We start from the raw sequence: 72089 nt of genomic DNA, 5'->3' as shown, positions 1-72089 counted from the left end.
AAAACATTATTTTTTTTTAACGTTTATTTATTTTTGAGACAGAGAGAGACAGAGCATGAATGGGGGAGGTGCAGAGAGAGAGGGAGACACAGAATCTGAAGCAGGCTCCAGGCTTTGAGCCATCAGCCCAGAGCCCGAGGCGGGGCTCGAACTCATGGACCGCGAGATCGTGACCTGAGTTAAAGTCGGACGCTTAACCGACTGAGCCACCCAGGCGCCCCAAGAAAATGTTAAGAAAATCATAAAGAAGAGAAAATACATTTACAGTGCTGTGCCTATTGACAAAAATCTGCATAGACCCACAGAATTCAATCCTGTGTTGTTCATAAGTCAACTGTAAATGAAAATAAATATTCTCTATGGATAAGCTTGAGTATAACAAGCTTCCATTCAGACTTCAAGTCAGACTCTTGAGTTACCTTCCTCTGTGGTTAATCACTTTTCATCTAATTCCCCACAGACATCTTTTTCTAATATATTTAGTTTACTAAATGAATTTCATTTAACTGTGATCTTAATGATAAATTATGTGCCTGATTTTGCATTTAAATTATCATGCCATGGTATTTATTATAAGGTTTTCTATATAGCTTTTCTCCTACTGACTGTTCCAACATATATTTTATAGTAATAAGCAAAAAAATTAGGTTTATGGTGTTTTATAAAAGAGGTTCACTCATCTGTGGAATTTGAGCAGCTTGACAGATGATAATAGGAGAAGGGGAGGAGAAATAAGATAAAAACAGAGAGGGAGAGAAACCCTAAAAGCATCTTAAATACAGAGAACAAACTGAGGGTTGATGTGGGTAGGGAAAATGGGTGATGGGTACTAACAAGGGCACTTGTTGGGATGAGCACTGGGTTTTCATATGTAAGTGATGAGTCATTAGATTCTACTCCTGAAGCCAAGGCTACACTGTATGTTAAATAACTTGAGAATTAAAAAAAAAAAAAAGGCATAATGTCAGGGATATTTTGCCAATATTTCTCTTCCCAGTTATATTTTCCACTTTCAGGTATAAATGCTAATTTTTGAGGAAATTTAAATTTAAATGAAATAGAATTTCAATTAAATACTAAAAGTTAAGTACCCATTCCCACACCACTAACTGACAATCTATCCTTCTTCCTAGGTTATTTTAGAGGACACAGTGAATAAAATGGATAAAGGAAATTTGTCTATAGTGTCAGAATTTGTGCTTCTGGGACTTTGCCACTCATGGAATATGCAGGTCTTATTCCTAATCATATTTTTTATGCTTTACCTGCTTATTGTATCTGGAAATGTTTTCATCATGATCCTAATCATCACTGATTCCCATCTTCATTCTCCCATGTATTTCTTGTTGGCCAACCTGTCCTTTGTTGATATGTGGCTTTCTTCAGTCACCACTCCAAAGATGATCACAGACTTTCTCAGGGAGAACAAGACTATTTCCTTTGGAGGGTGTATGTGCCAGATCCTCTATGTACATTTTGTTGGAGGGGGTGAGATGGTACTCTTGGTGGTAATGGCCTATGACCGCTATGTGGCTATCTGTAAGCCACTCCACTATTCGGCCATGATGAGCCTGCAAAAATGCACTAGTCTGGTGGTAACTTCCTGGAGCATTGGCTTTGTGCATGCCATGAGTCAGATGGCTGTGATTGTGCAATTGCCTTTCTGTGGCCCCAGGGAAATTGACAGCTTCTTCTGTGACATACCACTGGTAATCAAGCTTGCCTGCATAGATTCCTACAATTTGGGAATATTAATGAATGCTGACAGTGGGGTTCTAGCCATGACCTGCTTTATCCTGTTGTTGATATCCTATACATATATTCTTCTCACCATCCGCCAAAGCACTAAAACTGGTGCTTCCAAGGCACTCTCTACCTGTACTGCCCACATCACAGTGGTGGTGCTCTTCTTTGGGCCTTGCATCTTCATCTATGTGTGGCCACTCAGCATCACCTGGGTGGACAAATTTCTTGCTGTGTTTTACTCTGTTATTACACCTCTCCTAAATCCAGCCATTTATACTCTGAGAAATAAAGAGATTAAAGATGCCATGAAGAGATTCAGAAGATATTATATGCATTATAAGGGAAATATTTAATGCCCCAAAAACCTTCACATTGATAATACATTGACCTTGTAAAATAAGTTGAAAATTCTAGGCATTCAGTTTATTTCTACATATTATAGTTGTCTCCAAGTGCAGGAATAGGGTAAATATAATTCAAGAAATGGCAACATTTATTAATCATCCAGTAGAACACCACAAAATATATCCCTAAAGCCCAAACACTAATGATCCCTCTTTCTGAGGGAATTGTCTAATCAGTCTTCCTATGACTTTAACTATGTTAATTGAGAATCTAAAATTCATTCAACAAAGCCATCCATCCATCCTGATGGAGAGTATCTTAACAAATTTCTCTTGAATTTTCTCCTGACTCCATTTGGAAAGTACTCCTGTAACACTGACTCCTTCTCTCAAACCTTTCACCCAACTTCTTGTCAAGAGGTAACTCAATTATTATTTTTTCTTTAACTTAGCTTCCATGCAAATACCAATGGGAAGCAGTGGGAGAAAAATCTAGAGAGAATGTGACAACAGTGGTAAAATCATAGAGTGAAGGATATTCTGTGTTTCATTTCCATTAACTCAATAAATGTAAAAAAAAAAAAAAAAGGTAAGACCTAATGATATTTCCCTTGGTTATCTCAGTCTCAAGGACTAATATTTATTATGCTTCAAACTATTATTAACCATCTGTGTAAAAGTCCTAAAATGTATGCTCTTCAAGGGCAAGAGCCATGCCTTACCTGATCAATTCTTGAAATAGCAGTACTTAGTATATTGGTTAATATATAAACAGTCAATAAATATATTTTAATGAATATATAAAGGATAATTTATCCATTCAAATACCCATAACATTTATTGATCGTGGCATATTGAAGTGCAGCCTTTGTCATTAAAAGAAATTCCTAAGTTTCAACTTACAAATAAAATTTATTTTATTTCTTGCAGAATTTTAAATTAAGTGGATTGAAATTCACTTGGAAGAATCAACCATAAAAGTCAGAAAAAAAGTTTAGTACATACACAGGTTTTATTCCTCTTAACATCAAAACAAAAAACAACAAAATGACAATAAAAATAATGCACTGATCCTCCTTGAATGCCTACTCTATGCCACTCTTTTATATGCACTTTTTAACTTCATGCTCACTCAGAGAAAAATTATAAATTTTATAATTTAAGTGCTTTTATTATTTCCAATTTATGAATAAGAAAATGAGACTCAGAAATGTGAATTAAAGTTCTTCAAGATAACACAGTCTTATTTTTCCTTCTCTTAGGATTTATAGATCAATTTGAATTCCAAGACTCTTCACTTATTAAATAACACTACCCAATACAATAGAAAATTATTTCTTTTTTTTTTTAATGTTTGTTTATTTTTGAGAAAGAGAGAGACATAGCATGAGAAGAGGAGGGGCAGAGAGGGAGACAGAATTGGAAGCAGGCTCCAGGCTCTGAGCTGCCAGCACAGAGCCCGATGTGGGGCTCAAACTCACAAACTGTGAGATCATGAACTGAGTCAATTAATAGAATCAGAGAACCTAAGTCAATAATAGAATATTAACCGAACAAAATAAATAATATACTGGAAATGTCATTTTGCAATCTAAATTGATTATGCAGTATAAAATGGGAATGGGAGAAACATCACCTAAGAACAAACCTGCACACAAATGGTAAAGTATTAACAGTCAACCATTTAGCTGTCTCTACCTTGGGCGGTAGCCCCAATTCATTCTCATGGGTATACTATTCATTCACTGTATTGTCACCACTGTATTGTCACCACTGTTTTAAGAAATTTTTTTTCTGCCCAGAACACTAAGTATCTTTTTTTTTTCTGTCTGTCCTTATAAGATAAACCTGAGTGTTAAGTTCTATTTTTATGGATTTCCTAACATGTGAAAAAGAAGGGTTTAAGAATAAAAAAAATACAGGGGCGTCTGGGTGACTTGATCGGTTAAACGTCCAACTTGGGCTCAGGTCATGATCTCACAGTTTGTGAGTTTGAGCCTGGCGTCGAGCTCTGTGCTGACAGCTCAGAGCCTGGAACCTGCTTCAGATTCTGTGTCTCCCTCTCTCTGCCCCTCCCCTGCTTGCACTCTGTGTCTATCTGTCTGTTGTCTCTCCCTCTCTCTCAAAAATAAATAAACATTAAAATTTTTTTAAAAAGTAAAAAATAAGTTTATAAATTTCTTTGTAATATAATTTGCCACAACAAAATCCAAGAATTACATGCTCTCAACTCAAACATTTTAGTCACTTTTTTCCATGCTATTCAAGCTTAGTATTTACATTTATCAGATAGGCAAATTCTCCTTAATTCTCACTGGTTTCTATTAGAATCATCTTCATAGACATTAACCTAGAAAACGTATATTCTCTAGTCAACCTCAAATGGCCAACAGTCGGTCTTAATTTGCATTTAATGAAAATATTGTCTACTCTGGTGGAAGTCTTTCTTTCTTAGGCACCAAGACCTCCAACACAGTAGAGCTCAGAGTGATGCAAATGGGAAGCAAAAATTATTGAGTTGTTAGATATAACAGCGACAGGATTTATTACAATTTCTACATCTTGATTCCCAAAGAGAATGAAGATCTCACCTCCCAAAATAGTCATAACGAGTCTTCAGTATATCATTCTATCATTCTATTAGACCAGCTGTTTATGAGTGAACAAGTGTTAATATCAGGGCATTCTTGGCCATGAGACCACAGCTGCACTTGTTTGGCTCATCAGATGCAATGTTATATAGAATACCACCGTTGTGACAAAGCATTTTTTTCAATCCATGGATGGGAGTTTAGCCTATGGTATTTTAGTTAGGAAAAAAATGCATACCCATATGTTCATTTCAGTGAGGTCAAAATTCTACTTCTTCCACAAGGGACATGTTTCAATATAATTAACCTGCCATCAGATCACTGGCTGATCCCAGAAATAAATTGTGCCATTTAGTGGCTCAGCATTAAAGGTCAGGTAACACTAACAGCCAGATCAAGCTTTGTAAGGACTTCCAAATTGTTTATCAACGAATGATCTCTAACCTTGGTCATTTTGCATACGAACCCATTCAGCAAGTGCTGAGGGGACTGAAGAAAGATGTTAACATGCACATAACTTGTAATTTGCCTACCTGACTTCTAAAGATTCCTCTGTAGGAGCTGCTCCGTAGTATCACTCACATGGGACATCTTTATTTTCATAATCTATGCCCATTCTGAGAGGTCTATCACTAGAACTCTCCCCCAGGAATTCTCTGTCAGTAGGCTTCCTACTATTCAGTCCAAGCTCTGACCATCCAATTACACCATTAGTAACTATTCAGGAATAAATATATACCCATGCTTCTAGTCAAACAAAGTGGACAACTAAAAGTACTGCTTGAAATTCTTCCCTTGGGAGAATTTCTCCTCACCACACTCATTCAGGGCCCAAATCATAATACTACCATAACTAACCAAATCTAACCACAATACTTCACTAAATTGCAGTGGTAGAGCTTCAGAGTTTCACTTCTAGTTGCTGTCAATTATATAAAAGAAACCAACTGTATATTAAGCTCTAAATATTTAATTTTTAGTCCATGTAGTCAGAGATATATAATAGAGATAAAGCAATCAGGCAGTAATAGTTGTTGAAGGACTTTACTATAATCTAATGTAACTTCTTATGCCTCTTAACCTGCTAAGCCCAGTTTATTATGTGCCATTTCCACTTAATGATATAATGTTGGTTCTGAATTTCAATTTTATGGCTTAAAGAATAAGATAGCATTCAGTTCATCATAGGTAGCTGAGATCACACAATCACTTGAAGCCCAAGTTTAGGTATTTGAGATCTACAAGCTACACTAGATCTGAGGGTGATGCTAGCCATGGGAACCCTAGAAACTTTACTGAAGTGGTTTATTTCCCACGATCTAACTCAGATATGTCTATGGCATCCAAAATATTTGCTTTTTTCCTTTTATTGGGTCCAGTCAGAATTACCACATCAATGTAGTGGACTGGTATGATGTTTTGTGGAATATCAAATGATCAAGATTTTTACAGAATATATTATGACAATGGATGAATTTTATGGTATGTGAATTGTTGCTTCATAATAAACATTATACATATATATACATATATATATGGATATATGTATATACTTTTAAATATTAAGTGTGTTAACTACACAAATATGTATACCTTCAAGTTAATAACTACAAATGTAAAGATGCCTCCATTAAACAATCACAAGATAGTTTACTTAGTACATTAAGTTAATCTCAAAACAATTCTCTTAATGTAATACTGAAAGTAATACTTGGCAAAGGGAAGCCAGACACATTCTTCTGACCTGGTTCCACATAGTAATGCAGAAGGGAGATTATGAGATTATTTTTTAAATCATAAATGCTATAGTCATTCATAAAGAAAGAGGAAGCCTTCATTCATGTTCTTTCTACTCCTTTCTTTTCCATTCTTCTCCCATATTTTATGACTTTGTGGTCAGATTATATTTAGAGAATCACACTTAGTACAAAGAATCTGGAAGTCCATTCAAGGACAGTAAGTAAACAGAACCATATTACATGAGGAATAGTCATAAACATTTAGAATAGTTTAGCCCAAAGATAAAAAGGAATGTGGACTATATTGATAGTGGTGAAGAAAAATTATAAGTAAGATCTTCTTCCCCAATTCCTATGCAGTGGTTCAAAGGTTCTGATTCGGGGAGAGAAAGGCTTTAAAGACAAAAAGCCCTGCAGCGTTATCTGAGGTGGCTGACTTCATTTTGGAACTTGGTGTGGAAAATTCCATGATGAAGGACATTCTCAAAAAACACGGGAATCTTGGTGAAGAACAATGAACAAGTGTTAGAATTTCCTTGATGCTGGCAGCCATTAACAAAACAGCAGAGAAACTAGACATCAGACAGAAAGAACCATCTAAGATCCCTCCTAAGATCATAAACTTCAGGGACAGGAAGGCTGTTTGCATGTGCTAGGCTACACCCACTCAGGAGAATTAGGGCAGACTTGAAAGCATCTCCTAAGCCACACAAAGATCCAATGAAAAATGAAGGTTCAAAGGCTCAGGAATAAAGCACACCTCTGAACAAACACGGCCTGAAAAATAAGCTACTCTGATCCATAGGCAACTCCTAGGAAGCCAGCACTTAAAGAAAAATTACACATATTTCTGGAAGTTTGGAAGGCTCTGTGCATGTTAATTCCAAACATATTTCCCCTTCTTACTAAGCAATGCCTTTAATTTAGCAAATTAAGTTGTTATTCTGAAAACTACAAAATTAAATTCTGTGGCTGATTTCAGCAGGATTACATCCATAACTACAAAAGCAAGATATTTAAGAACTGTCATAGAACTTTTCTGGTTCTCAAACTATAACTTGAAATCCAATTTTAAAAATCTGAGTTTGTCATTTCTTTCTATAAGTATTCACAAGAATCCATCACTCACCACACTCCTTATAATCATCATTAGTAGCAAAATGGTCAAGTACAATAGCCACTTGCTTCAGTTAGCCTTCAATGCAATCAACACAATTATCTGCAATGCCACTGCCTGCTGGTAATGGGTCACTAGCATGCCATTTCCCACGGGCAAGGATCTCAGGCTGTGCTCATTCCCAAGGACAAGACCAAGCCAATTCCCAATCCCCATATTTAAGGAGCTGCTTCCTGGGACCAATTCTGTTACAAATTTATGAATCAGAATATACCAAAAAATGCATATTTGTTCTTCTAATAAAATAATATAATCTAAAGATGGTTACCTAGGTATTGAAGAACTAAAAATAGATTTTTTAAAGCACTAAGGGATCATTTTAAAAGCAGCTGAAGGAAAAAAAATACCAGCTTCAGAGCTGGAGGAATAAATGGGAGAGTTTGGCATTATTAAAACTCAGAAGCTTAGAGGACCCCACACACTGGAAACTCACACCTATGAAAGGGGGTCAGTGTAGGAGTTTTGACAAGAAGCATAACTTCTCTAAACCAGTTTCTGTAAAATAGAACTACATTCTCATAGCTTGTCAAGGATAAAACACATAAGTTACATAAAACACTTAACAGTGTCTTTCACAAAGCAAACATACATACTATGAAAGCTCCCAAAGGCCATCCATTTATTGTTAGGATAAAGTTCAAACTGTGATGTTTTTCAACACCTAAAGGCCCTGCATAATGTGGTTTCTGTCTGCAGACACACCCCAAAACCATGCTCCTCATTATCATCTCAGCTTCTCCAGGCCATGAATGGAAAACAAAACAAAAACCACAGATGATACAATCCTAGAAATTCATAGTATATTTATTATTTGCTGTTTGTTTATTGTAGGCGATGGTTTTTTTTAAAAGGACACCCAAAGCATAATCAACAAAAGAAAAAATAGGTACACTGGACTTCATCCAAACTAAAAATATTTGTGTCAAAGCCTCCATTCAAGAAAGTGAAAAAAAGACCTGCAGATGAGAGAAAGTAGTTGTAAGACTCCTCTGATGAGGATCTTGTAGCCAGTGGAGTGGTGGCCCTCAAAGAGATAGGTCTATAAGCTATATCACAACTCCTGAAACTACTGATGTGACCTTACTTGGATGAAAGGTCTTTGTAAATGTAATAAGGGTACTGAGATGACATTAATTTGGAGAAGCTGGGCTGGCTCTAAATCTAAAAGCAACTGTCCTAATAAGAGACAAAGAGGAAAAGACAAGAATACAGAGAATAGGACCATGTGAAAGCGGAGGTAGAGGATGAAATCATGCAGACATAAGTGGATGCTGGAAGTGGCAAGAAAGGATTCTTCCCTAGATATTTATGAGTATGTCAACATACTTATTTCCAATTTCTAGCCTCCAAAATCGCAAGACACTAAATTTCTGTTTTAAACCACCAAGACTGTGGTAATTTATCATGGCAGTCCTAGAAAACTAATACAGGTCTAAATATAAAGGACTCCTAAAATTCCATAATAAAAACACAATCTCATTTTAAACTGAATGAAAGATTTGAAAATACATATCTCTCAAGAAGATAAACAAATGGCCAACCAGGAAGCACATGAAAAGATGCCCAATATCATTAGTCGTTAGATGAATTCAAATCAAAACCAGAATGCATTCTCATTTCACACCCACTGGATTGGCTATAATAAAAATTATAAAATAACAGGTTTTGGTGAGGATATGGAGAAACTGAAATGTGTATACACTGCTGGTGGGAACATAAAATGGTGCAGCCACTGTGGAAACCGTTTGACAGGTCCTCAAAATGCTAAACATAAAGTTACTATAGGACCCATATGACCCAGCAGTTATACTCAAGAGAACTGACAAAAGGTGTTCAACAAAAAATCGTGCACAGATGTTTGTAGAAACACTGTTCACAATAGCCAAAAGGTAGGGATAATCCAAACATTCACCAACCGATGAATAAAATGTGGTATATTCATTCAATAGAATATTATTCAGTCATGAAAGAACTTAAATTCTGATGCATGCTACAATATAGATAACCCCTCAAAACAGTTTGCTCAGTGAAGGAAGCCAGACACACAAAAAGTCACATAATATTTCATTTATATAAAATGTCCATAGAAGTCAAATCCATAGAGACAGAAAGTGGCTTCATGGTTGCCGGGAGATGTGAGGAGACAGAACCGGGACTGACTGCTAACAGGTATGAGGTTTATTTGGGGTGATGAACATGTTTTAAGAAATAGATAATAGGAAAAGTTACCTTGGCCAAAAGTTATACGCCAGGAACATAAATTTAGTCACCACAAACGAGTTCCCTTTCTTCACTGACTCTGTGTTTACATTAAAAGAAAAAACTAAAACTAAGTATGCTAGAAATGCTGAAAGAAGATTTTAATTGGTTTCCAACTGTGGGAAATTTTAAACAATCTTTACTATCAGACACAAGAGGCTTTTAAGAATGCATTCATTCAACCACCTTTCACTGACCACCTACTGATAATACCCAAAAATATACCAGATACTGTGTCAAGTTCTGGCATAAAATCCTCATCTGCCTTCAGGAAGTATACTCCTTAGTGGAGGAAATAGACATTAAATAATCACTGGTGTGTCCAGTTACATGTTACATGTACACTTGATAAACTGTATTCTATTATTGTGCTACAAAATCTGATCTATGTTCATAGACCCCCAAATATCTAGCTTACTATTACGTTATTTGAAGATTTTAATACTTAAGTATTGTGTTTCCCACTTGGCCTATCTCAGATTGAACACTGATAGCATTAATAAAACCTCCCTCCATTGTTTATTGTCTTCCTTTGTTTTGTGCTATTATTAACATTTCCTCTACAATATTGTCTCCTTTATTTGCTATTTTTAATTTTTTGAAATTTATTTCTGTATTATTTTGGTATAAAATTTTATACCTTATTATACTGTCTACCTTCATGTAATGTGCTTAGTTCCCTCACTTAATAAAGGGCTTTCATTTTTGGCATTGACAGTTCTACGATATTTTCTGACTCCTACCTATTGCTGATGAGAAAAATCAAAATTATTCCATACTTTTTCTCTATATCTCCCCCATTAAAAATATTCAGTTTATCACAGAATTAAGCCTTACATACTACTCTTTCACGTGTAGCCTCATCTTTAAATGTATAACACAATGTATTAAATTCTAGGTGGGAAAAGCTGCCCTGCTAGGTGGACGAGGAGCTGTCGGAGTGAGGCAGTTTCCTCAGGAGTAATGGCGGGCCTGTGCTAGGGTAACACCACCGACCTCCATTTCCTTTACCCTTCTAACCAAACAATATTCCTGCCCAGTTACAAAGTGCAAGTTGTTTCCCTAAGTGCACTCTGAAATACACAAGAATGTCTTAGTCTTTATATGCTCCAGTCTGGTATTGTCCAAAAGTATCAAGAGTCACCTGGGGAACTTTTTAAAGGTTCTTAAAAAGACAATGTATTGAAGATGGTGGCGTAGGAGGACGCTGGGCTCACTGCGTCCTGCTGATCACTTAGATTCCACCTACACCTGCCTAAATAACCCAGAAAACCGCCAAAAGACTAGCAGAATGGATTCTCCAGAGCCAAGCGCAGAGGAGAGGCCCACGGAAGAGGGTAGGAAGGGCAGAGAGGCGGTGCACACTACACGGACTGGCGGGAGGGAGCCGGGGAGGAGGGGCAGCCCGCCAGCCAAGCAGAGGCCCCGAGTCTGGCTTGCAAAAGTGGAGGACCCAGACAGAGTGTGTTCTGACAGCAAGTGGGACTTAACATCTTGAAGGTTATAAGTTAACAGCTCTGCTCGGAGAGTGGGAGGGCTGGAGGACAATGGGAGTTAGAGTTGTTGAGCCCCAGACAACAGAGCTCAGCTTGGTGGGGAACAAAGGCGTTCGCCAGCGCCATTCCCTTGCCCATCCCTCAGCCCAAAACCCAAAGGGAACCAGTTCCTGCCAGGGAACTTGCTTGCACCATGCAAACACCCAACCCTGTGCTTCTGTGGATCCACCCCTCCGGTGGCAGTGGAGGGTCTGACTCCCTCTGGTTGCCGCAGGGCCCCTCCCAAAGAGGATCAAGGAAGGAAAAGCAAGCTGAGCCTGCCCCTCCCTCCCCTGTGCACCTAGCCAACCCACCCCAGTTAATACGCCAGATCCCCAGCACCACAAGCCTGGCAGTGTGCAAGGAGCCCAGACAGGCCACGCCACCCTACAGTGATTCCCACCCCTAGGAGAGGGGAAGAGAAGGTACACACCAGTCTGACTGTGGCCCCAGCGGTGGGCTGGGGGCAGACATCAGGTCTGATGGTGGCCCCGCCCACCAACACAAGTTATTCAAGACACCACAGGGGAAGTGCCCCCCAGTCCCGCACCACTCCTGGGACTATCCAAAATGGCGAAACGTAAGAATTCCCCTCAGAAAAACGTCCAGGAAATAACAACAGCTAATGAACTGATCAAAAAGGATTTAAACAATATAACATAAAGTGAATTTAGAATAATAGTGACAAAATTAATCGCTGGGCTTGAAAACAGTATACAGGACAGCAGAGAATCTATTGCTACAGAGATGAAGGGACAAAGGAACAGCCAGGAGGAGCTAAAAAATGCTATTAATGAGCTGCAAAATAAAATGGAGACAACCACAGCTCGGATTGAAGAGGCAGAGGAGAGAATAGGTGAACTGGAGGATAAAATTATGGAAAAAGAAGAAGCTGAGAAAAAGAGAGATAAAAAACTCAAGGAGTATGAGGGGAAAATTAGAGAACTAAGTGATGCACTAAAGCGAAATAATCTATGCATAATTGGTATTCCAGAGGAGGGAGAGAGAGGAAAAGGTGCTGAAGGTATACTTGAAGAAATAATAGCTGAGAACTTTCCGGATCTGGGGAAGGAAAAAGGAATTGAAATCCAAGAGGGACAGAGAACTCCCCACAGACGTAACGTGAATCAATCTTCCACGTGACATATCACAGTAAAACTGGCAAAATACAAGGATAAAGGGAAAATTCTGAAAGCAGCTAGAGATAAACGTGCTCTAACATATAAAGGGAGACCTATAAGACTCATGACCGATCTATCTACTGAAATTTGTCAGGCCAGAAAGGAACGGCAGGAAATCTTCAATGTGGTGAACAGAAAAAATGTGCAGCCAAGAATCCTTTATCCAGCAAGTGTGTCATTTAGAATAGAAGGAGAGATAAAGTCTTCCCAAACAAACAAAAACTGAAGGAATTCGTCACCACTAAACCAGCCCTACAAGAGATCCTAAGGGGGATCCTATGAGACAAAGTACCAGAGACATCGCTACAAGCATGAAACCTATGGACATCACAATGACTCTAAACCCGTATCTTTCTATAATAACACTGAATGTAAATGGACTAAATGCGCCAACCAAAAGACATAGGGTATCAGAATGGATAAAAACCAAGACCCATCTATTTGCTGTCTACAAGAGACTCATTTTAGACCTGAAGGACACCTTCAGATTGAGGTGAGGGGATGGAGAACTACTTATCATGCCACTGGAAGTCAAAAGAAAGCTGGAGTAGCCATACTTATATCACACAAACTAGACTTTAAATTAAAGGCTGTAACAAGAGATGAAGAAGGGCATTATATAATAATCACAGGGTCTATCCATCAGGAAGAGCTAACAATTATAAATGTCTATGCGTCAAATACAGGAGCCCCCAAATATATAAAACAATTACTCACAAACATAAGCAAACTTATTGATAAGAATGTGGTCATTGCAGGGGACTTTAACACTCCACTTACAGAAATGGATAGATCATCTAGACACATGGTCAATAAAGAAACAAGAGCCCTGAATGATACATTGGACCATATGGACTTGACAGATATATTTAAAACTCTGCATCCCAAAGCAACGGAATATACTTTCTTCTCGAGTGCACATGGAACATTCTCCAAGATAGATCATATACGGGGTCACAAAACAGCCCTTCATAATATACAAGAATTGAAATCATACCATGCATACTTTTAGACCACAATGCTATGAAGCTTGAGATCAACCACAAGAAAAAGTCTGGAAAACCTCCAAAAGCATGGAGGTTAAAGAACACCCTATTAAAGAATGAATGCGTCAACCAGGCAATTAGAGAAGACATTAAAAAAATATATGCAAACAAATGAAAATGAAAATACAACAATCCAAATGCTTTGGATGCACCAAAGGCAGTCCCAAGAGGAAAATACATTACAATCCAGGCCTATCTCAAGAAGCAAGAAAAATCCCAAATACAAAATCTAACAGCACACCTAAAGGAAATAGAAGCAGAACAGCAAAGGCAGCCTAAACCCAGCAGAAGAAGAGAAATAATAAAGATCAGAGCAGAAATAAACAATATAGAATCTAAAAAAACTGTAGAGCAGATCAATGAAACCAAGAGTTGGTTTTTTGAAAAAATAAACAAAATTGACAAACCTCTAGCCAGGCTTCTCAAAAAGAAAACGGAGATGACCCAAATAGATAAAATCATGAATGAAAATGGAATTATTACAACCAATCCCTCAGAAATACAAGCAATTATCAGGGAATACTATGATAAATTATATGCCAACAAACTACAACACTGGGAAGAAATGGACAAATTCCTAAACACCCACACCCTTCCAAAACTCAATCAGGAGGAAATAGAAAGCTTGAACAGACCCATAACCCAAGAAGAAATTGAATCAGTTATCAAAATCTCCCAACAAATAAGAGTATAGGACCAGATGGCTTCCCAGGGCAGTTCTACCAGACGTTTAAAGCAGAAATAATACCTATCCTTCTCAAGGATATTCGAAAAACCAGAAAGGGAAGGAAAACTTCCAGCCTCATTCTATGAAGCCAGTATTACTTTGATTCCTAAACCAGACAGAGACCCAGTAAAAAAACAGAATTATAGGCTTGATGAATTTGGATGCAAAAATTCTCAAGAAGATATTAGCAAATCGAATTCAATGGCATATAAAAAGAATTATTCACCATGATCAAGTTGGATTCATTCCTGGGATGCAGGGCTGGTTCAACATTTGCAAATCAATCAACGTGATACATCACATTAATAAAAGAAAAGAGAAGAACCATATGATCCTGTCAATTGATGCAGAAAAAGCATTTGACAAAATGCAGCATCCTTTATTAATAAAAACCCTCGAGAAAGTTGGGATAGAAGGAACATACTTAAAGATCATAAAAGCCATTTATGAAAAGCCCACAGCTAACATCATCCTCAACGGGGAAAAACTGAGAGCTTTTTCCCTGAGATCAGGAACATGACAGGGATGGCCAACTCACCGCTGTTCTTTAACATAGTGTTAGAAGTCCTAGCATCAGCAATCAGACAACAAAAGGAAATCAAAGCCATCAAAGCTGGCAAAGATGAATTTAATCTTTCTCTTTTTGCAGATTACATGATATTATACGTCGAAAATCCAATAGACTCCACCAAAATTCTGCTAGAACTGATACATGAATTCAGCAAAGTTGCAGGATACAAAATCAATGTACTGAAATCAGTTACATTCTTATACACTAACAATGAAGCAACAGAAAGACAAATAAAGAAACTGATCCCATTCACAATTGCATCAAGAAGCATAAAATACCTAGGAATAAATCTAACCAAAGATGTAAAAGATCTGTATGCTGAAAACTATAGAAAGCTTATGAAGGAAATTGAAGAAGATATAAAGAAATGGAAAAACATTCCATGCTCATGGATTAGAAGAATAAATATTGTTAAAATGTCAACACTACCCAGAGCTATCTACACATTCAATGCAATCCCAATCAAAATTGCACCAGCATTCTTCTCGAAGCTAGAACAAGCAATCCTAAAATTCATATGGAACCACAAAAGGCCCCAAATAGCCAAAGTAATTTTGAAGAAGACCAAAGCAGGAGGCATCACAATCCCAGACTTTAGCCTCTACTACAAAGCTGTCATCATCAAGACTGCATGGTATTGGCACAGAAACAGACACATAGACCCATGGAAGAGAATAGAAACCCCAGAACTAGACCCACAAATGTATGGCCAACTCATCTTTGACAAAGCAGGAAAGAATATCCAATGGAAACAAGACAGTCTCTTTAACAAATGGTGCTGGGAGAACTGGACAGCAACATGCAGAAGGTTGAAACTAGACCACTTTCTCACACCATTCACAAAAATAAACTCAAAATGGATAAAGGACCTGAATGTGAGACAGGAAACCATCAAAACCCTAGAGGAGAAAGCAGGAAAAGACCTCTCTGACCTCAGTCGTAGCAATTTCTTACTTGACACATCCCCAAAGGCAAGGGAATTAAAAGCAAAAATGAACTACTGGGATCTCATGAAGATTAAAAGCTTCTGCACAGCAAAGGAAACAATCAACAAAACTAAAAGGCAACCAACGGAATGGGAAAAGATATTTGCAAATGACATATCGGACAAAGGGCTAGTTTCCAAAATGTATAAAGAGCTCACCAAACTCCACCCGAAAAAACAAATAATCCAGTGAAGAAATGGGCAGAAAACATGAATAGACACTTCTCTAAAGAAGACATCCGGATGGCCAACAGGCACATGAAAAGATGCTCAATGTCGCTCCTCATCAGGCAAACACAAATCAAAACCACACTCAGATATCACCTCACGCCAGTAAGAGTGGCCAAAATGAACAAATCAGGAGACTATAGATGCTGGAGAGGATGTGGAGAAACGGGAACCCTCTTGCACTATTGGTGAGAATGCAAACTGTTGCAGCCACTCTGGAAAACAGTGTGGAGGTTCCTCAAAAAGTTAAAAACAGACCTACCCTATGACCCAGCAGTAGCACTGCTAGGAATTTACCCAAGTGATACAGGAGTACTGATGCATTGGGGCACTTGTACCCCAATGTTTTTAGCAGCACTCTCAACAATAGCCAAATTATGGAAATAGTCTAAATGTCCGTCAACTGATGAATGGATAAAGAAATTGTGGTTTATATACACAATGGATTACTACGTGGCAATGAGAAAGAATGAAATATGGCCCTTTGTAGCAACGTGGATGGAACTGGAGAGTGTTACGCTAAGTGAAATAAGCCATACAGAGAAAGACAGATACCATATGGTTTCACTCTTATGTGGATCCTGAGAAACTTAACAGAAACCCATTGGGGAGGGGAAGGAAAAAAAAAAAAAAGAGGTTAGAGTGGGAGAGAGCCAAAGCATAAGAGACTCTTAAAAACTGAGAACAAACTGAGGGTTGATGGGGGGTGGGAGGGAGGGTAGGGTAGGTGATGGGTGTTGAGGAGGGCACCTTTTGGCATGAGCACTGGGTGTTGTATGGAAACCAATTTGACAATAAATTTTATATATTGAAAAATAAATAAATAAATTCTAAGCAACAGTATAACTGAAGGTTCTCCAAATCTCCCTTAACTAGATGGAGAATCCTCTAGATATCTCAGGAAGTGCTTATGCATACAACATCCTACAAAGTTTTGCATACTTAAAGTTATTTCCTTTAACCCTCATATACTTGAAAAATAGATTGGCTCTAAACTAATTTTTATATCACATTTTATTTCTTTGAATCTTTTGGAAATATAGATCCATTGTTGCCTTTCTTTGCATACTACTATCAAGAAGTCAGATGCCATCCTGACTTTCTTTCCTATCGACCTTGTTCAGTTATTTTGGTAAGAGGCTCAGAAGATACATTTTATTTTTAAAAAAAAAAATTTTTAACGTTTATTTATTTTTTTTGAGACAGAGACAGAGCATGAATAGGGGAGGGACAGAGAGAGAGGGAGACACAGAATCCGAAACAGGCTCCAGGCTCTGAGCTGTCAGCACAGAGCCCGATGCGTGGTTTAAATTCACGGACCGTGAGATCATGACCTGAGCCGAAGTCGGACACTTAACCCACTGAGCCACCCAGGCACCCCGATACAACATTTTAAATAGATAATAATTTTACTAGGCTATGCCTTGGAATTCACCATTTTGTACCAACTTTTCCAAATTCATTATAAGATATATCATTATGTATATATTCTGGTCTTTTATTTTTGACACATTAATAAAAAAAATATGATATGTTAATTCTACTCTATTGCCTCATTTTCAAATTATACAAATATTGACTACCCCTTGCCCAGTTCTATGAAACATCCTTTTATCCTGTATCTCTCATTGTAATTTTGGCCATTCTGTTCTCCATGGGGTATGTGGTAGTTGATTCCTCATTTTTGTGTTTGTGAGGTTCAGCAAAACGGTCTTTAGAACAAACTAACAATTTTAACCTGTGTTTCTTTTAACCAATTTCTTCTTAGTAAGACAGACTTTACACAAATTCTAATAGCTGCAATTTGGGTGATTACACAATGTTTTATATTACAACATATAATAATATGAATTCAGAGTTAGACTGTGTGCAGTATTTTATACCCTGAACAACCAAGGAGCATAAGGGAACATTCATATGATTCCCAAATTTCAAGAAAGTGACAATTTGACCAGCTCTATTCTGTAAAGGTTTTTTGTTTTTTGATTATTGTTTTTCCTGGTTTTTGTAAAAGGAATTTGTAGGGTTTTTTTTTTTTTAATTTTTTTCATCATGATAAGTGTACTTTTTAATTCCCATCCTCTATTTCACCCATCCCCCACTACCCTTCCCTTGGTAATCACCACTTTGTTCTCTATAGTTATGAGTCTATTACTTTGTCTCTCTCTTTTCTTCCCTTTGCCTATTTGTTTTGTTTCTTAAATTCCACATAAAAGTGAGAGCATATGGTATTTGTCTTTCTCTGGCTGACTTATTTCACTTAGCATTATACTCTTGAGCTCTGTCCACATTGTAGCAACTAGCAAGATTTCATTTTTTATGTATATGTATATATAAATATTATATATGTACATGTATATATATTATGTATATGTACATGTACATATACATGTATGTATATGTACATGTGTATATATGTATATATGTGTGTATATATATACACATACACACACAGAGGTGGGTATATATACCCCACCGCTTCTTTATCTATCTCTCATCTATTAAATGACACTTGGACTGCTTCCATAGTTTGGCTACTGTAAATGGTAATTTTGTCTTGTTCAATTATCTTCTGAGTAGCAGATGACTCTTACTTTTATTTCCAAATTTTCAGTCCTTTGTAGTCAAAGATTTTTAATTTCTGATTCAGATGTTCTTACAGATCTTGTATTACAGATTTAATGACATTTCATTTTATGATGGAATGTTATCATATATTTTTCCCTGCTTCATGGCTGGAATCAACATCAGCTTATACCCAGGTTCCAAAAGAAACAGATTTTAACAGAAAATTAAATGGACATTTCAGGTGGCCTCAAAATAAATCTCATGAAATTTCCAAATTGGGAAATTTTGCCTAAAAAGACTTAAGATGTTTACTATCAGAGGCAATATTTATTCTTAAAGTTGTAAGATATATCATCATGTGTAATTTTCTTTTTAAAAAAATTTTTTTTAACGTTTATTTATTTTTGAGACAGAGAGAGACACAGCATGAACGGGGGAGGGGCAGAGAGAGAGGGAAACACAGAATCGGAAGCAGGCTCCAGGCTCTGAGCCATCAGCCCAGAGCCCGACGCGGGGCTCAAACCCGCGGACCGCGACATCGTGACCTGAGCCGAAGTCGGACGCTTAACCGACTGAGCCACCCGGGCGCCCCAAATGTGTAATTTTCAAACACAAAAGGAGGAGACATCATGGAAGATATTTCATTCTGCACAATTGTAGATTAAAAAGAAGAAATATGAAATACAAAGGGAAGTAAATTTCACTCCACTGTAAGAATAAAATTTCAACAAATAAAGTTTTTAAAAAGGCATTGTTTTGCTTCGTGGGGTGGTGAACTGTCAGTCCTGCAAGTCTAAACAGCACAGGCTTAATGCTTGAGTATGGAGTGTTCAGTGCTGCTTTGTATCCACGGTTAAGCAATACTACATAAGAGTTCCTTCTCTTTAACATTTTCTAAACCCCATCCTAGTTCTACTCTCTTTAATGAATGTTATTTCTTAAGTCATATCTTTTTGCTGTCACTTTATACATTTAAAGGGAATAGTTGAAAGCAAAGTTGAGATGAAAAAGATAAAACATTGTCCTCTTAGATGCCAGATCCTAATACGATCTCAAACACTAATAACTGTTTAACTATTTCTTTGCCCAATGTGTTACTTTCTGCAGATACGATTATCAGACAATACTTAATATATGACAAAAATTATATTCATGTAACTGAGTGCATCTATTAACAAAAGTAACAACACACCTGAATCAACTTAAGGACAAGCCTGATTTGCTTGCCAAAAATAACTTAGGAGAACCAATCATCCTTTACATAAGAATATTTTCAACCCAGTGACAGAGAAAAATATCAGCATACACCGGTACCTCTGCAAATGTGCCTTGAAATTCAAAAAACTTTCCAAGATTCTATAGACCAGTCAATATGTAAGTCAAACAAAAAAGTGTATTTCAGTAATTTAAAATCTTAAAATATGCAAAATAGCCTTAAATAAATTTATAATCACACTATTGGCCATTAATATGAAATAAACTACCCAAGATATTTGTGCTACTGAAATAAAGAAAACAAATGGTCTTAAGATAATATTTAACCCTTCAATACTTGTGCATACAGTATTGCTTGCAGAAGGCATGACTTGTTTTCTCATTTAGAACTATTTAGAAGATCATCCTCAAACTCCATCTCCTCATTGCCAACTTCATGTCCTTGTTCCTCAACGTGTAGATAATGGGATTCAGAATGGGTGTGATCATAAAGTCCAAAATGGCAAGAAAACTTATCCACTGGCACTGTGGGAAATGGCCACACATAAACAAAGATGCACGGTCCGAAGAACAAAACCACCACAGTGATGTGAGCTGACAGAGTAGAAAAGGCTTTAGACAAACCACCTGAGGAATGTTTCCATACAGTGACCAGGATGAAGATATAGGAGATGAGCAATAAGAAGAAGGTGCCCATGGAAACGAACCCACTGTTGGCATTAACCATGAATTCCATTCTGTAGGTGTCTGTGCAGGCAAGTTTGATAAGCCAAGGAAGGATTACAGTAAAAGCTATCTATCTCATTAGGACCACAAAAAGGCAAATGGACAACAAAAGCTAACTGGACCACTGCATGAATGAGTCCAATAACCCAAGCACCGGACAGAAGCAAAATGCACATCTGTGGGCTCATGATAGTCAGGTAGTGGAGGGGCTTGCATATGGCCACATATCTGTCCAAGGTGAGAGCAATGAGCAAGACCATCTCAGATCCACCCAGGACATGAAGGGCAAACATCTGGTGACACACACATATCTGTCCAAGGCCAGAGCAATGAGCAAGACCATCTCAGATCCACCCAGGACATGAAGGGCAAACATCTGGTGACACACCCCTGAAAGTATGTGGTTTTGTGCCCAGAATACAGGTCACAATCATCTTAGAAACCCTTAAGGTGGAAAGACACAAATCAATAAAGGAGAGTTTAGCTAAAAGGAAGTACATGGGGGGTAATGTAAATGAGGATCAAAGGTCACTGTAAACACAAGGAGGTTTCCCAGGACCATTGTTACAGAAAACCCGGTAGAGAAAGCAAGGAGAAAATGTAGCACTGGTCCATAGGTAGAAAGTCCCAGGAATACAAATTAAGACTTCAGAGTAATTTGCTTCACATATTGGCTATGTCTAGTGATACCTAAAAGACCAAAAGCAAAATAATAAAGAATTTATCAAAAATTATTATTTAAAAACACACATTTAAGCTTTTATTAAACCTGATTTAGGAAGAAATCTTCGTTAAAGCTATAAGGTTTTTTTTTTTTTGTAAATAGTGTGTTAACTTATCCATTTGGCTAAAATACTTAATAACTACTATTCCTAATAAGCATCTACCATTTGCCTAGTACTATGTAAAGTTTTGAGGTAAAACACTGATCCTGACTTCAGGAGATTTACAGGTTAATGTTGGAATTAGACATTATAGCTTTACATAATAGCTATTTACATATTATTTACATAATAGCTTTACAGAATTCTGATAATTGATTTAAAGGAATGAATTGGGAAGAATGTGTTTCTTAAGCAGAATCATAAAACTGCAAGTGGCCCTTCCTTCAGCAAGATCCTCAGGGCCCTTCTAATGGAAGAAAGTGGCAATATCAGGAGATCCAACAGCTGGACATACATTTCTTTCTATGAAAGTCTCCCTAACCTTTTCTTCTTCAAACTGCATCTGAGATCAAGGAGGAAAACACAGAAATGAAAAAACTAATTTTCCCATTGTATAGAAATGAAATTTTACTTAATTTATTTATTTTTAAATATATTGTCAAGTTGGTTTCCATAAAACACCCAGTGCTCATCCCAACAAGTGCCCTCCTTAACGCCCATCACCCACTTTCCACCTCTCCCCTATCCCCCATCACCCCTCAGTTTGTTCTCTGTATTTAAGAGTCTCTTATGGTTTGCCTCCCTCCCTCTCTGTAGCTACTTTTTCCCCTTCCCATCCCGCATGGTCTTCTGTTAAGTTAATCAAGATCTACATGAGTGAAAATATACGGTATTTGTCTTTCTCTGACTGACTTGTTTCACTTAGCATAATACCCTCCAGTTCCATCCATGTTGCTGCAAATGGCCAGATTTCATTCTTTTTCATTGCCAAATAGTATTCCATTGTATATATAAACCACATCTTCTTTATCCATTCATCAGTTGATGGACATTTAGGCTCTTTCCATAATTTGGCTATTGTTGAAAGTACTGCTATAAACATTGGGGTACATGTGCCCCTATGTATCAGCACTCCTTCATCCCTTGGGTAAATTCCTAGCAGTGCTACTGCTGGGTCATAAGGTAGTTTTATTTTTAATTTTTTAAGGAACCTCTACACTGTTTTCCAGAGTGGCTGCACCAGTTTGCATTCCCACCAACAGTGCAAAAGGGTTCCTCTTTCTCCACATCCTCTCCAGCATCTATAGTCTCCTGATTTGTTAGTTTTAGCCACTCTGACTTGTGTAAGGTGGTATCTCAGTGTGGCTTTGATTTGTATTTCCCTGATGATGAGTGATGCTGAGCATCGTTTCATGTGTCCATTAACCATCTGGATATCTTCTTTGGAGAAGTGTCTATTCATGTCTTCTGTCCATTTCTTCATTGGATTGCTTGTTTTTTGGGAGTGGAATTAGCTGAGTTCTTTACAGATTTTGGATACTAGCCCTTTATCTGACATGTCATTTGCAAATAATTTTCCCCGTTCCGTCGGTTGCCTTTAGTTTTATTGATTGTTTTCTTTGCAGTGCAGAAGCTTTTTATCTTCATGACGTCCCAATAGTTCATTTTTGCTTTTAATTCCCTTGTCTCTGGAGATGTGTCAAGTAAGAAATTGCTGTGGCTGAGGTCAAAGAGGTTGTTTCCTGCTTTCTCCTCTAGGGTTTTTATGGTTTCCTGTCCCACATTCAGGTCTTTCATACATTTTGAATTTATTTTCATGCATGGTGTAAAAAAGTGGTCAACTTTCATTCTTCTGCATGTTGCTGTCCTGTTCTCCCAGCACCATTTGTTAAGTGACTAACATGACAGGGATGTCCACCCTCACCACTGTTGTTTAACATAGTGTTGGAAGTCCTAGCATCAGGAAGCAGACAACAAAAAGAAATCAAAGGCATCAAAATTGGCAAAGAAGAAGTCAAACTTTCACTTTTTGCAGAAAACATGATACTCTACATGGAAAACCCAACAGACTCCACCAGAAGTCTGCTAGAACTGATACATGAATTCAGCAAAGTCTCAGGGTACAAAATCAACGAACAGAAATTGGTTGCATTTTTATACACCAATAATGAAGCAACAGAAAGACAAATAAAGAAACTGATCCCATTTATAATCGCACCAAGAACCATAAAATACCTAGGTATAAACCTAATCAAAGATGTAAAAGATCGGTATGCTGAAAACTATAGAAGGCTTATGAAGGAAATTGAAGAAGACACAAAGAAATGGAAAAACATTCCATGCTCATGGATTGGAAGAATAAATATTGTTAAAATGTCAATACTGCCTAAAGCAATCTACACATTCAATGCAATCCCAATCAAAATTGCACCAGCATTCTTCTCAAAGCTACAACAAACAATCCTTAAATTTGTATGGAATCACAAAAGACCCCAAATAGCCAAAGTAATACTGAAGAAGAAAAACAAAGTGGGAGGCATCACAATCCCAGACTTTAGCCTCTACTACAAAGCTATAATCATCAAGACAGTATGATATTGGCACAAAAACAGACACATAGACCAATGGAATAGAATAGAGACTCCAGAACTGGACCCTCAAATGTATGGCCAACTAATCCTTGACAAAGCAGGAGAGAGTATCCAATGAAATTTTACTTCAGATGGTAATTCTTAAATTTGGGGGCCCTGCTTTAAGAATTTGGCATTTAAATTACTTACTTGAAGGATTCTTTAGACAAAAATAGTTTGATTTAAAGACTATTTAAATATTTATGTTAAAGAAAAACATTTATAAAGCACAGAGAACTAAAAGAGGAAGCAGCTTATCTCTTAGTGACTACAGGTAAATAAATATTTAAGATGCCTTCAACTTCAGGGGGCCTGGGTGGCTCAGTCAGTGGATAACCCCACTCAATTTTAGCTCAGATCATGATAGCAGGGTCATGGGACTCTCTCTCCCTCTTCCCCTCTCTCCCACTCATGCTAATTATTTAAAAATAGAAAAAGATGCCTTGAACTTCACTGAGCAAATTCTCAGTGACCTACTCTTCTGTCCATAAACAACATATTTTATGAGGTCACAGTTTTAGAATTAATATATCCTAGTGATGTATTTCTAAGAATGCATCATGGTCCATTAACAGAGACTTCTCACATAAGCAAGTTATTCTAACCATCCTTTAATAGCAACTACTCTTATAGATGGATAATGTGACAATTATCCAGGGGTTCTCAGTCACGACTGTGAATTAGAATTACCTGAAGTAGTTTATAGTAAAAAGCATATTTCTGGGATTTGTTCCCAGAATTCTAATTAAGCAAAGCAATGATGCATCCAGATTGTTTGCATTTTAAAAGCATCTCAGGTGATTTTAATGTAAATAGTCTTCAAATTACAGTTTGAAAACATTGTATTCTGTATTTTAATTTATTTCAAAATAGGAAAGTGAGTTTCATAAACCCTTCTTCAAAATTCAAAGAAATTCCTTTATTTAAAATCTATGGTGGAATTTAAGAAACAAAGGAGAAAAAGAGAGAGAGAGGAGACAAACCAAGAAACAGACTCTTAACTAGAGAGAACTGTTACCAGAGGGAGGGTGGGTGGGTTGATGGGTAAAATGGGTGATGGGGATTGAAGAGTGCACTTGCAAAGAGCACCCAGTGTTGTACGAAAATGTTGAAGCACTATATTGTACACCCGAAAATAACATTACACTGTATGTTAACTGGAATTTAAATAAAAATGTGTAAAAAATAAAATAAATGTATGGCTCTCTGTGCACTGACAATGACAAGTTCCCTGCAAAAGTCCACAGTGGGGAAAACTGGTGACTTTACTCACTCAAGTTTCACTAACATGGCAAGCAGCCATCCTTACCCAGTCCAGACACCTCAACTCCAGGGATTTCTGTGCCTAAAGCGAGGGTGCAGGGTTCATATCCATCTTCATGGATCTGACCAAAGCAAGGAGAGCTGAGCAGAGACTGGGGATGAGACAAGAGCCACGGATACCTCTAAAAAGTCATAAACACCTGTGGGATCTAGCATCTATTTCAGCATTTACTCTAGGACTGGTTCTGTGCTAAACATGCTGTGCGTGTGTGTGTATGTGTGCATAGTAACCGGACAAAATACAGGGTCCTCAGGAATCAGAGAAAAATTGAGGTAATAAGGGAAGCCTTTGCTAATCATCAGGACTGGATTAAGTTTCCGTCTCCTATACTCTCAGACATCATGTTTATCTCTATCATAGCTCTCACCTGATAGAATATTTTGTGACTATATACTTGCTTTAATTCCACTAAACTGGGAATGTGTGTTCCTAAATACTTTATATCCACCCCTAGCTCTATTCATGGAATCTGAAACACAGCAGATGCTTGACAAACATTTAATTGCATAAATAAATGTGTGAATAGTATTAAATATACCTTGATGGTAAAAAAAAAATGGCTATGTGTAATGTCTACAAAGTCAATAATTAGTATTACAACATTAAAAACCAAGGAAATTAATCCTAAGGCAGATTTCCTTTTAAGTTCTTTTCCCTCCCTTCCCCCCCCCCCCTTACAGGCATTACAGAAGCACTGCAGAAGCTGAAGTGTGTGTGATGTGATTCTTGTCCCAAAAGAACACTGTCTCAATTCAAGTGGAAGACAGTCCAAGACTAGTCCCTTCTCTGCGTCTCATTCTCATGAACTCTCTGGAAAGCCCTCAGTTTTGGCATTTTAACCAGGACTACGTGCAAAAGAGTACTAATCACCCCCTCACTGGGACAACCACAACAACTTATTTTCCCCTCATTTTTGGGACCAGACTGACCACAACTGCTGTCTGCCCCACACAACTGAGAAATCACTGCCATGTCCCTGACAGAAAGCTGCCTGAGGTTGGGTCAAAGTTGAGGTGTACAACGTAATAAATCCGTTTGTATATACTGTGAAATCATCATCACAATACAGGCCCCCAACTACATGACCAGGAGAAAGGAGGGCTGTACCAGAGGCCGACCCAGAGAACAATCCTTACGGGGAGCCGTTATGTGGGACCCATCAAGAACGTGCCCGGCAGGAACATCACACAAAGAGGGGACACTGCATGAGGAGAACACGCGGGGCACGCTCTTCCACAGCAAGAACCCGCCCGTGGACGCCACCCGCTTCTTCTCCACGGCCCGGCACCGCCTCTACACCTGCGTGCTGACGGTCCACCTACCTGGCCGAGATCCAGGGTCCCCAAAAAGTGGCTGCTGACATCTAAGGATCCTCAACAGGAAGCAGGCCATGCCTCGGAGGAGTCCCCGCTGGCCAGCGCCCCCACGTTGTCAGGAAGGCCCATCTGCCCTCCAGGCGTCCACGCCCACCTGAGGTCTCACGGAGGCAGCCAGGCTTCCCCCCAGTGTGTGTTCGACCAGCGGCCAATCCTGCCCGGAGACCCTCTGGACATCACCGGCCGCCCAGCCAGGTGGTGCCATAGACGTGCAAGCACAGAGGTCTGAAAGAAGGCAAGCCAGGGGGCACCACGTCCTGACCACACTGTCTGCAGCCCTCCTGGCGGCGCCCCGGGCCCTGGCCCAACTCCCCACGGCGCCTGCGCGCTGCTCACCTGAGGCTCCACCAAGGCCTGGAGCCCTCGCATTCTCAGCACACCTGGGAATGCGCCGCCTCACAGGTTTCTGGGTCCTACTCCGCGCGGTAACACTTGCTGCTGTTTCTTTTGATTTTAGAGGCAACAGAAATGCCCAAACAGCTGAAACTTATTTGGCCGGAGGGCGGGGAGAGGAGTCAGGGCAACCAACACTTTTTGTCCCATTTCTTCAAAGGGAAACTCATGTGTCCCTGCAAAATTTTGCAATGAAGCCATTAAGAGGAAAAAATGAAATAGAGTCCCATAGAAATGCTGTTTACTTATAAAAAGATTTAACCTAGAAGACACGACATATTTTTCCTCCTTTTTTATTTTAAAGTATTCTAGCAGGTTTATAAATACAACTTTTAGGGGCGCCTGGGTGGCTCAGTCAGTTGAGCGGCTGCCTTCGGCTCAGGTCATAATCTCACAGTTTGTGGGTTCCAGCCCAGCATCGGGCTCTGTGCTGACAGCTTAGAGCCTGGAGCCTGCTTCTGACTCTGTGTCTCCCTCTCTCTCTGTTCCTCCCCCGCTCATGCTCTCTCTCTCTCTCTCCTTCAAAAATAAATAAAAACATTAAAAAAAATTTAATAAATACAACTTTTATCCTTCAGATTTTAGGCCTTCTTTTGCTCTCTTCAAAATGGGATTTAACCTGGAAGACACGACATATGTTTCCTCCTTTTTTATTTCAATGTATTCTAGCAGGTTTATAAATATAACCTTTATCCTTCAGATTTTAGGCATTCTTTTGCTCTCTTCAACAATATAAGAGAGGAATAAGGTGTCATCTTCCTGAAAGCTTTTTATAACCACTCTTTTCTTTGTTTTAAGTATAATTGACGTACACAATCCTATTAGTTTCCAGTGTACATCAGTGATTTGATATTTTGATATATTATGAAAAGGATCCCCACAGGAAGTCTAGTTGCTAGGTGTCCACATACTAAGTTACTATGATATTATTGACTATATTCCCTATGCTGTACTTCATATTCCTGAAATTTATTTTATAATTGAAACTTTGTGTCTATTTCCCTTCATTTATTTTGCCCATCCCTCTCCCTCCTCCCATACGACAACCACCAGTTTTTTCTCTGTATCTATAAGTCTGGGTCTCCATTGTTTGTTTCTTTTGTTTTTGAGACTCCACATGTAAGTGCAATCATATGGCATTTGTCTTTCTCTGACTTACTTCACTTACCATAAAACCTTCTAGGTCCATCTATTTTGTTCTGAATGGTAACATTTCCTCCTTTTTTAATGGTGGAATAATATTCCACCATAAATATATTCAACTACTTCATTCATTCATCTAAACTTGGACACTTAGGTGGCTTCCAAATCTTGGCTATTGTAAATAATACTAAGTGAGCATAGGGGTGTATATATCTCTTTGGAGTTTTTAAACTCTTTAAATGTTTACATATAAACATAAAAAAAAATTAACTGTCTAAAGTCTATGAAACCAAAACACAGTATTATTGCAGTAGCAAGCAAGGGGAGTGTTGAGAAATTTTTCCTAAGGCAGATGTTTTCAAACTGTGTTCTTTTAGTGTTTATGCAAATGTGTAAGATTACAGTCATTAGAGAAGCCAGAAGTACCCAGGAGCATGTTTCTCCTGATTAAAAACATTGTCTAAAATTACTGGAAGCTTCATCCAATTATTCACATAATTTGAATATTACCCAATTCTCTCCTTTGGTTTGGTGTTCCAGAATCAACATATAAGAAAATTGTTTAAATTCTCTGACCATTTGGTTAATATAAAATTTAACTCTTGCTTATGATTATCTTTTTAGGTTCCAAAGACATTTAAAAGCTCAGCATAAGATCTGAATCTGTCATACTCAAACATACTTCCTAATAGATGACTCCCCAAGGGACAGATCAACTCATTAAGATGCAGTGTAGATCCAGTGTTTAAAAATCTGTGGGTAAAAATGTTTTAATTTCCTGATCCAGTGCATATTAAATAGTAACACAATACCTTAATTTATACCATGAAATATTGAGCCATAAAATACTGATTCTTCCCATGTGAAAATTAACTTCTGTAATTGAATTTCACTGGCATACATTCATATTTTTCAATAAAAACGTTAAGCATAATACACATTCATAAGAAAAAGTACACTTTTTAAATCAATAGGATCTTGAAATAGTGTCTTTTTTCCTCCTTGCAGTCTTTCAAAGCCAGGAGAAAGATTCATAGAGCATTTTATTCTTGGGTTAGTTTCCTTGTGCTGAATGTCTCGTGTCTTGAATGCCTATGAACTGACAGCTCTTGCTGTGTTGGACTATGATTAGGAAAATAAAATCCATTTTATATAAATATTTTAGACAAAATAAAATAGTAAGAGAAATCTCATTGTAACAGAGTTGAAGAGGGGCACCTGGGTGGCTCAGTCAGTTAAGCGACCAACTTCGGCTCAGGTCATGATCTCATGGTTTGTGGATTCAAGCCCCGCGTTGGGCTCTGTGCTGACAGCTCAGCGCCTGGAGCCTGCTTCAGATTCTGTGTCTCCCTCTCTCTCTCTGCCCCTCCCCAACTTGTGCTCTGTCTCTTTCTCAGAAATCAATAAACATGTAAAAAAAAGTTCTAAAAAAACAGAGAAAGAAAATCGCCAAGTACAAAGTGAAATTGTTGGGTTAAACGTGTATGTACGTGTATGTGTGTGCATATAGATTTATATTATATAGTTATTATATGATCATACTAATGTCATAGTACAATGGAGTTATAGTTATAAACTATGCTTATAATATAAAATTATATAATATTGTGATATACAAAAACTAATAAATAAGTGATATTATAAAGTTATATTATAAAATTATATTAATAATATAAAATTATATTATATAGAATAAAACTATATATATATGATTTTTGTTGAAATCAACTATTTCTCTGAAATATAACACAATACAAATTCTATCAATAAACCATCAGATTGAAATATTTGAACAGAATCATATTAAAGAAATTATATACACTGAATGAGTAAGAACATGTAGCTCTATGGAAAGCTGGAATTCAGTGAGAAGTCACATGTTGGTTACACAGCTTCTTCATAGCTGTTTTCATCTCTTTATTTCTCAATGTGTAGATAAGGGAGTTCAAGAGAGGAGTAAAAATGGTATAAAATACAGATAAGAGCTTGTCCACAGAGAACCGACTGAAAGGCCACACATAAATGAAAATGCAGGGCCCAAAGAAGAGCAGGACTACCATGATATGTGCAGAGCAAGTAGAGAGTGCTTTGGATACCCCACCAGCAGCATGCTGTCGGACAGTGATGAGAATAACAGTGTAGGAGACCAAGAGGAGCACAAAACAGCTCATAGAGAGCAACCCACTGTCTGAGATCATGAGTATACCCAAGACATAGGTGTCCATGCAGGCAAGCTTGATCACAAGAGGAAGGTCACAGAAGAAGCTGTCCACTTCATTGGGGCCACAGTAAGGTAAATTCACAGTAAAGGCTACTTGGCTGATGGAGTGCACAAATCCAATGACCCATGAAACCAACACCAGTCCCATACAGGTTTTCCGACTCATCATGGTCATATAATGCAAAGGTTTGCATATAGCCACATATCTGTCATAGGCCATGGAAACCAGAAGCACCATCTCAGCCCCACCAATGAAGTGCAAGAAGAAGATCTGAGCCATACATCCTCCAAAGGAGATGAGCTTTCGATCACTAAGAAAGTCCCTGATCATCTTGGGGGTGGCAAATGAGGCTAGCCATATGTCCAAGAAGGCTAGATTTCCCAGCAGGAAGTACATAGGGGAAGAGTGCAAGTGGGGGTCAGAAATTACAGTGACCACAATAATGAGGTTACCCAACACAGTGACCACATAGATCCCAGAGAAAAATATAAAGAAAAAATGTTGGAGATGCTGTGAAGTGCAGAGTCCATACAACACAAATTCTGACACCAGGGAATAATTCTGCAGCTCCATTATCTCAAGTTTCAGATTTTGTTCTGAATCTATATAAAGAAAAGAGATGGATATGAAAGGACCTGTCAACTATCAGGCACATGAAAGTGATCAACTAAATTTTATCAGAATATAATTTTAATTTGTAAGACATAACATAAAATAGAATACAGAGAAGATTAAAACAAAATCCAACAGCGGAGTTTGCTTTTCTCCCATGTTCAGGCTGCTTGGAATCTTCCTTTTAAAAAAAAAAAAACCCACTTTATTAAAATAAAATGTACCTACCTACCAAAATGCACCCATTTTAAGTGTAAAACTCAACGATTTTTAAACAAATTTACAAAGTTATGCAACCATTCCCATAATGCTTGTTTTGAAATCTTGACAATGTAGACTCCTTCCAGATTTCTCCTGGTAGTCATTGGACTATCTTCTTCTACTGTATTTGTTTGCTCATTCACAAGCTCACTCATTCAGACCATATCTATGTAACATTGACAGTTTCTCATTATCACTTAATTCAGTTGTTAAAGCAATTAGCATAAAGAGAAATAAATCAATTAACCTAGGATTTATATAGTTCCCTAATCTCTTTTAATCTCTTTTAATCCATTGGGTTTGGGATTAAAAAGCCAATGATCCAATTCATTTGTAGATTTATTTTGTATAAATTGACTACTTATGATAGGATTTGGGGATGGCTTCAATGCAAAAGATGTTTTCCAAGACCTCTCAATAAGGACCAGAGCATAAAACTTATGCAATAATATCTTGGTGCGTAGCTTTTACAATATACATGAGTGGCTGATAAATTCAACATTTGATTAAAAATGTAGTTCTGAGTTTCCATAAGAACTGAGATGGGATGAATAAGTCTAATCCATTTATCATGAGAAATGAACTGGCACCCCAGTCTTCTCACTAGGAGGAAGATATTGTATAAAATGTTTTATAAAGACATTGAACAGAATTCTTCATGGGTAATTTCACAAAAGATGTAGAATTGTCCTCGTTTGAGTTTTTTTTATGTTGGCCCTTTTTAAAATTGAAGGATATAACATGAAATAATAGTTGGTAATACTTCTACAGGGAACTAAAGTAACATATTCCATATCTGAAATATTCCAATGATGTAAACATGATATAGTGATAGAATTTAAAAATCTAGAGGAATTCGTGGTTGTTATATCTCTTTTAGTCTACTCAAATAGCACCCATCTTGCCCAGGCTTTTGTCAGGATAATAGGAATTCAAATTCTTTAGTTCCAACTTGACATTTTCCAAATCAACTATTTTAAAAGATTTAATGGCAAACTTTCTGTGAATAGGTACTACCCCTCTTTAGAAGGGGATTATAGGGGTACCTGAGTGGCTCAGTCTATTGAGTGTCTGACTCTTGATTTTGGTTGGTATCATGGTCTCAGGGTCATGGGATCGAGACCTAAGTCAGGCTCCATCCTGACCATGGAGCCTGCTTAAAATTCTCTCTCTCTCTCTCTCTCTCTCTCTCTCTCTCTCTCTCTTTCTCTGCCCTTCTCCCTCACTTGGGCTGTACTCTCCCTCTAAAAAAAAAAAAAAAAAAAAAAAAGGAGAAGGAGAAGAGGAGGAAGACAAGAAGGAAGAAGGAGAAGTAGAAGAAGAAAAAAAGAAGAAGAAGAAGAAGAAGAAGAAGAAGAAGCAGGAAGAGGGGGCAGAGGAGGAGGAGGAGGAGGAAATTATAAATCTGAAGTTAAAGACCACTGTGGACACAATGGCTATAATCACAATTCAGGATCTGTTCACAAGTTTAGTTAGATGACCCTGACACTATCCTAGCATACATATTACTGGGTTTAATTTAGTGTTTTCTAGAGATTAAGTGAATGGAAAGTTGAAATAATCAAAAGGAAAACTCAGGAAACAAAAATTTTTTAAAAATGTTTAACTTTCTATTGAATTAAAGATGCTCTAAAATTAGATATTGGTGATAATTGCACTCTGTATATATACTAAAAACCATTGACTTGTACACTTAAAATAAGTAAACTTTATGGTATGTAAATTATATACCAATAAAGCTCTTTTAAAAATGTAAGTTAAAAGAAGCAGAATAAATGAACTTAAGTAGGGCTCTGATTTCAGAGAACTCTTTGTGATTTACAACGGCATTTTAAACATTATTCAATGAATGTTAAATTTGTAATCAGAAACAATTACGGTTGATTTTGCATACTTATAAATGCTACTTAAAAAACAAATACACCACCTGGGTGGCTCAGTCAGTTGAGATTCTGACTCTTGATTTCAGTTCAGGTCATGATCCCAGGATCATAGGATTGAGTCCCATGTTGAGCTCTACACTGTGCACGGAACTTGCTTAAGATTCTCTCTTCCTCTGCCTTTCTCCCCCGACTTGTGCTCGCTTGCTCTGTCTCTCTCTCTCTCAAATGAAAAAAAATAAAATAAAACAATAACAAAATTTGATTTTAACTGACAAGTTAATTTATTTCCTCCAATGATTTTTATGTAAAAATACAACACAATAAATTAGTCTCTGGCTAACTTGTATATTCAGACACATATTCACTAAATATCTATCAAAGGCTGTTTACTAACCTGGAGTTAAGATGCTCACTGCTGATGCTGCAGATCCCTCAATTTGTATTTCAAATCTACTATGTTTGAATGGAACTTTTGAAAACATGCGGTTTTTGTTTGTTTGTTTTTTCTGTAGAGGATTTAATAATCTCTTTCTCCTATTCCTGGAAAATAATTCAGGAAAAGCATCACTTTAAGAAGCTAGAGAACTTCATATGTGAATCTTCTTTTAACTTTAGATATAAATATCTATCTCTTCTTTCCCTCAAGCTAAGAATCCCTTAAAGATGGGACATTGATGGCCAATTACCGTAATGGAGCTTGGGGAATAAACTATCTTCAAGTAGAAATTTGTGCTAATAAATCATGTTCATTTCCCCAAGTGACAAAAAAGAAAGATTTTAAAGATGTCAAATTCTATAAACACATTTGCAATTATTTAATGTATACTTATCCAGTTAATAGACTGAAAATGTGCTTTTCCTTTAGATGGCAAAATTAACAACATATGTTTTATTTTAATTTTTTAACATTTTTTCATCTTTTGAGAGACACAGTGCAAGTGGAGTAGGGGCAGAGAGAAAGGGAGACAGAATCTGAAGCAAGCTGCAGGCTCTAAGCTGTCAACACAGAGCCCAACACGGGCTCGAACTCACAAACTGTGAGATCATGACCTGAGCTGAAGTCAGCTGCTTAACCAACTGAGCCACCCAGATGCCCCAACAGCATACATTTAAAAAAATATATTGAAAATCTGCCAACCTTGTACATTTTTTTTTAATGTAACTTTGATCATGCAAAGTTCTTTGGAGCATCAGATTTGTATGTGCCAAATATTTCTCCAGATTCGTATGGTCATGTATAATGAAATTTCCTAGTGTCTGGGTTACTTTGTACATTATTTATGATTGTTATCCCACTTACCTCCCTGAATCATTTTGAAGTTAATTCAAAATTCTTTTGCTAATGGCCATATGTCAATTGCAAATATCCTAGAATGTTCTGGTGAATGATCATCATGTTTGCAACTATTCACATTACCTTCAATTCCATATTAGGTGTTTGAGCATAACCCAGTTGAGAAGGGATGTCAGTGCCAAATCAGTATCTGGGTATAATAAGATGTTTCATGTTCTAAACTGGCTTTAGATTATTGTGTTTCGCTGTAAAGGAATCACAAAACCTTTCTAAGTTTCTCTTTCTCTATTTAAAACACACAATAATTGCTGAAGAAAAATTGTAGAACTAACTTCTATGCATCAATGTCATTTGTTTTTGATATTCAGTCATTATGCAGGTACAAATATGCTATGTAAAGCCAAGAATTATGGAGAAGCTTATGACAAATAACAAGTGAATGTTTGATTTGAAGGTAGAGTAAGATTTCCTAAACATGATGATTAATTTTGTGTGTCAATTTGGGGAAGTGTTTTTGGATGAAATTAACATTGAAATTCCTGAACTCTGAGTAAAATAGATTCCCCTTCACAAGGTGGGTGGGACTTATCCAATCATTTGGAGACCTGACTAGAACAAAAAGACTGGCCTTCCCAAGCAAGAAAGAATTCTCCAGTAGACTGTCTTTGGATTTCATCTGCATCACCAGTTCTCCTGGGACTCTAGCCTTCTAGTCTACAGTATAGATTCTGGACTTGCCAGCCTCTGAAAAACACATGAACCATTCCTTGTAATAAATATCTCCCCACCCCCATCTCTGTCTCTCTCTCTCTCTCTGTCTCTCTCTCTCTCTCTCTTTCTCTCTTTCTTGAAAACCTTAACTGATATGCTAACTATAAATTCAGTAATAGAAGAATTCAGAAAGCAAAATAACAATATACAAAAATATGTAAAATTAAAAAAAATCCTTTGTATTTGAGGAAGTGTCACTTATATCCAACTACAAACTAGTTAACTCTATTTCCAATCTTGTGACCCCCAAAGTCACTACATAGTGTTGTGTAGACTTTAACTGCTCAAGATCTACTGGGGGGCCAAGGTCTGTGGGGACTAATATCTAGCCCGTGCCCCACCCATCCAACAAACAATATATCCTGACCAGGCCTTTGGAAGTACTTTGGAAGTACTTTTTTCCTAACCCACACAAAGCTCCAGTGTGGCTACATTAGCCCTGATGACAAAGTCCTAATACCCTTGACACAGAAAAAGTATTTATAAATCAATAAGTGAGGGAAACCTGAAGAGGAAAATGAGGAAAGAATTCAAAAAAATTATTTTTTAAAAGGAAGAGAACTAATAGTCCAATAAACATTAAAAAGTTGACCTCAATAACCAAAAATAACAAGAGATACTTGTATTCACATATCAATTTGTAATAAATATATCAAACTCATGGTCAGGTCTGATGAAAATGGATAATTTAGTAATGAAAGTAACAATACAAATTTAAATGCCTGACATCTGCTGAGGGCTTACTCTATGCCAGCACTATGTTGATTTTTTCAATTAATCTTCACAAAATTCTAATGAGAGAAACACTATCATTCCCAGTTTACAAATGAGGACACTGAAGCTAACATGTTTGGATGCACACACTGTCAGCTGCAGAGTCGTTGCTCTAACCCAGGCACAGAATCCATATTCTTAAACTGTGGAATGCTGCCTCCCCACTCCTAATAAGATTGTATGTCAGTAATGAATATTAACTTATATGTTAGCTAACTAGAATTTAAATAAAAACTTCAAACAAACAAGTAAACAAAAAGAATGTCAGTACAACTGTCAGATAGCCACTTTGGAAATATAAATCAAGTTCCTTGAAAAATGCCAATAGACCTTGACCTAGGCATTTCTATAGTAAAAGATGTCTATTACAGAGTTGTGGATTAATATGTTAAAAATTATAACAATTTAATTTTGCCACAATACGTAATATCAATTAAAGTAGATCAGTGTATAGAAGGTAATGACAAGAAAAATAACATTTTCAATACATATTTCAATATGTTAAGAAAGGATGATGGTGTTTTGTTTAAAAACAAAAAAGGATGCTACACTACACATGTAGTGTTCATTTGTAGAATGCATTGGTGAATGAAACTGATAAAAATTGCTTCCCTTACGGTACTTACATTCTCACAGAACACAAAGACACATAAACACAAACAAAATAGTAATTTACAATAAATGTAAGGGAAAAAATCAAGCAGGTTAAGAGATAATGGAAATGCCAGAGTTTTGGGGCACGTGGGTGGCTCAGTTAAGCGTCCGACTTTGGCTCAGGTCTTGATCTCCTGGTTTGTGAGTTCCAGCCCCACATCAGGCTCTGTGCTGATAGCTTGGAGCCTGGAGCCTACTTCGGATTCTGTGTCTCCCTCTCTTTCTGCCCCTCCCCTGCTCATGCTCTGTCTCTCTCTGTCTCTCAAAAATAAATAAATGTTTTAAAAAATTAAAAAAAAAAAAGAAAGAAATGCCAGAGTTTTAATTTTAAATAGGATGTTGAGAATAGGCTTCATTGCAAACGTGACTTTTGACCAAAGACTTAAAGGAGGCGATGGGATCCTCCAGGAGTACATCTAGATGTGGAAAGTGAAACAGAGAAAACAGCCAGTGAAGAGGCACTTAGGTGGCTGCTGCCGACTATGTTCAAACAATTCCCGTGACTACAGTGGAATGAAGTACAGAGTCGTTGGGACGGTAAACAATTGTGGGTGGTGCCCAAATCCTGTAGCTCCCTGTAAGACATATGCTATATATTAATTAATTAATTAAGACATTAGATGGTTCCCATATCCTTTTATAGGTTCTGCTGAGAACAAATGTAACATTTGCATTCATTTGTCACATAATGAGAAATGTTATTAAGGCATTTTTTTGACAAACATTTAATTCTTACTGTACGACAAATTTTTCTAGGCATTATGATTGAGTGGTGTTTTACTTTTGGGTAATCTCAAACACTTTCAAGATTTTGGGATATTTCTATAGGACATTTTTGCTCTACCACATTGTATATCTGTGCCAAGTTTTCCCTGAAGGCACATATTCAGGAGAGTAAAACAAATTCTTTTTAATAATTAAAACGAACCCCAAAGCACAAGGAAATGACAAATGGTCTGCCTTAGTGGGGGCTGAGATCTCATTTCAGTGGAGAATTGCTATCTCTAGTACCTCAGAGCTAGAATGCACTCCAGATGTTGTCTTGACCAACAGAACAGCCTTCCTATCCACCTCCACTTAAAGACACCAAGAACAGGGTTTTGAAACAGCTTTGTGATTAAACATGAGATTTGTAGACTAGCTCTACTCCTGACTTGCTGTGTGATCTTTGGAAATTGCTCAACCTCTCTGTGTTTCATTTTCAGTGTGCCAGATGTTAGTCTAGGCACTGGGACACTAGCAAGTTCCCCACCAAGACTATGATTAGTGTTGTAACTACTTGGGGGACTTTCTGGCAGATTTGAGAGCACAGGGTGGCTGAGAGGATGGCCAGCTTACCTCCAGATTGTTTCAAATGCTCTTTTCCCCGTCAAGTTTTTAAAAACACATTGCTCTCCTCTCATGTATATAAGCCATCCCTAGGCTCAACAGGGCAGGGCAGTTTTAGGAATGATCCCCTGCTTTCTCCTTGTGCTGCCCTTCTGATAATAAAGCTCTCTTTGATCAAAACCAATGTCTCAGACATTGACTAACTATGCATCAGGCACACTGACAAGTTTGAGTTCCTTAAGAAATTTGGTGAGCCAGCCAGGAGACTTGTGTCCCAAGCAGGCCAGCCCTGGCCAGAGGGGTGACCTCATGGGAATTTCCCACAGCTGCTTGGATTGCCATTGAATCCAAGGAAATTCCCCTGGCTGCCCCAGAGACCTACAATGGCCTCTTCTCAAGGCCAAGCCTCAATTGAAGCAAAGACATATTCCATGGGCTCTGGGAGAGCTTCTGTTGTTGAAGAGTGTGTTTGTGTGTGTGCAATCAGCAACTGCATTTCCTCTCATTTGCTTTCGGTTCTTTTTAGAAATCTTTCCAAAGAAGACCTTTAAAGAGGGACCCTCACATTTTGCAAGATGGAATAGTTGTACAGCCATCCTTAATTGCTTTTGTTGATGGGTCATTTGCTTTTGTTTTTCTCCCACAGTGCTAAAATACTGTTAGTCCTGTCTGTCTGCCTTATCTGTATTATGGGGAACACCAGTTCAATCCAGAATGTAGTGATTTGGGTTGCACTATGCAAACTGGTCTTCTTTTAGCTATGCTTCTATGAATCAAAAGAAAACAATCATATTCTTCTGTAATGTATCTTGGCCACAATACAATTGGAACTGTTCTTTTGCAAAACCAGGAATACTGCCCCTGAAACAATGCAAAGTCCTTTAACCTCTCTGGGAACTACTTATCTAAATCATTTTGCATCCCTGAGACTGAAAGTAAAAAAAGGAAAGAAAAAGGACTTTTAAAAGTACAAATGACTCAAAAAACACCCTTGCTCAAAATCAATCCCACAATTTCCATAAGGTTATTTGCCAAGAAAAAATACAAATCTTTATTTAAAATTTCTTATTTTTGCCTGTCTTATATGGTGTTGTCTACCTCTGGATGATATTACTAAAATTAATGATAAAAGAGCTCTATTTAGTTAGAAACAAGCACTTTTAAGAATGGGACATCCTTACAAGCAAAGATGGAAACTAATTCAAATTCTTCTCAGGTTCATATGATCTGGCATAACCTCTGATAAATGAAAGCTTGAGTTTGCTGGTTTAATTAAAATAAGCATGTCTTTTGGAGTTACAGTTTTGATTACTCTTATCTGAATGTTTGCGTTTCCAGACTTAAGAAACAATTTTCTCTTAAGAGATCTATGACTTACAGAAACTTTGATAAAGTATTCTTTTGTGAACACATTGATCTTTTCTCCCTACCTGAACCCTCCAGAATTCAGAAACTCTCAGTAAGTATTCTTTCTTTCATGGCAATTATAGTTATTTCCATAAGTTCAGTAAGAATCTTTCATGTAACAGAACATCATTGAAAACACTGGTTATTTTACTAAGACTTTGACTGGAATGTCATAGTTGAGAGAGGCACACATAAACTCAGATATGACCAGCTTTAAGAAACAAGGTTGACTTCAGGTGCCAATGAAGCCCTTGGAAATGTTAGCCTGGTCCCTTGCTTGCAGACTCCCGGGACCCATACCAGGACAGTAAAGAATGTCACTTGCTGGCAGGTACAGGAACCTCAGGATATTTTAGGGACCTCGAGAAGAAAGGAAACAACCCACATCTACACGTATTGCAGAGAAAAATAATGATAAGTACTTGGCTTGGCTTCTGGCCTCAAAAGACTATTAAAAGTTAATCTGAAATTCCTTATGAAACAATCTAGCAAAGCAGATTTAAAAGACCCTATATAGCCAATCACTATTCTTGCTGTGCTTATGTGAATAATTAGGCCAGGTTTGTTAAAATTGGATTTATTTTGCAGCAAATTAGACTTCATGTGGCTACCTTCAATATAAAGGAGGGTAAATTTAGAGAGAAAAATTATATTTCAATAACACACCTTTGTGGATGTTAAATTCTAATTCTGATTAATTGTCTTTGCATGTGTGCAGTTTGCCCATACAGCTGGGCTGGATCCTGTATTCCTCTGCTTTCTTTGAACATCTATGACTCTCCCAACTAAGGTTTCCCATTTCCTCCCATTCTTTTAACTTGAAACTAGCCCATGAGTTTCATCGACCAGATTCAAACAATACTACCAAACAGAGGCATTAGAGGCACCAGAGACACTGCAACCAAATCAATATGTAAACTCAAGAGTACTCCTGAGACTTCAAAATTACCTAGAATGTATCCTGATAGGATTAAAAAACAGAGGTACCTCAACAAAAGAATCTAAATAAGGTTTGGGTTGCCTAGTGCCTCAGTCAGTTGACCACCCGACTTGATTTTGACTGACGTCATTATCTCAAGGTTCATGGGATCAAGCCTCATGTCAGGCTCTCTGTGCTGAGCACAGGGAACATGCCTGTGATTCTCTCCCTCTCTCTCTCTCTCTGCTCCTCCCCCACTTGTGCGCTTCCTCTCTTTCTCTCTCTTTCTCTCTCTCTGTCAAAATAAATAAACTTAAAAAAAATTTTTAAGGGGTGCTTGGGTTGCTCAGTCGGTTGACCATCTGACTTGACTTTGGCTCAGGTCATGATCTCACCATTCATGAGTTCAAGCCCTGTGTCAGGCTCTGCACTGACAGCACAAGGCATGCTTGGGATTCTCTCTCTCTTCTTCTCTCTCTGCCCCTCCCCCATCTCCCTATCTCAAAATAAATAAATAACCTTTAAAAAAATTTTAAATAAGGTTCAATAAGTTAATCAGCTGCCTCTTGAAGACGCTTCATCTTTTCCTGAATGAATCCATCAAGCATATTGTCAGTATGCTGACATCTACCCTGAAGCACCTGACAATTTAAAAGTGATACATATGACTTTTATTAGCCAAAGTGTCCCAGATAGTCAGAGGAAATTACAAAAAATAGTGGTAGTTTTAGAGAGGGCTATTTGGGCATCGGTAGGGATTGCTTTTAAGGTTTCTAGTAACTGGGATCAAGTCCAGAAAACAGAGAAGCAAACAAAGTAGAGTAATGAGACAGCATGCTACTTTGCTAGCTGTGGCCACCTGAGGAAAGTCTCCCGAGAAACAGTCACGGTGAAAACCGAAGTCCAAGCCCTGTGCCCAGACACTGGAGAACGTCTTCGAAGACAGGTTTCTCATTTCCACTCCCTTGGCTATTGTTCTTTGCCCCTCAGCAGCAGGAAGCAGCCAGAGCGGTCATTGTCCCTATTCTCCAAGATGGAAGAACTATAAAATAAGAGTGGGGATTTGAGGCAGGTGCTTGGTTCCTGGACCTGTTTTGAAGGCCTAAGGGGAACTATAGTTCTATCAGTTGCATTATTAACTTAGGTCCGCATTCTGTTTGCTCTCTACACAACCATCGTTTATGAATCTCTTAACCTCATTCCAATCAATCATTAACTTTGCCTTTGTCTTTTTTACCTTTATTCCCTGTTTATCCACTGATTCTAGAAACCTAATTGGGCTGGAGAGTAACATTGTTGTTGATGTATCTGATCATACCAGGTCCCAAAAAGCTCCTCACTGACCAGAAGAATGCTTATCCCCAGTTTGTTTCAAGGACCCCCCTCCCAACAAGTTTTTAAGAAACTCATGACCCTCCTCTCATGTATATAAGCTGTCCCTAGGGTCAACAAGTCAAGGCAGCTTTGGGAATAATCCCCTGACTTCTCCTTGGGCTGCCTTCTCCCATCCAAGTACTAACCAGGCCCGACTCTGCTTAGCTTCCGAGATGGGCTGCCTTCTCATAATACATGTTTCTTTGTTTCAAAACGAGTGTCTCAGAATTTGGCTTCCTGGACATTGGGTGCATGGACAAGTTTGACTTTCCAAGGACAGAAATGTAAATCATTTCACTTTTTTCAATCAACACTATTTGTAAATTTTATCCTCTTTATTATATGTAGTCATTTTCAAAACCCAATACCTGTGAACAAGTGAGTCTCTCTTTTTTTTTTTCACTTAATTTTAGTTAATTAACATACAGTGCAATATTGGTCTCAGGAGCAGAATTCAGTCATTCACCACTTACATACAACACCCAGTGCTCATCACAAGTGCCCTCCTTAATACCCATCACCCATCTAGCCCATCCCCCACTCACCTTCCTCTGTCAACCCTCAGTTTGTTCTCTATCATTAAGAGTCTCTTATCATTTGTTTCCCTCTCATCTCTCCCCGTTCCTTCCCATGTGTTCATCTGTTTTGCTTCTTAAATTCCATGAGTGAAATCATTAGGTATCTTTCTCTGACTGGCTTTTTTTGTTTAGCATAATACATTCTAGCTCTATCTACGAATGCAAACTGGCGCAGTCATTATGGAAAACAGTATGGAGGTTCCTCAAAAAAACTAAAACTGCCCTACTATCCAGCAATTGCACTATTAGGTATTTACCGATAGGATACAAAAATACAGCTCTGAAGGGGTACATGCAACCTCAATGTTTATAGCAGCATTATCAACAATAGCCAAACTATGGACAGAGCCCAAATGTCCATCAACTGGTGAATGGATAAAAAAATATGGTATATATGTGGAAATGGAAAGTTACTCAGCCACCAAAAAGAATGAAATATTGCCATTTGAAAGTAAATCTTACAGTTGAAAGTTTCTATATCACTTTTCTTTGACTTTAGCCTATAAGAGCAATAAATTAACCTTTGCCTTATTTGTCCATGGAGTCAGCTTCCCAGCCCTCTATTATATTTTAAACAATTTCTGAATTTGGGGAAGAGGTAATTTATTAATGTATTTCCAGAATTTGGCTAACGCTAGTAGAGGCAACATAGAAAATTATAAAGAGGTGCATGGCTTCTAAAAACAGACTGAGTTGAAATCTGTTCTGTTTTCTTCTAGCTATGGACAGTTAGGTAAGTTATAAAAGTCTTCTGCCTCAGTCCTCTCATACATAAAATGGGAATGAAAACAGCACCTAGCTCATAAGACTGAAATAGCCAAAGACTTCACCAGACAGCCTAATTATTTACTTAATTATTTTTTCAAATACTGTCTTTTAGGTACAGACTGAAGAATTGCTTTAGGCCACTCTCTCTTTAGTAGCCTCAAATGAGTCTTACTTTCCTTTAGACACATCAACCTATCTGACCAATTATGCTCAAAGTAAAATCATATGGCAGAACAACTCTGAGCAAAGTGTTCTAGCCTTGCAGACTAAAATGATGACAAGTAGTATATATTTTTAGCTCCTCTTGCGGTTTGGAAAGATCATCCACACTTTAGGGAGGTTAAAGACTTAGCTTTGTAAACCTATGGTAGGCAATAGATTTAAAAATCATGAACATCGTTTTTTGACATATAGATAATTTTTTGGTCCTAGTCTGCCTTACCTTTTTCAGAATATTCTAATTCCTCATGGTGACTTAATATGTTATGATGTCCCCTAGAATTCTGGACTTACCTGACGGGTACTAGCAGACTGAAAACCCTTCAAGTAACATTAAAATCTGTCTGAGAAGATGGCCATTTTGGGTAATGGTGAGATGGTAATCAACTTGACTGCCTCTTTGAAAGGTATAAGCTGCATATAGATTGCCTACTGAAGGATTGGAAAGACTCCAGACCATTCTTATAAATCCTCCTTCCTAATTCTTGGATTTCGTTAAAGGTAGGAAGAGAAACAGGTGATTTCAGCCACTAGGTGGCAGTGAAGCTTCTTGTAAACTTCTTCCAGTTTTTATTGAGCTGTGCACACCGAACTTTAGATTCATTTCTTCTACAATTAAAAAACATTTATTTATACCCACTGGAAATGTTGACAATAGACTGAAATTAGTAAATTTTTCCATGTCAAATAGGCGAAGTGCAAATGTTAGTTTTTATCATCCCAAATATGTTATTTTATAAAAATGTATAACATTTTCATCATATTGTATTAACATATTAAAATCAGTAGTTCTCCATACATATCTCAGAACATCTATGACATATATATATATATATATATATACATATATATATATATATATATATACATATATATATATATATATAAATAGTGTTCATTGGAATTCAAGAAAAATTTCAGAAAAAGTATTGTCTTAGAATGTCATGAGCTAAAATATGAAATAAGATATTAGAAAATAATAGGAAAACATAAGATTATCATAGTTGAAACATTATATTCTAAGCCCAAGAAAATCGACTAAAAATGTCAATTATTTAGTGTTCAGGTAGGTGGCCAATTTCAAGTAAATATATATATAAAACTATATATATATACACATAACTATATAAAACTACACATTTTCTTCATTACAGAATTATCAAAAAGTGACAGTTAAAAATGACCTTGGGGCACCTGGGTGGCTCAGTCGGTTGAGCATTTGACTCTTGATTTTGGCTCAGTCCATGATCTCACGGTTGGTGGGATCAAGCCCTACATCCGGCTCTGCACTGACAGCGTGGAGGCTGCTTGGGATTTTCTCTATCCATCTGTCTCTGCCCTTACCCCCTTCTCTCTCTTTCTCTCTTAAAATAAACATTTTTTGGGGGGGGTGCCTGGGTGGCTCAGTCGGTTGAGTGTCTGACTTCAGCTCAGGTCATGATCTCACAGTCCATGAGTTCGAGCCCCACATCGGGCTCTGTGCTGTCAGTTCAGAGCCTGGAGCCTGCTTCAGATTCTGTGTCTCCCTCTCTCTCTGCCCCTCCCCCACTCATGCTCTGTCTCTATCAAACAATGCATAAACATTAAAAACATTTTTAAATAAACATTTTTTAAAATGACCTCATAAACATTAAAATAAAATAATTCATAACATTAATATTTTCAGTATTTAATGAAGAAAGTAATAAAACTTTACTGGGAGATACAAAAGAAGGCCTTAAAAGTACAGAAATAAACCATGTGTAGGATTAAGAAGACCAATATTGTCAATATCATATTTTTCCCTAAATCAATGTATAAGATTAACGCAATTATAATTACTAAGTATTCATGTCATTTGATAAAATCATTCTAGTTCATACTAATAAATAACTGAACTGGTTTTAAGACAATTTGAGGAAGAATAGCAATGAGGAAGGATAGTTATTTAATAGATATTAAAATGTACCATAGATTTATAATAATTAAAACAACTTGCTCTGGAAGGAATCTCAAAGGCATTATGTTGAATGAAAGAAGTCATGCTTAAAAGGCTACTTACTGTGGACAAACTAAAGGGCAACCTATGGAATGGGAGAAGATATTTGCAAATGACATATTGGATAAAGTTAGTAACCAAAATATATAAAGAATTTCTACAACTCAACATCAGAAAAACTAATGATCCAATTACAAAATGGGCAGAAGACATGAATAGACATTTTTCCAAAGAAGCCCTGCATATGGCTAACAGACACATGAAAAGATGTTCAACATCACTCATCAACACGGAAATGCAAATCAAAACTGCAACGTGATACCACCTCACACCTGTCAGAATGACTAAAATCAATAGTACAGGAAATATTAGGTGCTGGTGAGGATGTAAAGAAAGGGGAACCATTCCTCTTGCACTGTTGGTGGGAATGTAAACTGGTGCAGCCACTCTGGAAAACAACATGGAAGTTCCTCAAGAAGTTAAAAACAGAACTACCTTAGGATCCAGCAATCAATCATACTACTAGGTATTTACCCAAAGGATACAAAAACACTATTTCAAAGGGAAAGATACACCCCAATGTTTACAGCAGCATTATTTATGATAGCCAAATTATGGAAATAGCCCAAATGTCCATCAACTGGTGAATGGATAAAGAAGAAGTGTTAGATATATACAATGAAATATTATTCAGCCATAAAAAAGAACGGAATCTTGACATTTGCAATGACATGGATAGAGTGAGAGAGTATTTTGCTAAGCAAAATAAATTAGAGAAAGACAAATGCTGTATGATTTCACTCATATGTAAAATTTAGGAACAAAACAAATGAGAAAAGGGAAAAAAAGAGAGAGGCAAACCAAGAAACAGACTCCTATCTATAGAGAATAAACTGATGGTTACCAAGGGAGAGGTGGGGGATGGATCAAATAGGGTCAAATCCCCAAAGATGGGGATTAAGGAGTGCACTTGTGCTGAACAAGTGTTGTATCAAAATGTTGAATCACTATATTGTACACTTGAATTTAATATTATACTGTATGTTAACTGACTAGAATTTAAATAAAAACTTAGAAACAACAATAACAAAAGAGTATTTACAGCCACAAATGTCCTCCTTGCTCAGTGGATGGCTGCCATGTCTATTCTCACCCCAGCAGAAATCTGGGGTTTTATTCTGTGCAGAAGTCTCTGAGCTGCAGGATACCAGGCACATACCTTAATCCTAAACCTAACCTTAAACTTAACCTTACCCTTAACTTTAAACCTAACGATTACCCGAATGATAACTCCCCCAAGCCCCTAATCCCTAACACTAAACCTAACCCTAACCTAACCCTCTGGAGAAATCTCTGAACTGCAGGATACCAGGAACATACCCTCACCCTGGTCCTAATCCTGACCCTAACTCTAAACACATATCTGGAGGGGAAAAAATGACATGGTGTATACATACAATGGAATATCACTCAGCCATAAAAAAGTAATGAAATTGTGCCATTTTCAAGGATGTGGGTGGAGCTAGAGAGTATTATGCTAAGAGAAATAAATCAGTCAGAGAAAGACAAACACCATCTGATTTCACTCATACCTGAAATTAAAGAACCGAAACAAACAAGCATGGGGGAAAAAAAGAGGCAAACTAAGAAATAGACTCTGAACTATGGAGAACAAACTGATGGTTACCAGAGGGGAGGTAGGTGGGAGGATGGATTAAATAGGTGATGGGGATTAAGGAGGGCACTTGTGATGAGCACAAGGTATTGTGTGGAAGTGTTGGGTCACCATATTGTACATCTGAAACTAATATTATGCTATATGCTAACTAACTGGAAATAAAATAAAAACATTTTAAAAAGGCCATTTACTATATGAGTTCACTTACATGACAGTCTAGAAAAGGCAACCTAGGTACAAAAAAACAGATTCTATTATCAGAGCCAGAAGATAGGAGAGAGGGATAGACCACAAAGGGGCACAGGGGAATTTGAGGGTTGAGGACATTTTCCTATAATCTCATTGTGATCGTTCGTTACATGGCTATGCATTTGTCAAAACTCACAAAATTGTATACTAAAGACAGTGATTTTTTTTTCTATTTGTAAACCGTATTTAAAAACAAAAAAGCTTGGTACTGGTACAAAGAATTGATTATAGACTTTTCAGGGGTATCAATCACCCCTACCCCATGTAGGCCCCATGAATCAATTTATCAGTGGACTCAGAAAAAAAGAAGAGACAAATATTGGTGTTATTACTGAAAAATTTGTTTTGGACTTACAACCATGTACCATAGTACTGTTCATGCCACGGCACAACTGCAAATTTAGTTCACTCCTTCCATCCATGGGCTGTAAACTTTCTGAAACCCTGGATGAGCCTTCTGGCACACTGTGCCAGGCTCACAACATATGTGAAGGATGGTTGGAGGCACTGTGTCTGGGGCAACTCAGTAACAAAGTTAATACACAGTAAGTAGGGATTATGTACTAAATGTACTTTTCCAGCACCAAAGAGCAGTTACCCAGGCACTCAGCCAAATAGCAATGTGAGGCATCATCTGTGTGCATTTTCTACGTACAGATTCCCAACAAAAACTACAAGTATAATAGCAACACTAATAATGTATTTTGTAAAGATTAAAAACACGCTGGGGTGCCAGGGTGGCTCAGTCTGTTAAACATCTAACTCCTGATTTCGACCAAGGTCATGATCTCAAAGTTCGTGATTTTGAGTCCGGAGTTAGACTCTGAACTGACATTGTGGAACCTCTTGGGATTCTCTCTCTCCCTCTCTCTGCCTTTTCCCCACTCATTCTCTTTCTCTCTCTCTCTGTCTTAACATACATAAATAAACTTTAAAAACATGCCAAAATTATAAAAGAAATGTATAAAGAAGTTTTTATAGATAGAGAAGCTAAGTAGATAATTTATTCATTTTTTCAAATTTGCATTAGAAACAGTAGTGAAGAGAAGATTTTTTTTAAGTTCATTTATTTATTTTGAGAGAGAGAGAGAAAGGAGAGAGCATGAGTGGGGGAGGAGCAGAGAGGGAGAAAATGAGACTCCCAAGCAGGCTCTGCACTATCAGCAAAAAGCCCAAAGTAGGGCTCCATCTCACAAACAGTGAGATCACAACCTGAGCCGAAATCAAGAATCAGACCCTTAACCCACTGAGCAACCCAGGTGCCCCAGTGAACAGAGGATTTAAATGCATGTCTTCCAGAATGGAGATGTCATGCTTTAACCATTGATGATGACAGAAGAGGGGTTTCCTATCTAACAATTACATCTACTGTTTCCTTATACAGAACTTGAAATACATTAAAAGTTTATTCCTTAATAATGTCCAAAACAAAAAATTGCCTCTTTGAAAACATCATCTACAAAGTGGGTTTTGAATTTATATGTCGAGTTCTTATCTTCTTAATGGCTGCTTTTACTTCTTGATTCCTTAATGTATAAATAATAGGATTTAAGAGAGGTGTGAAAATTGTATAAAACACAGAAAGAATTTTATCTACAGAGTATCTGCTGAAGGGCCATACATAGATAAAGACACATGGGGCAAAGAAGAGAGTCACAACCGTGATGTGTGCCGAGAGAGTGGAGAAGGCCTTGGCGGAACCACTAGCAGCACGGTGCCTGACTGAGTGTATGATGACCGTGTAGGAGACAAGCAAGAGGAGGAAGCAGACCAGGGACAGGAGGCCACTGTCAGCAATGACCAGCAGTTGTAGCATGTAGGTATCCTTGCAGGCGAGTTTGATCACAAGGGGAAGGTCACAGAAGAAGCTGTCCACCACGTTGGGACCGCAGAAGGGCAAATTCAACATGAAAGCCATTTGACTAAATGAGTGCACAAATCCAACTGTGTAGGAGGATAGCAGCAGCCCACCAAGCACTCGGGGGTTCATGATGGACGTGTAATGGAGGGGTTTGCATATGGCAACATACCTGTCTATTGCCATGGCTACGAGCAACATCATCTCACTCCCACCTAAGAGGTGCATGAAGAACATCTGAGAATAACATCCCCACCAAGAGATGGTCTTCCGCTTTCGGAGGAAATCCACAATCATCTTAGGGGTAGCAAAAGAAGCCAGGATCATATCAATACAGGAGAGGTTGATAAGCAGAAAATACATTGGTGTGTGAAGGCGTGAGTCAAAGGTCACGGTGACCAAGATGAGGAGGTTTCCTAACACAATCCCAGCATAGACCACAGAGAATCCTAGGAAGAATAAAATCTGAAGATTCTGAGATTTGGAAAGTCCCAGCAAAATGAACTCAGACACCACTGAATGGTTCACCCTTTCCATGTTATCAACTTTATGTCATCATAATCAAAATGAGTAAGAATTGTGGGCAGAAAAGTTGTGTTTACACAAAGGATGGTTCATGTTGGTGTCTAATTTTGATACTCAGACAGGTGAACTTAAAGCACCTCCCACTTTTGGGAAATTTTATTGGTCAGTGATATTACAAATGGCCCAGAGCAGCATTCCAAACAGTAAGAAGAATTCAGACTATACATTTCTGAAAGACAAAAACAAAAACAGCACATGAAATCACAATCATATAGACTGTGAACTTGGATTCCAAAGCCCTCAATACGACACCTAGCTGAGTTACTCATTGGCAACATATGACGAGTATCTCCTTTTGAGGGTTATTTTTCCTCCTCAGTAAACAAACAAACAAAAAATCAAACTCCATGATATTGAATGCCTGTTTGTGCTATAAAGATCTCCATAAATAAGATAAGGATCATGGTGGGTTCCACATTCACAGAATATTATTGAGTTTCTTAACCTGGAAATGATAAATGTAGAAAATATAGCAAGGATTCTAGAGACCCATACTTTGAAAGAGATTCTGGTAAAGAACAATTAATTAATGTCTTAAATTAAGTCTTCCTTATAAGTTTTTAGGTCCTGAGAAAAGCACATCTTCTCTTTCCTGCTCCATTCTTGCATGAATCCCTCACAGCTTATGCTAATACCAGTGATGGTCACTGCACATTAGTAGAGTCAAACCATGAATTTACATATGTATACATAATATATATATTGCATACATAATTCATTCACTCAAAATTTAACATTATTCACCTCAAATGCCTCTTCTGTAATTTTAAGCAGGATATACCAAGGATGTAGAAAGTCCCCAGCCAAATGGAACTGAATTTATTTTCTTTTCAGTGTGTATTCATTCATTCATTTGTTTAGTGCTATACAGAGGACCACTGGTTAGCTTGTGCATGTTTACTTATCACAGCTTCAAAATGATAAAATGAGGTAATTGAGGTAACTGACTGATGTGGGTAATAGAAATACCATTCTTTCACTACAGTCATCTAAATTTATACCATAGCTTTCCCATCAGCCCAGCCTTATAACAACACTGGTTTTGTTGGCTTTGTTCTTAAAAAAATATTTTCAACCATAATAGTTCCTCAGTTATCTAGGTTCTTAAAAAGCTCCTGCAGTAATTAAAGCCTTCCTTTTGTGCCACTGTTTTTTACCAGAGAGGGGAAAATACTTTCATAGGAAAGTGCCTCATGTGAATCCCAGGAATAGCGTTGCATCTCCTTTTCCCATATTCCCATCAATTTCCTGCAATTTATGCTCCCAATCATCAGAAACAGAAGGAAGAAGCACCATAATTCTGTACACTCTGTTTCTCTGAGGCAATCCCATGGGTACATTTATCCAACTGGGGATGTATTTTTCCTACATAGACATATCCTCTGGCCAAGTTCTTACTCTGAGAAACTTGGATTGACACAAATTTGGTACTAAGCCACATTAAGTACATAAAGTTATTTTCATGTTTAGAAAAGTTTTATCTTCTTTCAGTTTTATGGGTAATATTTAAAATATCCACACTACGCTTTTTGAAATCTCATTTTTAAAACTGCATTTGAGGAGAACAGGATAGACTTCAAATATACATGAAATAGTTTATACACATTCTTGCATATTACTAATATTTATTGAAGGAGTGAATGAATGAATAAAATATATATGAATATTCAGGATCTACATTAAAATCAGTGTTAAAGCAAAATCCATGTAAATTAGGAATTTTAAGCATATTTACTTTTAAATGTCAAATTGGATGTTGAAGCATTTTTAAACAGAAACAGAATAACCATTCCAATAAAATTGTTAGAAGTACGTATTTTTCCCTAATTTATTTTTGAAAAGGATCAAAGTAGCTTATGTGAATGGAAAAGAAAACATGGCACACAGAGCAGCAGGATATAACAATCTATTTCCTGGATAAACAATCTATTTCCTGGATATCCTCTGAGAACAGTAATATACACATTAGTACAGTGTGTGTGTGTTCTTTGTGTGTTGTGGGTACTAGTATATGTTTACATTTATATGCTTTTTATTAAAACCATAGTGTTCAATGCTATTTATTGAGAGAATAGTGTTCACATGTATAGTTATTTTCCTTGGGTTTGTCAAGGAATTGACATTAAAAATTGACATTAAAAATACATTTCTAAGAGCACATGAAAATCCAAATCATTTTATGGCTATATAGAATTGCATTTTATTGATGATGCATAATGTAATTACCCCACAAATATAGTTTACTTTTAGGAATTGAACATTACTCAAGAATTCTGTTTTCATCCTATCAGTGTCTCCTTAACAAAACAATTACCTAACTCCCTTATCAATCCCCAAGTTCACCTAGTCCTTCACAATCAGCCTCTCATCTACTCTAAATATCCAGTATTGTTTTCTTATAGTGCCAAAATACAACTTCTGTTTTGGTAAAAAAACAAATTTGTGGTTTTCTGTATTCCCCGTCCATTTCTTTTTTTCTATCCGTACATGTTTTTTTCTTTTTAGGTAGACAAATCCTGTCCATATAGCCTTATCCTTCAGGACACCTTGAAGCCTCTCTTTTATAAAACCCATACCAATTTCCAGTGTATTTATGGTCCATTTCATGTGCTCTACCATTTACTTATTCACTAGGTATACCATGTGCATTAGGTGTAAATATTCTGAAATTGAAGGAACACTAGATTAAGAGCTATGGAAATTTGTTCTAATCCAAGGTCTCTCATTTTTGGTGTTGTGATTCTTCTTTCCCCAGATCACTTTTAAGCTCCTTGAAAATAGATCAATTATTCTTATATTCTCCATAATAGATGTTACAAGGGTCATCAATAGAGATGTTGATGAAGTGAGTGAAAGCTGACAGATATTTAAAGAGAAAAACTTTGGAATAATGCATTAGTGATAACTGTAGAAAAGATAGGTTTATTCAAAGTCAAAGAATTTTTCTACTTTTTATGTTTTTTTTCTGCTTTGATAGTGTAACTTGCACCAATCTGTAATATTTGTTTAAAGCACATTTTTACATATTAGTTTTTACTCTAAACCATAGACATAGACACACATGCATATACATTCTCCCACACACTCCCTACAAGTGTAGAAGAGGCAAGGGGTGACAGAGTAAAAAGAAAAATTTTATGTTTTCAAGGGAATCATTTTGATTATCTGCCCAGCATCCCCCCTTCCCATAGAAAAAAAGTTCTTTAGCTTTCTTCTTACTGTAAACAACTTTCAAACTGTTCTAAAATGGCTGAGGAGAAAGATATATAAACAGCATTTTATAAAAAACAAATGAAATCAACATTTGATTCTTAATTCTAAGACACAGACTCACCGTGCAGAAAATATAGTTGAGCTGAGTATTAGAAGTAGAAATTTAATCACAGATCACAGGCATCATATTATGAAGAAAAAGGACAAATTGTGATTGATCTACAAGTTGCTTGATCTACAGAGAACAATCTGTCAAACTACTTGAGAATATATGAGTAATTTATTCCATTAAAATGAATGTTTAAAAAGTTTTGTAATCTTAACACAGAAGAATATGAAATAAAATCTATTATGGCTTAGTTTTGCCAAAAATCATATTCTTGTCCACATGATACTAGTCATCTGAGCTGATATTTGTTGTTTGTTTGCTTAACAGAACAGGATAAATTGAAGTGTTAAGTCTAGTAGGTTTATAAGCACAGGGAATAACACATTTCTTTGGAAAAAAGAAAAAAAGCAAAGATTTCATTCAGCTACCTACTTCTTGAGACGTCACCATTTGGCATGGATTGGAAATGCTCTCAAATGTATATTAGTAATGATATGGACATTATGAAGTTTGACATGAAAATTCTTTAACAAATGGAAAATAACATCACTTGAAGTATATCAAAGTGTACTCAATTATTTAATTTGCCCCATACTGTCACACTTATAATGAAAATATGCTGTATTTGTATGACAACTAGAATGATAATGCCTTCTAGAATTCTCTAATGTTATCATGGTGTTCACCTAAAGAACTTTTCACATTTGACTCTACCTATGAACAATGGGATTGAAACTCAATATCTAGAAATGGTTCTATATTTTTTAATGTATGTTAAAGCTTCCCCTACAACTTACCAGTTTTACAGTGTTTCAGAGCACTACTTGAGTCAGACACATTGAAACCTGGAGAGGTTCTCTTTCCAAAAATAATAGTATTTCCCTAAAATAATGACAAATGTTAATATTTTCTCTATTTTCTCCATAAAGAGTCATATATATTGAGAGGGTAATAATATAGATGTGATGTATTTTGAGACCTAACAATACCCAACTGATGATAAATACCAATGGGAATTATTAAAGATGCCATGTTGTTTTCCCTGAATGACAACAGAGAAAACTTTTTATGGCATTGCACACTTATAGGAATTGACATGTTTTACTATCAACAACAGTTAAGCAGAGGACTATAAAACCACTATCAGGTCTGGAATGTTCCAAAATGAAAATTTACTTGAAGAGTATTAAAAAAGGTCAATCACAAACACATAGCTACCTTTTACTGTATATTATACTTATGCCTGGCATTATTATAAGCATAACTGGGTCTATCAAAACAGAAGATATAAAGATATAAAGCTGGGGAACTGCAGTCTCCCCATTTCCTTAGTCCCACCTCTGGTTCTAAGAAATGTTTCCTGTGGAGTATCTCCTTGGCTCTCTTTCATATCCAATTGAAAAATATATCTATCCAATATATTAGCCATATGTTCATGCCTCTTTCCATGCCTATTTAAAGTAACATTGAATTTCTGTTTCTGTGTTTAATGAGACCACTGTTCCAAATGTGATATGAAATGTGATATAGCCAGATAATCCAATGTTCCTTTGGTCCCTTTTGTAGATTAGTAAAAGCAAAGTGCCTTTCTTGATCAGAGGAATTGTTCCACATGAAATACACTGATAGACTCTCCAATATTATAAACCTTTAATTGTATTTTCGCTGGCTGCTTCTGTAAGATTGATAAGAAACCATGCATCACAGCCATTAACTCAGGAAATCAGTGGGTGAGTCCTGATGAACTGATGGAGCCAACTGCTCTGTCCCAGAGAACCCTGAGGTGGCTGGACAGATTGAAAGCATAGGTCCTGGCTGGGTTTGCCAACATTATTGCTAAACAAACTTGGATAAACTCATTGCAAGAGAAAACAATAACTCAAGAGATAAGGGTTTAGAAAAGAGGGAAAATTTTAGTTCCAGGTGCCTATATCTGTGTGAACTGGTAGGCTCAAGCCTTAACAACTGAGCTCTCTGCTTGCAAGGTGGACACCTAGAATTTTTTAGGACAGGTTTAGGGGGTTACATGCAGGAGAGAAGGCAGGGAGCACATGATCACAGATGAGGTCAGTATATGTTTAGCCCCTGATCATGAGCAAGGAAGGGGATATGGGGGGATGACTTCTAGGCATTCCATTGCTATCAGGGTTTTTCTGATAAGGGGACTGGAATGTTTCATTCATTGTCAATGTTCTAATAAAGTGCGATATAACTGTTGGGGTCTATAGTTGAGCAAGAAGTCTCACTAACAAAAGGATAACCAAATCCTAGAGCTGAGTAGGTGTCAGTTCTACTGAATCCCTGTTTTTAGACCACTGGGGCTTCTGGAAGGAGTCCAGTATGATTTATTTGCTGGTTTTGTGCAGACCCTTGACTTCAGAGAAATCTGCCTAAAATCATCAGTAGGTGGTTTCTTCCTATGGATGCTGAGTTAAGCCCACAGTGTTCACACTAATGGCTTCCGTGGGTATGAGAGAAGTATGTCCACCTTTTCTCTGTTTGGATATTTCCATGTCATTTTATTTCATTATCCTCAGTAGCTAGTTCAGGAATCCCTAAACCATTTAACATAAACCTCAACATTCCAATCTCCTGGCTCAGCACCAGGTCTTTTTTGGGTGGTTTCTGTATGATTTGTCTTAATCTTCCTCTAAGTTCCCATAAATGTTTACATGACTGAATGCTGGAAGTGAGAATAGTTTTATTTTCCAATTACCTAGAGCCAGTATACTTGCCCCTATAGCAAGACCCCTGGCTTAAGAGACTATCAACATCTAAAGGTGTCATTGGCCCATGAACCTAATTCCTCCTGCAATGCTAAGTAAGGGTACTTGACAGCATCCACCAGGCAGATTTTCCCTTACCTTCTTCCTCAGTTTTACTGTCTTCAGGACTTACAGTGGTTGATTTACAAATAATAACATGGCCTTCATTTTGCAAACTACATCAATAAGCAAGGAGCATGTTTTAATTTGACCAAGAGGGAATAAAATGGTTTAAACCCGGGCCGTCCAAGTTATTAGCCACTACACATACATGGTTATTTTAGCTAACTACTTTTTCTTTCCTTCTTTCCTTCCTTCCTTCCTTCCTTCCTTCCTTCCTTCCTTTCTTCCTTCTTCTTTCTTTCATTCAGTTGTTCTGCCTTTCCAGCCCCATTTTCTCTCTTTCATGGTTCTAGAGTTTATATTATGCAACTTTAAATTATCACATTCTAGTATCTTCAAATAATATTATTCCATTTCACATATAACATACTGAACTTCTCTACTGCTTCTCCCCTTTGTACTATATTATCATGTCATCATTTTATTTGTACATATTATAAATGCAATAAATTGTCATTACAGCTTTATTTAATATTTCTGATGGCCATGAAATATGTAATCGTTAATTGCTTGAAAATGTCTTTATTTCACCCTTAATTTTGGTATAGAATTCTAGTTTGAGAGGGTTTTTTCTTTTCATATTTTAAAGATACTTTGCATAGTTTCTGAAAAGAGTCTAGAGTTATCAATTTTTGTTCTTTTGTATAAAATGTATCTTTTTTTCTCTGACAGATTTTAATATTTTATAAATTGCTCATTTTCAGCAATTATTGTATGTCTTGAAGTGATTTTCTTTTTTGTTTTTCCTGAGGCATTCAAACCTAATTTTGTTCTGTGAATTTATACTTTTTATTCGAGTTCTTTAAACATCATTTCTTCAAATTTTTTTCCTGTCATCCCTAAATCCAATACCACATGTGTTAAATCATTTGACATTTTTCATAGGTCACTGAGGCTCTGTTAATTTTTTCCACAAATGTTTTAGCTTCTGCTTTAGCTTAAATTGTTTCTATTTTATTTTGTTTTTAACTTAAAAAAAAACTTTTTTTCTTTAATGTTTACTTATTTTTGAGAGAGAGAGACAGTGAGAGAGACAGAATGTGAGCAGGGGAGGGGCAGAGAGAGAGGGTGACACAGAATCCAAAGCAGGCTCCAGGCTCTGAGCTGAGCTCCAGGCTCCAGCACAGAGCTCATCATGGAACTCAAATTCAGAAATGGTGAGATCATGACCTAGGCTGAAGTCAGACACTTAACCGACTAAACCACCTAGGTGCCCCTTTTCTTTTTAACTTTTTAAAAACTATTTATTTATTTATCTTGAAAGTGGGGGGAGGGACAGAATGAGAGGGAGACGAGAGAATCCCAAGCAGTCTCAATGCTGTCAGCTCAGAACTCCACATAGGGCTCAGTCTCAGGAATAGCAAATTCATGACCTGAGCCGATATCAAGAATTGGACGTTTAACTGACTGAGCCACCTAGGTGCTCCAAATTGTATCTATTTTCTATCCAGGGATTTTTGTTGTTGATGTTCCTTTGTCCTTCGAATGGATTTTTTTGGTTTCTATATAGTATTTTGTAGCCCTGAAACTTCCATTTGATTTTTTTTAATATTTTTATTTTTTTTCTCATGTTTATGTCATCCTGTAAATTCCCTGACTATTTAAAAAATGCCTAGTGTAGGGTTATATATAGGGGCAGAGATCCAACATGGCAAAGTAGAGGGACCTGAAGTTCTCTCGTCCCTCAAACACAGCAGAGTTGAGGCCAAAGGACTTTGAATTCCAAGAATCCAGGCTATGACGTGACAGAGACATCTTCAGGGGCCCACGGGGACAAAATGGCAGGCCATAGGTGTGTGATTGCAAACTGGGAGAGATAAAACGGGCAGTGTAGACACGGATAGGAAGGATCCCCTTGTGCAGAGAGCCAAAGGGAAGAGAAAGACTGTGGAAGTATTTATATGGACAAGAGAAAAACCACAGACCGAGAGGGAGAAAGATCCAATCTCTAACTACAGGGCTTTCTCTGGAGTGGGGCCGGCTGCCCTGTTTGCACACCTGGGGAGGAGGGGAGCCAGCCCAGGGCTCAGTAACTAGTCCAGAGACACAGTCTGCAGTGGGAGAAAGCAATCCTCTGCCTGGAGTGCTGTGGGAAGAAGTTATATAACCGGTCAAAGGAGTGGCACTTCCCCAAAACCGGGCGAAGGGAGTAGGAACCTTAAAGACATCAGGGTTTAAGTCCCAACTGAGTCCCAGGGAGGCGCAGGAGTCAGCGGAGAGGGACAAACTGCCTTGTTCAGGCCCACTGCACTGTGAGGACAGCCTGAACAGAATGGTTTGGGATAACCGGTCCTTGGAGGAGAGACTGGGGTGTCACTTTTCTCCCTATCACCAACAAGGTATGGCTTCAGGGAATGAACAGCGGGCCCACAGTGGAGGCGGGACCAGCCTACACTAAACACACCCCTCCTTGCCTGGTAACTGTGTATCTACTGGAGTAGGATTGACGCCAATGAAACAGACAGTCCCTCCTCGAGAACAGTGCTGTCATTGGTTCCAGGGCGCCCAGCGGTTTTGGATTTTCTGATTTAATTCTTGGACAATTCTTATTATATATATATGTATAATATATATATAATATATATATATCATACATATATTTATATGTATACATATACATATATTTATAAATATATACATATATTTATATATATACATATATTTATAAATATATACATATAATTTATATGTATATATATACATATAATTTATATGTGTGTGTATATATATATATATATAATTTTTTTCCTTTCCTCCTTATTTCTTCACTCCTCTGGTCTGGTTATTCTATTGTTGGTTTGTTTAACCAGACATATTTAATATATTCTCTTTATACCTGTTCTGTAACTCCTTCTGTATTTTCCTCTCTCTCTCTTTCTCTCTCTCTCTCTGGATTAAGCTGTATAGTTTCTCTTCCTGGTCAATTTTCTTTTCTTTTCTTTTTCCTCACCCGGGTCACTTCTCTCTTTGTATGGGATAAGGCCTCTTCCATCAACACCACCCCCACCCTGTTGTTTGGTTGTTGCTGGTGTTTTGGGTTTTTGTTTTGTTTTGATTTTGTTTTTGTTTTTTCTTTGTTTTTTTGTTTTCTTTTCCAGGGTTACTTCAACAAACAAATCAAGGCACACCTGGTGTAGGGCCTGAAACATAATTACAAGTAGGAAGATAAAGCAACCAGACTCACAACAACAGACAGCTAGTAACACACTCTAACAAACACCTACTGAAAGGCCAGGCCCTAGACAATGTATGACCCCTGTTTAATACAGTAGTGCTCACAGGTGCAGGACACATAACAAGTTTTTAAAACACATAAGGGACAGAAAACTAGCCAAAATGATGAAATGGAAGAACTCTTCTCAAAAGAAATTACAGGAAGAAATGACAGCTAAAGAATTGATCAAAACAGATATAAACAATATAACTGAACAAAAATTTAGAATAATAGTCATAAGATTAATAGCTGCGCTTGAAAAAAGCATAGAAGACAACAGAGTATATTGCTGCAGAGATCAAGGAACTAAAAAATAGTCATGATGAATTTAAAAAATGCTGTAAATGAGGTGCAAAATAAACTAGAGGCAGTGACAGCAATGATTGAAGAGGCAGAGGGGAGAATAAGTGAAATAGAAGATAAAATTAGGGGAAAAAGGAAGCTGAGAGGGATAAAAAAATTCTAGAACACGAGGTGAGAATTAGAGAACTAAGTGATTCAATGAAATGTAATAATACCCATATCATAGGAGTTCCAGAAGAAGGAGAGAGAGAGGGGCAGAAGGTGTGCTTGAACAAATCATAACTGAGAACTTGCCCAATTTGGGGAAGGAAATAGATTTTGAAATCCAGGAGGCACAGAGAACTCCCTTCAGATTTAATAGGAATTGATCTTCTGCAGGACATTTAATAGTGAAACTTGAAAAATACGAAGATAAAGAGAGAATTCTGAAAGCCACTAGGGACAAACAGTTCTTAACCTACAAGGGTAGACACATAAGGGTAGTAGCAGACCTATCTACTGAAACTTGGCAGGCCAGAAGGAAATGGCAGGAAATATTCAATGTGGTGATTAGGAAAAATATGCAGCCAAGAATCCTTTATCCAGCAAGGCTGTCATTTATAATAGGAGAGAGGAAAGTTTTCCCAGACAAACAAAAACTGTAGCAGTTCATCACCACAAAACCAGCCTTACAAGAGATCCTAAGGGGGAATTCTGTGAGTGGAATGTTATATGGCAGAGAACAAAAAGAACCAGAGACATCACTGCAAGCATGAAACCTGCACATAACACAATAACTCTAAATCTATATCCTTATATTTGCATTTATTATTGATCCAATGGGATATATCAGTGGTTCACAACCAAGGGACATTTGGTAACATCGGGGGACCTTTTTGGGTGTCAGGGCTACTACGGGATGTAATGGATAGAGGCTATGAATGCAGCTACATATCATACAATGCTCAAGGCAATCTCCCACAAAAGAGAGTTATCAAGCCTAAAATGTCAATTGTGCCAAAACAATACCATACATTGTGAATATTACATTATTCTGTTTTTCATATATTTTGAAAATAAGAGAATTGTTAGAAATACATATTTGAAATGTCTTCTCTAGTATATGCACCTTTTAATTTTCTTTCTTTTTTTTTTAGTTTTTCTTTAAATTCCAGTTAGGTAATAACAGTGTAATATTAGTTTCAGGTGTAAAGTGATTCAGCACTTCCATATATAACACTTGGTGTCCATCACAACAAATGTGCTCCTTAATCCCTATTGCCTATTTCACCCATCCCCCCATCCACCTCCACTCTGGTAACCACCAGTTTGTTCCCTGTAGTTAAAAGGTTTTCTTGGTGGGGCGCCTGGGTGGCTCAGTCAGTTAAGCATCCGACTTCAGCTTAGGTCATGATCTCATGGTTTGTGAGTTTGAGCCCTGCATTGGGCTCTGTGCTGACACCTCAGAGCTTGGAGCCTGCTTCAGATTCTGTGTCTCCCTCTCTCTCTCCCTTCCCCTGCTCATGCTCTGTCTCTCTCTGTCTCAAAAATAAATAAAACTTTGAAAGGTTTTCTTGGTTTTCCTCTCTCTCCTGGCAAGTACTCATAAGCATTGGACACTAGGAGGTAAACTGATACTTCACAACAGGAAATATTCAAAAAATTAATAACCATATGAAAAAATGTTCTACATTATGAACAGTCAGGGAAATATAAGTTAAGCCACAGTGAGGATTATAATTTACCTAACAAAATTGCTAAAATTAAAAAGTCTTGACAATACCAAAGTCTGGTAAGGATGTAGAACAACTAGACCTCTTCACATTGCCTGTGGAAGTGTAAATAGGTACAACCACATTGGAGTCCTCTGGTAGTTTCTAAAAGACATGCCTACTCTATTACCCAGTAATTCCACTCCAAGGTATGTATCCAAGAGAAATGAGTGGTTATGTCCATAAGAAATATACAAGAATGACTATAGCAGCGTTGGAAATAATACACAAGCCCCATTAATAAGTGTTATTTTCCTAAGTGTCTAAGCTACAAATGTATGAAGTAATCAATGAATGAAGTAATCAATTCAGAGATGACAACAATAAAGTATTTTTGGACACTATTGACCAAGCTGTTTACTGAAATATTAGCATGATTAGGCAAAATAGTTGGTTGTACAGGCCATTAGTTGACTTCATAAACATAGGCAGTCCAATGTGAGAAAGAAGAAATTAGTCAGCTGTTGTTTAACAAGGAAGAGATCAAATAAACAATAGCAAATTGCTTTCATTTTAACCAGGAAGTATTCTGGCACAATGCAGTACCAATAGAGCTCACAAATCCAAGAGGAACTAATTATAGAGGAAAATTAAAAAGGTATCAGAGAGATGTGACTCTGAGGAATCAGTTATTTCTAATTAAATTGGTACTCTTCACCTTTATTCAGATGATAGGATTAAAGAAAGCTTTATGTGGCCATCAAAAGTTTTATGAAGACTTTTACATAATAAAGTGAAATATAACACAATGAATTTTATCTCTTATGTTTCTAAATTCTTCTTACTTTGGACTTTCAAAAAATCAAACTTATTACATTTTAAAGAGACACACAGTTTGTATATCTGTGTCTATTCACAGGAACATGGTTATATCGCTCGGTTGGTAACGGTTCTTTGTCTCTTTTTTATGGGGAAAATCTACACACTAAAGAGAGATACTGAATAATCTAGCTTGCCAAATGATGGCATTTAGTTCCCGAGGGAATTCATTTATAAGATGCAAGGTTTTCCCAGGGTCATTAATTGACATATTCCTCATTTGGTCTTCTGCAGTTTCAAAATAAAAGGGAGTTCTCCTTCATTAAAACGGGGACATAAAAAAAGAACATGGAAGGAAGTGGGGGCAAGTGAAAAACTCCAGAGCCTCAGTGACTTTCAGTCACAACTCCCAAAGCAATAAAAAGGTATGCATAAGAAACGTTAAAGATATCTCTACGTATGCATTTTATTAAATAAAGTTATTTATTTAAAAAATTTTGCAATTTCAAATGGAGAACATGTTTAATAAGAATATTTGTGATCAATCAAGAAATATAGAAAAATATAATCAGGTATATAATTATAGCACCCAATGCAAAGCCCTGAAACACTTTGATGCGTATGACCTCAAGCTATATTTTACTGAAATTACACTCCCTTTTTCACATATTCAACCATTATATATATATTTTCTTAAACATTTTGTATTTGACCTTGGCTTATTTTTATATAGGGTTCTTGAAATTTTCTGCATTGACTTACAAGAATTTGATATTAATGAAATAGAAACATTTGCCTATTTTTCTCCAGTTCAGCTCTTGCGGCTTATGTTTTTTAAGTATGAGAGAGCTTATTCATTTCACTTAACTAACTTCTGTGGTTTCTATTGTTCATGATCCCAAGCCAATATTATAAAATACAACAAAGCATATAATTCACTTCTACATTTCTCTATATCCTTTATTGCTTGAACTATTATTTAAGTATTTAAAATATTTGTATTCATTTTTATTTAAGACATTTTATTGAATTCATTTTTATGTAGCTCACCAGCCTATTTATTCCCAGGTTATTCCACCTTTATCCTAAACAGCATATTTTTAATATATGATTCTTTTACTAAAGTCTCAGGTTTTTCACATCCTTTTATTTATTCCATCTATTCTTAAGAAGGTAAAGTATCATTCCATTACTTTAGCTTTATAACGTATTTAAATATCAATAGATGTGTCTCCCTTATTGTTCTCCTTTTCAAGAATTTTCCTAGGGGGGGCGCCTGGGTGGCTCAGTCGGTTAAACGTCCGACTTCGGCTCAGGTCACGATCTCACGGTCCGTGAGTTCGAGCCCCGCGTCGGGCTCTGGGCTGATGGCTCAGAGCCTGGAGCCTGCTTCCGATTCTGTGTCTCCCTCTCTCTCTGCCCCTCCCCCGTTCATGCTCTGTCTCTCTCTGTCTCAAAAATAAATAAAACGTTAAAAAAAAAAAATTAAAAAAAAAAAAAAAGAATTTTCCTAGGAATTCTTAGAGGACATATTAGAAGGGCTGAAGGGAAAAGACTGCAGTAGACATCTTCCCATCTTTCTTGGTAAAGTTGCTTTGTCAAAAACGGATATGTGATTTAGAACGTGTTTGCAGCCATGGCTGTCTGTAATAGATTGCCGAATCCATAAAATCAACCTTAGTGCTGCTGCACCTCTGAATGTTTTAGGTATTAGATGATAAACCAGCATAGCCTATCACCATCACAAGCAGCAAGTTATTTACACATTTTTTAAGTTCCTTTAGAGCTATATTAAGATAAATGATTTTCTGATTTGAACTCCTTAGCTAAATACCAACTACATTTTAGGGAGCATTTATCCAGGGCTATAATCTAATTCAACTTTATTTTATTTTATAGAACTTGCCTTATAAAAATTAGAATCTGCATTAAGTCTATAAGCTAATATACCGGAAGTAAGCAAGCACTTCTGATACTTTAATGCATCCATGTTTCTCTGAGATTTGTATGAAATTTGTATATAGGTGCATAATGTTCCACAACGTGCTACAATAATCTATTCAAAATATAATGACATTTTAAAATTTAATAATATATCTAATACATTTTTCTATAAGACCACATATAGATTTCCATTTTTTTAAGTTTATTATTTATTTTTGAGAGAGAGAGCATGCAAGCAGGGGAAGTGGCAGAGACAGAAGGAGACAGAGAATCTCAAGCAGACTCCACACCTGCAGTGAGGAGCCTGATGTAGGGCTCCAACTCACAAACCGTGTGATTGTGACCTGAGTCTAAATCAAGAGTCGGACACTTAACTGACTGAAGAACCTAGATTTCTATTTTAAGTCATGCCATTAATGATGGGTTTTGGAAGAGCTGTCCAATTTTAGGTTATTAAAGACAATAGGATAATGAACACTCAGCCATTTTTCTTTGGAAACTTAACACTAAAAATCACAGAACTGAAGATTCTTTTTAAAAATGTGGCAAAACTTGGGGCGCCTGGGTGGCTCAGTTGGTTGGGCATCCAACTTCGGCTCAGATCATGATATCACAGTCCGTGAGTTTGAGCCCCACATCGAGCTCTGGGCTGACATGACAGCTCAGAGCCTGGATCTTGCTTCAGATGCTGCATCTCCTTCTTTCTGCCCCTCCCCTGCTTGTACTCTGTGTCTCGCATTGTCTCAAAAATAAATAAACATTTAAAAAAAATTTTTTTAAGAATAAAAATGTGACAAAACTCATATAAAAAATTTAGTACCAGATTTCTCCAAAAGAATATCATGCCAAAATACAAAAAGTGGTAAAAAGGAGTTCTTAAACTCCCATTCTTTTGTTACTTTTACTTGCATTTCTTTAATTATCATAAGGTTGAACACTTTTGTGTTTAAAGATTTTTATAGTTCTACTTCTGTGAATTGCCAATCCAGATGATTTCTCCACTTTTCCACTCTTTCTTAACCTTTTCTTATGAATCAGAGCTAACAGCTCTTTGCCACATTTGTAGAAAATATATTCTCATCTCTTAATGTATGTTCACTTTTTTTATTTTCACTCTCGGAAAGTCAGCTCTGATTCTAGTTTTTGCATTCTGTCTAAACTTCATTGATTCTAGTTTTTGCATCCTATCTAAAATGTTTTATCAGCTCCATGATGTTAAAATATTTACCTGTGTTTGCTTTTCATTTCATAGAAGTTATACTTTTAGGGAAATAAATCTTTAACATCTCTGAAATTTATTTTCAAATGAAAAATCAGTCTGGGAATCCGATCTCCAATCCCAGATTGCAAATTCGTTGCCTCATCAGCATTTGCTGAATATTTTCCTTACTTATCCCAAAATCTATTTCTGTTATATATTACAGTTACATATGAGTTTATATGTAGGTCTGAACAAGCCTTTCTGTTGTATTTTGCTTTTTCTTCCTGTGTTGGGTCCTCATTCTTTGAAATGCTGTAACTCTATAATTTTCACAGTAAGTAGTGCATGAAGGCAAACACCACAATCTCACATGGCAGAGTCACATGTCAAAAATGCAAGATTTCATAGGAAAACTTAATAAGTAAAAATCTGGCAAGGTTTCTCCTTCTTTCATTTCATGGAGAAGCGGACAGAGGCTGGGTCACTGTTGCATACAGCCTTGTAATGGGGCCTAGGAAGGTGATCTCACCTGCTCTCTACTCTGTGTTTTAATCAGGCAAACCTGAGAACAAACTCAGGAGAAAAGATTAAAATGTCAAACCTCAGAAGGTAAGCAATACGAATTTTGAAGTCAGCTTTTCAGGAGAATATTATAAAGCCAACTGCTGGCATTTATTGATAGTGTGGAATTCTGACATCAGGAAGAGCTTCTTTTTCTAAAGAAGGGCCATCAGCACCAGTTAACTTCTTACAGTACAACCCTCCTGGCTTACCATTGAATAATTCTGTTTGCCTCTCCAGAAATGTCTTTTACTATATTGTTTGTTGCTGTCATCATCAAGTAGAGCTTTTCTACTATTTTCAGTTTCATTGGCTTAATTTTAGGTTTTTGAGCCAACATCAAACTCTATTATATAGCTCAAAGTAGTCCCTGACATATGATAGTATAAATCCTCTAGCTGTGTTCTTCAAAATTGCCTTGGCTTGGGGCGCCTGGGTGGCTCCATCAGTTAAGTGTCTGACTTCAGCTCAGATCATGATCTCACCGTCTGTGAGTTCGAGCCCCACATCGGGCTCTGTGCTGACAGCTCAGAGCCTGGAGCCTGCTTCGGATTCTGTGTCTCCCTCTCTCTCTTACCCTCCCCCATTCATACTCTGTCTCTCTCTGTCTCAAAAGTAAATAAACATTAAAAAAATTTTTTAAAAATTGCCTTGGCTCATCTTGGTCTTTTGCATTTCAATATACATTTCAGAATAAACTTGTGGATTTCCAAAACTCACCTTGGATTGACATAGGGACTATGTTGAATATACACATGAATTTAAAGATAATTGGCACAGGGGCACATGGGTGGCTCAGTTGGTTAAGCATCTGACTCTGATTTCTGCTCAGGTCATGATCTGATGGTTTGTGAATTCGAGCCTCACATCTGCTCTGTGCTGGCAGTGTGGAGCCTGCTTGGGATTCTTTCTGCCTCTCTCTCTGCCCCTCCCTTGCTTGCACTCTCTCTCTCTCGCTCTCAAAATAAATAAATATTAAATTTTTTTTAAAATAAGAATTGGCAAATTTACAATTCATGAACCTAATATATCTTTTTATTAATGGGTATTTTGTTGTCAACTAAAATTATGTTGTCTACCTATCTCTTCAATATTGTTAATTAGAGTTTTCTAATACTGAACCATTTTTTAATTCCAACAAAAAATAGTAGTTGGAATGAGAGTTAACAAAATACCAAGATTTGTAGGGAAGTGTCTGTGTAAATTTGTACAACCCTCTGTTGAGAATTTGACATTATTAGATTAGTTGAAAATGACCTAGTAATTCTACTTCTAGTTATTTAATCTTGAAAAAGTCTTTCACATGTAAATAAACAAATAGATATACATTAATTGCACCATTTTTAAAAACTTAAGTGTAGTTGACACACAATATTACATTAGTTTCAGGTGTGCAACATAGTGATTCCACAAATCTATACGTTATGCTAAGCTCACCTCAAGCATAGCTACCATCTGTCACCATGCAACCTTATTACAATCCCATTGACTATATTCCCTGTGCTGACCTTTTATTACCCTTGACTTATTCACTACATGACTGGGATCCTGTGCCTCCCACTCCCTTCCACCCATTTTGCTCATCCTCCCACTCCCTTCCCTCTGGCAACCATCAGCATGTTCTTTTATATGTGGAATCTAAAAACAAAACAAATGAAGAAACAGAAAGTAGAATCAGACCTATAAATACAAACTGAGAACAAACTGATGGTTGTACCATTTAATAATAGTAATTCCTCAGTAAAAATAAAATTTTTATTCACAAAATGTTGTTATGATAGGATATCATTTTTTCATTTTTTAAGCCACACACAAAACAGTAAGATGATAAGTGAACTTTACCTATGCCAGTAGTTTTTATTTTATTTAAAAATTGTGAAGCAAAATTATAAAATACAAATATTTGTTAATTCTGAATAATAGTATGAATATCTTAATTATGTTTTTCTTATACTATCCAAATTCTTAAAACATTTCAAAATATTTAAAATATCAAAATATTTAAAACTAATTGTGTCTTTTTCTATGAATGAGGTCTCAGTCAGATATAAACTCTTTTGTGGGTTTTTTTTCCCCACTTTTTTTCATTTTTTTCAGATGTCACATTTTTCCCAAGCCTCAAAAAAACTGTTCTGTTACTACTATCTTTTTGTAGATACCTATCATATATCTGCCTCGATACCTTGCTTCAAAGATTATGGCTGGCATTATTCATGTTTACATGGATGTCATCTAGAACCACATAGATGTATTCCCTACAGATCCCCTTTTGCTTATCAGAGCTCTACAATTATACCATCCATATGTAAATGATATGGGTGTTATACTAAATCTGTTAGGACATTTAGCCACTTGACAGAGAAAATAAATTAAGTGAGGCAGTGCGAAGCCAGCAGCAAGCATCCATTTGTGCCATATCTGAGCACTGTACCTTCCAATCTACTCAATTCATAGGCCCAGAGGTAAAGTCAGAGTGCTTTGGAGAAGACCCACATATCTGAGCCTTTCTTCTACCTTACAGAAAAAAGAAGGTGAGAAGCCATCTCCATGTGGCCAACCATAGACTCAAATGTCTAAAACTCCTAGGGTTTATACTGCTGCTGCTCATCTGACTTTCAGCAACAGCTTGCGAACTGACTCTTAGATTCTCAATGTTCTATATTCCATCTACTTAATTTCATTGTTTTTAGTCCTGTCTCTCAGTTAGAAAACAGCTGGACTCTCCTTCACTGATATGCCCCTTACTATTATGCATTGTGGAAATTGATTTTGAGATGGAAGCATCCTCTTCTTTTCCTATGGAGACCAACAAATCTATACCAAATATTCTAAAAAGGAGGCAAAGAATCTCTAAATTCTCTCACCAACTCAGATACTCACTTTTCTTAAGATCAGTGCAGATATGAGCTACGTATTGCTGGCTTCAATTTTCTTCAAACATCTTGGTTTATGGCAGAAACTCCTCATAACCATTGCTAAGAAATTATGTTTATTCTTTTTAAAAAATTTGGATTCAGTGTTGTTCAACACTTGATTTTTTTTGCACATTTCAGTAGATGATGGGAAGCAAAGTTAAGTGAATATGAATTACATCTCTCAATTTTAACTCATAGACTTTAATTCACTTTGTTTTTGCTTTTAGGTACCATATGCCAACAACCAAACAAATGGAGAAACAAAATCATTCCATGGTGTCTGAGTTTATTTTGCTGGGCCTCACAGAGTTTCGTGAGTTACAGCTTTGCTTATTTTTGTTTTTTTCCATTATCTATGTAGTCACTGTGTTAGGTAACCTCATGATTATCTTTGTAGTAAAACTGGACCCTCAATTACACTCTCCCATGTACTTCCTGCTGGCCAACCTCTCCTTTATTGATATGTCCCTGGCCTCCTTTGCTACTCCTAAAATGATCTGTAACCTAATTAGTGAATATAAGGCTATCTCCTATAAAGGCTGCATGGCCCAGATGTTCTTCCTTCACCTTTTAGGTGGAAGTGAGATGATGTTGCTTGTAGCCATGGCAATTGATAGATTCATTGCTATTTGCAAACCTCTCCATTACAAAAATATCATGAACCATCATGTTTGCATTGGACTTGCACTTCTTTCCTGGACCACTGGTTTTGTACACACTATGAGCCAAATGGTGTTCACAGTGACTTTACCATTCTGTGGTCCCAATGTTGTGGATAGTTTTTTTTGTGATCTGCCTCAGGTCATCAGACTTGCCTGCACTGACACTTACATGCTGGAGCTATTGGTCATTGCATTCAGTGGACTACTCGCTTTGTTCTGTTTCACCTTTCTGTTCATCTCCTATAGCATCATTCTAATTACTGTCCGGCCTCGCTCCTCCACCGGGTCTTCCAAGGCTTTGTCCACTCTCTCAGCCCACATTACAGTGGTGGTGCTGTTCTTTGGACCTTGCATCTTTATCTACATATGGCCATTCAGCAAGATCTCCATAGATAAGATCCTTTCTGTGTTTTACACCATTTTTACTCCCCTTTTAAATCCAATCATCTACACATTCAGGAATAAAGACATGAGAAAAGCAATAAGAAAAATAAAGAAGAAGCATGTGAGTCCCAGATCGACCTTTTAACTGAAACATTACAATCATGAAAGACATCATGGTCATTGTTGCCATCACCATCATCCGAAGACACTGAGGTATATGATTTTGTATGAAATATAAGCCACATCTTGAGAAATGGCAATCCTTCCCTACACAACATATATATGCAATAAAACATCCTTAATTATGTATCCAAACACAAACCTTTCCAATATAATCCCATTCATGTATGTTGTAATTTTCAGGTTTTTTGAAAACTAAATGAGATTCGAAATAACTATTTATTGAGTTTTAACCACGGATGAGGCACTTAGCATGTATTTTCTCTTCACTTCACAATGATGAATATAGGGCATATTATTATTCTCAGTGGAAAACTCAGCATTATAAAATTTAATGGTTGCCACAGAAATTCCAAGTACTAGACCAAAAATCAGATCCAAACTCTAACTTCAAAATCTTAATAACTTTCATAAATTTATTTCTTGTCCCCTCCTTCACATGTTCTCAATAAATAACTCCAACAAGGGCAAAAAAAATTTTCCCATTGATCTGAAAATAAAAAGTCACAAGCCATTTCAGTGCCTCATACCTCTGATTTAATAGAAAAGCATATTGAGTTATCTGAAAACAGTGATCCCAATAATCAAGGTGTTAATCAACACTAAGATTAATATTCCTCAAAAGGGTAGGGAAGAAAACGTATGAGACTCAAGTGATTCTCTGTGGTGCCTCATAATATTTTCATTTCAAGTAATAAAAGTAAATGAAAATGTTTTCCACATTGACTGCATCAATTTACATTCCCACCAACAGTGCACAAAGATAACATTCTATGGTGACAAACAGTGACTACACTTATCCTGATGAACATTGAGTACTGTATAAAACTGCTGAATCAATTTATTGTACACCTGAAGCTAATATAATATTGCACATTTATTATATTTAAAGTAAATGAGTATATTTTAAGTAAAATAAATGAGAATGACATAACCCAATAAAATTTTAAATTTGATACATTCCACCAAGTTATGTATCATCATCATCAGACTTATTAGATGAAGAGAAAAGAAGAAAGCAATTGGCAGTAAAAGAAGACAGCCATGGACAACTGAGTCTCATGACCCATTAGTAATAAAATGATGATTGTAGAAATTAAGAATATTTTCCTCCTGAATTATGTATTAGGGTAACTGTGTATTTATAAAGAAATTTAAAATTCCTTTTTTTCCTTTCTTTTTCCTCACCAAGAAGATGCTGGTGATTAACTTTATCATTTAGTCTCTAGGCTATGGAATATTCCTATGGGATTATGAATAAACTAGGGGAAATCCCAAACAACACTGAGATGGATATAGGAAGCTATGAGAACTTCTAGCTTGCCATTTGGAGTAGAAGGGGAGAATGTCTTAATTTGTATGCAGGACAAATGAATCTTTCAGCTGAAGCAATTATCTTCTATTGGAAATTTAAATACAGGTGGAGTGGTGTGCATGGAGTCTAAGCAACAAAATGGGATGATTCAGAATATTTCTCTGGTGACTCTCTGCCCCATATTAGCTTTTCTACAGTCCTCTCTCTTTAGTACATAGCTACAAGCCTGAAAATTACTTTTCCTGAACTCCCTTGCAAACTTATTTCTATCAGGTTCTATCAGTGGAAGACACTAACATGATGTTGGAAGGCAAGAAAAAGGCAGAAGCTTTACATTCCTCTGCTTTGGACTCTGGCAGCAGGAATATCAGGCAACCGTGGACTCCAGAAATACTTTGTGGGGCTCAGCAGCATCAGTAAGGTTGAAGGGTCCAAGACCCCTAAAGCTTCACCAAGTGCAAGTGCATATTCTTACTCAGTAATGGGATAGAAATTCCAACATCAGTAATGGCAGCACCTTCCCAGCAGCGGTTAGGGATTCTGGGTAATGTCTCTTCCTCTTTTGCTCATCCAGCCTTCAAGGTGGTAGTTGTTGTTTACACTTACCCCCAGTAATATCATTTTCTCCTTTCTGCTCCTCATTTCTGAGCTGTGAAATTTTCATTTTCAACTTTCCATTGAGCTGTTCCCTGGGTATCTCAGACATCTCAAGCCTAAAATGTAAACACCAAATTAATTACCTACCTTCCCAAAGCTGCTATTTTTCCTGCACTCCCTATGTGAAGTAATAAGATCATGTTCAGCTTAATGATTCAATCTAGAAGCAAATATTTACATCCTAATTTGGTGCATATAATTACATATAATTTGGTGCACTTAATGGTGTCACACATTCTTCTGAGGTTCTGTTGACTTTTCCACATTTTCTTTTTTACTATCTGTTCTTGAGATTGCATAATTGCTATAGATATATCTTCAACTTCACTGCTTCTTTCTTTGACTGCTCCTATCTATGGGTCATCTCTCTAGTGATTTCTGCATTTGAGTTATTGTACTCTGCAACTCCAGAATCTCCATTAAAAAAAATTTCTATATCTTTTTTGATACC

At 37.0% G+C, this 72089-nt stretch overlaps 4 protein-coding genes and 1 pseudogene across 4 annotated transcripts; 2 read left to right on the top strand and 3 right to left on the bottom strand.

The window, feature by feature from the left end:
* Window positions 1–1157: 1157 nt before the first annotated feature.
* LOC102960268 (olfactory receptor 4K14-like) lies at window positions 1158–2099 on the top strand. The gene has a single exon (XM_007087460.1). The coding sequence runs from the start codon at window positions 1161–1163 to the stop codon at window positions 2097–2099; it is 939 nt and encodes a 312-aa protein (XP_007087522.1). The 5' UTR covers window positions 1158–1160.
* Window positions 2100–20305: 18206 nt separating this feature from the next.
* On the bottom strand, window positions 20306–21200 carry LOC102967515 (annotated as a pseudogene).
* Window positions 21201–30031: 8831 nt separating this feature from the next.
* LOC102967797 (olfactory receptor 4K14) lies at window positions 30032–30991 on the bottom strand. Its single transcript, XM_007087482.3, has one exon. The coding sequence runs from the start codon at window positions 30962–30964 to the stop codon at window positions 30032–30034; it is 933 nt and encodes a 310-aa protein (XP_007087544.1). The 5' UTR covers window positions 30965–30991.
* Window positions 30992–48146: 17155 nt separating this feature from the next.
* LOC102968096 (olfactory receptor 4K13) lies at window positions 48147–54565 on the bottom strand. The gene is made up of 3 exons (XM_015539945.2): window positions 54553–54565; window positions 48607–49542; window positions 48147–48211 (listed from the first exon to the last, which is right to left on the bottom strand). Exons 2-3 carry the CDS (start codon window positions 49532–49534, stop codon window positions 48147–48149), a joined length of 993 nt encoding a protein of 330 aa, XP_015395431.2. The 5' UTR covers window positions 49535–49542; window positions 54553–54565.
* A 3024-nt stretch (window positions 54566–57589) lies between these two features.
* Window positions 57590–71348, top strand: LOC102968391 (olfactory receptor 4K13-like). Its single transcript, XM_042987725.1, has 4 exons — window positions 57590–58131; window positions 62114–62244; window positions 68668–69699; window positions 71255–71348. The coding sequence occupies exon 3, from the start codon at window positions 68675–68677 to the stop codon at window positions 69629–69631; it is 957 nt and encodes a 318-aa protein (XP_042843659.1). The 5' UTR covers window positions 57590–58131; window positions 62114–62244; window positions 68668–68674; the 3' UTR covers window positions 69632–69699; window positions 71255–71348.
* The last annotated feature ends 741 nt before the right edge of the window (window positions 71349–72089 follow it).

Source organism: Panthera tigris, chromosome B3, assembly GCF_018350195.1.
Source record: "Panthera tigris isolate Pti1 chromosome B3, P.tigris_Pti1_mat1.1, whole genome shotgun sequence".
NCBI classification, from domain to species: domain Eukaryota; kingdom Metazoa; phylum Chordata; class Mammalia; order Carnivora; family Felidae; genus Panthera; species Panthera tigris.
This window is presented reverse-complemented; position numbering and strand designations above follow the sequence as displayed.

Coding starts and splice junctions, on each gene's coding strand:
- LOC102960268 (XM_007087460.1), top strand. CDS start 1,161: ATGGATAAAGGAAATTTGTCTATAGTGTCAGAATTTGTGCTTCTGGGA.
- LOC102967797 (XM_007087482.3), bottom strand. CDS start 30,964: ATGGAGCTGCAGAATTATTCCCTGGTGTCAGAATTTGTGTTGTATGGA.
- LOC102968096 (XM_015539945.2), bottom strand. CDS start 49,534: ATGGAAAGGGTGAACCATTCAGTGGTGTCTGAGTTCATTTTGCTGGGA. Junction 48,212..48,606: donor TCGACATATAAATTCAAAAC/CCACTTTGTAGA, acceptor CTCTCTCAAAAT/AAATAAATGAACTTAAAAAA.
- LOC102968391 (XM_042987725.1), top strand. CDS start 68,675: ATGCCAACAACCAAACAAATGGAGAAACAAAATCATTCCATGGTGTCT.